The sequence below is a fragment of the Uloborus diversus genome, chromosome 1 (genome assembly GCF_026930045.1).
Source record: "Uloborus diversus isolate 005 chromosome 1, Udiv.v.3.1, whole genome shotgun sequence".
NCBI classification, from domain to species: Eukaryota; Metazoa; Arthropoda; class Arachnida; order Araneae; family Uloboridae; genus Uloborus; species Uloborus diversus.
Window position 1 is genome coordinate 143375073 of NC_072731.1, and position 72089 is coordinate 143447161.

Sequence of the window (72089 nt, forward strand, 5' to 3'; positions counted from 1 at the left end):
ATTGGTTTATAGTGGATGTTTGGAGAATCATTTTCAGGGTGATTCTGAGCTTTGAAAGAGATCGTGAAATTTTATTCTATGTACTTAGGATTTTTCTTCACCAGCTAGTGTTAAAACCTAGTTTGATTTATTTTTTAAGTTCACAGGAAGTTGTTTTAGTATTGTGACTCCTAATCCTATGAGAGTTAAGAATGACTAACGCTGGTGAAAATCATTCTGAAACTTTGAAGCCTGAAGATGAACAGATGGGATGCAACGAACATGAAAATGAACATTGAGGCTTCTCCACAGCCTGATGATATGATACACTTGGGTGATTGTATTTTCACTTTATGTGAATGCTTTTCGGAAACGTACACGCGTGCATATTAGAAGATATACGTGTGGGAAAGATGGTATTTTTCGACCAACTATGGATGGTATTTCCTTAGAACCAGATGTGTGGAGATCACTTATTTCAAGCCTACGTAAAAATATAAATCAAAAATTAATCGAAGACCGTGATTTCGCTTTTGTTATAAAAAAGGAGAGTCGAGTGCGAATGGTAACATCTGTGTTAGTGTGCAAAGATTGTTCAAACTGAAACGAGAAGTGTTCCAGTTGATGCCTGATAGAGTTCTACTTTTGGAAAGCCAGATTGACAAATTGTGCTACGCGTCCCCTTGTATCTCACGTAGTGTCAAAGACAAACTTATGACTTATACTCTAAAAGAGTACATCCTTTCGGAAATTGAGAAAAAATATCCCTGTGATTGTCGATGTGATAAAATCAGCACATATACATCACAAGAAGTTCGTAAACTGGCTGATTCTCTACGTAAGTGACTATTTGATGAGCTCATATGCAACATAAACTACCTTTCTAAAAAAGAATGTGTGGATTGTAAAAATGGATTCATTTTTTACATGAGAGTGCATGAATGTGAATCATTAACAAGGGGTCGAAAGTTCGACACTTTTTTCGAACGGGCTCTTTTTAATGTTAATTGGGAAAACTTGACTCGTGACTTCGTTACTTTGAATGTTGATAGTCCATGTTTAAAATGTCATGTGTCTGATTTATTTGATGCAATCGATGTTAAAAATACGCTTGAAAGTTTTGAAGAGTTTTACTTAAAGATGAAAGTTTTTTTAATTGTCTTTTACTGTGTGTGTGAATAAATTGTGTTTATCATTTTAAAAGAGACTTGTGTTTTGATTGAGTTGTTGAATATGGTTGATGGATTATACTTTGAAATCACTCTTACATATATTTTTTATATGCACTTTATTGTAAGTAATCTTTATACTATCGGTGTTGTCTTCATCTTATTGTATGGTTTTGTAATTAAGACTGAATGAAAATATAATTTTTGTAATATTTCTATAGTTTAATGCATGCGAAGGACTTCAAATAATGCTAAGTGGAAAGTCAAAATTAGAACCGTAAAGCTTAAACATGACAATGGTTTGAAAACAATACACAGTTATATTCACATACACAAACTCGTACGTATCAATACACTTACATTAAAGAGAAATATTAAAGACTTATAAATTCTCATATGAGATAAGAACGCTCTTTCTTAACTTAGTTGGTCACATGATCGATAAAAGATCCTCACCTATTTGTGATTTGTCATGAAATAATATACATCGATAGATATGTTACTAAGTGTGTAATAGTTTTTATTTTTCTTAAATTCAAAGTTAAAACCAATTTGTTAATTGTAGGATTATATTAAGTGCTAAAAAATGCGATATTTTCGCTTATAATTTCGGTTGATAAGTAAAGTTTTATTACAAGTTCCCTCACACGAATGAACAATAACATGCTAGATGGATATTTGAAAGCTTGAGTGGATGATTTGTAAGTATCTTAAACATTATTATTATTATTTCTAATGCGTGTGTGTTAATTAATACTTAGAGTGCAAAGAGTAAATGGTTAAGTGCTATTGGTTATTAATACTAAGAGTAAAGTGATATTGAGTTTTAAATTTAATTAAAGCATTTCGTTTGAAGATTCAGTTGAAAAAATTTTATTTTGTAAGTTTGAAAATTTTTGAAAAAAAAAAAAGATTGAAAGGAAAAAAAAAAACAATATGTTACAAAAATATTATTATTATTATTTTGATTTGAAAAAAATATTTTTGCGGAAAAATTTACTGTTGTAAGATTAAAAATTTATTTTTATATGATTGAAAAAAAAAAAATTGATTTTTTTTAATTAGTGGAAAAATATTACAAGTTTGAGAAATTATTTCTTAAAAACATTTTATATGATTAAAGAAAACAAAAATTTTTGATTTCATTTTCTAAGTAGAAAAATATTATTGGTCAGAAACAGTGACATCACTTGAAAGACGTAGGCCAGGTGGTGAATAATACTAGCACGTGGGGTTTGCTATCTGTTATCGGTAAAGGGGTAGATAGCAATATTGATAAAGTCATTTTCTCAAATCGCCTCGATGTGTGTGTGTGGACGATCCGAAGTGCTGTGGGAATACGGTAGTTTTTTTCAACAGCCGAGTTGATTTGCGATATCACGGCATGCATACTGCAAATCGACGATGGGCAGCCAGCCGTATGCAGCGATTTCAAATAAAACATGCGTGTAATTGTAATTTTGTGAGATTGAGTTATAATTAACAATCCACTTATTACAATTTCATTCACTGTTTTTAAATAACTTCGCGATAGCTGGTACTTGAGGGATTTCACCCCAAAAAGGTTAGTCTTTTGTACTTAATTTTAGTCAGTATTTAGCTATAACTTAATTTGTCAAAATTTAGATTAAGTTTCTTAATTTAACGTATAGCTGTCCATTTGAATGTATCGTTCGAAAAGGATAAAGACTAAAATAAATGATATCGATTTTGTTAAAGAAATTAGTTGTTAAAGTAAAATATTATTGGGAAAATGAAATAGCCAAAGTGATTCTAATTCATGAAGGTTGAAAATTTTGTTTTATTCTAACAAGAGTGCTTGTATGAAAAAAAAAAATAATAAAGTAAAACACTATGCGATAAAATGACTAAGTTAAATACTAATCAAAAAAAATAATTAATAGAGTTGATTAAATAAAATGTGATAAATTAAATGAAACTCTTGAAAAGCATATAAAGTGATGAAATGTAACTTGAGTGCGAAATTTGCTTACTGGAAAAAAATTAAATAAGTTGATTTTTAAAATCCATGAAAATTTCTTAATGATAAGTGTTTATTAATGCTAAGAGTAAATTGATTCCAAGTTTTGAAATGAATTTCAGTAAAAGTTATTTTTCGGTAAGTCTATTTTTAAAATTTGCTGACATGAAGTTTTGATACTCGACTTATAATTTTAACATTTCTTGGGTACTTCATTGATGTTTAACATTTTTGTGTTATGTGTTTTATTTTACCGTAGGTAAAAATAATTAAATAAAAGTGAAATTTATAAATTGTAATGAAAATTCTGTTAATGAAATTGGTTGGTTGTAAAGTAATATTTTGGAAAAGCTGTAATGAATGATAAATAGTAAAACGCAGTAAGTAAAATAGTAAAGTATGGTAAAGTAAAAATAAAATATTCAGAGGGGATTTAATTCATGAAAGTTGAAAATTTTGTTTTATTCCATCAAGAGTGTTTGCATGAAAAAAAAAAAAATAAAGAAAGGAAAATATGATTAACTTAAATATCGATGATAAAAAATAATTATTAGAGTTAATTAAATGAAATGCGATAAATTAAGTGAAACTCATGAAAAGCATATGTAGTGATAAAATATAACTTGAGTGGGAAATTTGGTTACAGTAAAAAATTATTTAAGAAGATAATTTTTTAAAATTCATGAAAATATTTGATAGTGATAAGTGTTAATTAATACGAAAAGTAAATTGATTGTAGATTTTCGAAAATTAAATGGATAAATGTATAAAAATAATAACGTATGTGATAATTTAAAATATTAACAATGAAAAAAGAATCAAAGACGATTAAATGAATCTAAATCGTAAATGAGTTGCTATTTTAGTAAACTCAAACTAGAGTGAAAAGCATTTTAGTAGGAACATGTTAAAATCTCTTGTGCTAAGAAAAATAAATAACTTTTAAGCATAATTTTGTAACTGGAATAAATGTATGATAAAATGATTAAGTTAAGTATTAATGAAAAAGTAATTATTAGAGTTAATTAAATGGAATGTGATAAATTCAATGAAACTCTTGAAACGTATATGCAGTGATGAAATGTAACTTGAGTGCGAAATTTGCTTACTGGAAAAAATTAATTAAGTTGATTTTTTAAAATCCGTAAAAATTTGTTAATGATAAGTGTTAATTACTACTAAGAGTAAATTGATTGCAAGTTTGACATGATTGCAAAAATTGAAGACATGATAACGTTTTGAAAAATTTGAAGGTTCGATTCCTGTCACTACTTGTGAAAAATTTCTAAGTTTAAAAATATCGGAAAAAAAAAAACGATAAAGTAAAAACAAGCGAGAAAATGATCAAACTCTAAAATATACTAAAAAAAATCGAAATCACGAAAAAATAATCTAAGTCTGAAATGCTTGAAATTAGTTAAAGACTAAAAAGTTAAGAAAATAGTTAAAGACTGAAAATAATTGAAAAACGCTAAAATAGTGAAAAAAAAAAAAAAATCAAAGTGCTAAATGACAGGAAAAAACGTTAAAGTTCAAAATGTGTGAAAGAATATTTAAGTTAATTATTTCTTTGAAAATTTAACAAGTAAGAAAAAATATTTTGTTGTATGAAAGTCAAAAAAAAATTAGTTAAGAAAATTATTTCTTCGAAATTTTTACAAGTTAGAAAAAATATTTGTAAATTTGACAAAGAAAAATGAAATTAGTTAAGAAAATTTAACAAGTTAGAAAAAAATAAAAATGATAAAGTTTGAAATGCATGAAAAAGAAAATCAAAGTTTAAAATATATTTCAAGTCCACAAAGCATTGAACCAAATCTAAAATCTCGAATGGGTTGTATTTAAATAAATCTTTACTTAAGTGAAAACTTTGTTATTATGAAAAATAATAATAATGATGATAGTTTCAATTATGAGCTGAAATACAGTTAATGATATGCCATGATTAGTACTAAAGAGTGAATTAACTGATGGTTTTAAAATTAATTTAATTGTAATATTCGTTGTCATGGTACAGATTCACATTAAGACTGAAAGAGTAATGAAAAATATAGCATAGTGGTTAGCATACGTTTTTGCTAACTCAAAGTTTGGGTGTTCGATTCCCAACTTCAACACTCTGTAAAAATAAAAATAATTAAATTCGTAGAAATAAAAAATCAACCTCTCAATAGATGGCGCCACCGACGTTAAACATAGCATAAGTTAAAACATAGCAACAAGTGTTGCCAACCGAAAACTAAAAACTCTGGTTGTCATGACAACAAGTGTTGCCATTCCAAAACCGAAACTCAAACAAGTGTTGCCATCCAAAAAGTAAAAACTTTGTGGATACCATGACAACAAGTTCAAAATATTCTAAGTCCGAAAACGCGGGAAAAATATCTAAAACGCGGGAAAAACCCTCGTCACCTTCTACGGGTTCTCGCGGCGGCCCCGGTCGTGGGGAGGGTCAACCCCAAGGTCGGGAGGGGGTGGGGAGGAAGTGGAGGAGGCGGTGGAGGCGGCATCAGGGAAGCGGAGGGATTGGGAGGCGGCTCATAGCCGCAGAGCCGCCTCTTGGGGCAGAACTCTCCTTTCCTCCCTACTCTTGTACAATAAAGATAACGTACAACAGATGACAAAAATGTAAAAAAAAAAAGGAAAAATGAAAAATTTGCAGTTATTGCCCTTTACCTGCACACGGCAGCATAGACTAAGCACCTAATGCTGCGCTCCTCCTTTCTGAAATGTTTGGTGAAGTGACTTTTACTGCATTTCTTCTGCTTTACTATATTCTTTTTCAAAAGGATTTTGCGAATGACAATAAAGATTTTTTTCCTTTGTTTAAAAAGAAGTTAAAAAATTGGACGAATAGAAAAATAAGATTCGTTGGAAGATTATGAAAGTGATTACTTAAAAAATGTTAGGCAACAAAACTGTTTGCTGACAGTTGCTATCAGTTAAATAAAGTAGAAAAATTTATTTTCCTATTAGTAGGCCTTTATACATGTAATAAAATTAATTGGTAGTCAGTTTTTTTTTTTTTTTTTAATTGCAAGGAGAGTCAGTAAAAAATAAAGGAAAAAAAAAGAAACCCCGAAGTTTGAGTCGGCATGTTTACGAACGACTCCGACTTCGACTCCGTTACCTCAATATCAGTCCGACTCCGACTCCACAGCCCTGGATTAAACACGAAAAAAATACGGTATTTTCTCAAGTGAAATTTCACGGAGATCGCGAGCATTCAAGATAAACTCTCATTGAGATAGAACAGGATCAAGCTTCCACCATAGCTTCCACGCACCGCCAGATCCGAAGTTCATTTCATATACAATACAGAGATGAATACAATCCGAGGAAATCCTTTATTTTCCTAGAATTTTATTGGTTTAAGGAGAAGCCAATCGAAACAACTAAATTTAACTTCCCACAAGCCACCCTTTATCCCAGTGTTTGAGACTTTTCTCTGTGACAGACGGACATCATATTTGTGTGGTGTGGTGAACTCAATTATTCGAGACATTTATTGAAACTAGCAAACTGTTATGTTTTTGGTTTTTTGAACTTAATAGCCTATTTATTATTTTTGAAAATTACTTTTCAGAAAATTTGTTACAAAATTACCAGAAATAGATAAAAAAAGATCAATTTTTTTACAAAAAATCTTAGAGACATTTTAAAATGTACACAGAACATGAATTATCTATTGCTTTTCACTTCCTTATCTCTCTGCAAAACTTTTTATTCAATTTTGTTATTGAGAGGAGAATTGAAAACTTTTCGAATGAGGAAGAATGCCTCATGCTCATGCAGTTATGTGGTCATTTTTGCACAAGACATAAGCGGCACAAGACATTTGTAGTTAACGTTTCTCTCGGTGGTGTAAGAGGCAATTTTTTAATTTTTTTTTCCCTCCATTACTATGTCTCTTTCATCTGATATATACAGCAAGACTTTTACTTTTGTTGATCATGTTTTTATTAGGACTCGACCGATGCATCGGCCAGGCCGATGCATCGGCGCCGATGGTTCAACAATTTAGCCATCGGCATCGGCATCGGCGGCCGATGCTAACTTGCAGGAAAAATCGGCCCATCGGCCTTAAAAAACATCGAAAAGCCGATGGAATTGGCCGATGTTTTTGAAAAAAAAAGGACCTTTGTTGTTTTACTTTTTAATACAAAGTAAAGGAAGTTATTGTTTTCATATAAAATTGTTTACTTAAATTTCAGTATGAATCTCTATTTTAGTCACCGCTGAAAGAGTTTTTTATACAGCATTCGGGTACCAAATAAGTTAATAGGGAAGTTTTCGATTTTTCAATTTTATTTTTATATGATAGAGTAACATATATGAACATCATAGGTGAAAAAATTTTTGCGATACGATAAGTAGTTTTTTTTAAATTAATTTTTAAAGTTCAAGCCCTTATGACGTCAAATGGCATAGGAAGTGACGTCCGATAAGAGAGAAACGCTAGCGAGCCGGTTCCCATGTCATGGGAGAACCGAAGAACGTGCATTCGACTTCGAAGACGAAACGTAAAAGGCTTATCTCCTCGTATTCAACTCCTCACGTTTCTGGAACATTAAACCTCTCATCCTCTCGGAAATATTCGAATATCACCATTGATATTATTTGAGGAAGATTATTTAGATTGTGCTTTAACGAATCCGGCCTCCATAGTGTGTTCAAAAGGATTATTGAATTTCTAAAAAATAAACATATCAGCGCGCTTAAAATGTCCCTAGCGAAAACAAGGGATCTTCGGCGGAAGGCTGCCCATTCGCGCCCTGTGACGTAGGCTCGTGACGTTTCAGAAGAGCGCACTTTTGCGCGTGGATTTTTAAAAATTCATTAAAAATCAACCACGGTGTTTTAAAATTCGGCGATGGTGAATTTTTTAGTTTTGAGGGTCAATTAACAATATCCAATAGCCAAAATATGAACATTTAATAGGTTGCAACTTCCCTGCGGCTGGATGTACGTATCTCTCATAATTCATAACTAAAAAATAGTAAACTGTAGCAGGCTAAATTTTCTCATGTGGGGTGTGCGTACGTTCCAGTTGTGAACTTCACTTTTTGTTTTCGATCGGGTGTTCTAAAAGGCCTATTTACTCATTTTTTGTGGCTATTAATTACTTATTTCAATGCTAAATTAATATAGCGTCTCAGACTGACGATCATTCGGTGATATATTGCCGAATTGGAGACTATGGAAACAAATATGAGATGGCGAAACCGATTTTGTTTCATTTTGTTAGATTCCAGTTGAAACGACGGTAATTTTTAATTTTTTGATATTTGTAATATGAATCACAGTAATGCAGTCTTTTCTGTATTGCTTCGGCGGAGCTACAAGTTTGAGGCCCGTCGAAATACATTTTGAGGCCCTATTTCTCTATCACAGAAGTTGTAAAACATTTATCATAAGCATTTTTGTAACTCCTTTTTTTGTAATTTCTAAGCATTTTGTAATTTCTTTTTTTTCGCAAAATTTATGTCACGGTTATAGCTTTTATGAAAAATGCAAACTTTTCCTTTCATAAATTTTAAATAAGTATAAAAATATTCCTATTATGATTTAATATTGTAATTTATCTGTTCCCTTTTTTGTTTAATTTGATGACTAAAAAATGTCTACGTGCAATCTTTCCACTTTAATTGCGTAATTTGTTGACGGTTTCATAGTTTTATTCTTAATTTTTTTTAATGATTAAACAACATAATTTAATGTTTTTTAACGATGTTTAGTGTTCCTAAATCTATACATTATTACAATATTACTGAAATCTTAGTCATAGTTCAATTAAAAAAAAAGTCAATTGGTTGTTAAACAGTGTCTTTGTTTTTCTTCCTTTATTTTTATTTTATTTATTTATTTATTTATTTTTGCTGTTGTTCTTTCTCTTCCATCATACAGCAGTCAAAAAAGGAGAAGCATAACTACACCCTATACAGATTGTACGTAGTACGATCCAAAAGTTCGGGGACAAGCTGTATAAAACCTTACCCAAAATAGTTCACATTACCTAAGCACATCCACCTTAAAAGGGCACCTTGAGAGACTATGTACTTCTGCCAGTTTTCATATAACTCTTGGAAACACTCCTGGAAGCCATTTTTCGCTACCTTCTGTGATGCAGCTTTATCTTCTCCTGAAGGAAGAAAGCGGCGTCCATGCAAATGTTTTTTTTTGCTGGGAACAGTTAAAAGTCACACGGAGCTGAATCCGACGAAACGTTATGTTGTTTGTTTGTCACATTAACGTTGTCAGAAGTGCATAGTCGTTCAAGGTGAGTATTTTGTAGATAGATGTACTTCGGTAAGGTGAACTATTCAGGGTAAGGTTTTAAACAACTTGTCCTCAAACTTTTAGATGATACTACGTACGTATGAGTTTTCAACTTACTATTTCATAACGTTTTTGAGTGACGCAAGTTTACGCGCATGAAGCCATCACAAGAGAATTTGCGATAATTAACTAAGGAGGCGTTCAAAATAGATATTTCGGTCATCTATATGTTCTTAGGTACATATGCATGTACAGATGTGCCGAAAAAACTTGTGAAGTTTAAATTGGGTGAGCGTAAAATAAAAATTTAGGTCGAAATCTAATTTTTTCTTTTTTTTTGTGATTACAATTCCTTATTCGTAGAAAGGAAGTAAAGTGAAATGAATCAATGATCTTTTAAATCCCTGACAATCTTATCAATTTATTTCTGTTAGATTTTTTTTTTTTTTGCCATCGGCCAACGGCATCGGCCATCGGCCATCGGCAATCGGCCATTTGGAGGAAAACAATCGGCCATCGGCCATCGGCCATCTTTGAACAATCGGCCAACAATCGGCATCGGCCCATCGGCCAAAAAATGCCATCGGTCGAGCCCTAGTTTTTATGTGTTCTCATTTATGTCCTGTGTTGTATTGGCCTTAAAAGGAGAAATGTTATCAAGAAAGTAACCCATGACCCCCTTTAAGTGAAGTACAGAATATTCCCAATTGTAGGGGGTCAGGGGGTTTCTCCCCTGGAGGAAATTTTGAAAAATAGATATAAAATTCTGCATTTTGAAGCCTTATAAGATGTAGTTGGAAATACAGAAATATCAGGACAGAAATAGGCAAACAACTCTTTTTTTAAGTTATATTATTTCAAAAATTAAAATAATACACAGTAAAAATTGTTTTCGATTCGAAAAATCAATGACAGCAGTCGACAGAGAGAAACAGGGCGGGAAACGAAAAGACAACGCATTGCTTCTTGTTCACATTGGCTTTCGATACACATACACACACACACAATTAGTTTTTAATCACCCCTCCAATTCTCCGACAAATGCAACAATGAATTAAACATAAAATGACCAATAGTAAAAAATGCTTTAAAAGAAATGGTGTGGTAGAAAAAAGTTAACAAGATAGGAACATACTGCCCATTTGAACAATTCATAATTTATACACTTGATAATAAATAAAATTGGAACCCATTTTGCTTAGGATTTTCCATTAATCTAATTATTTTCAAGGACTCTCGAACAATTACAATTATTTAATGCACTTCATTTGTGCGTTCCAGTCTCTGATGTCTTAGTATGGCAATGTGGAGCAGTGAAATGGTTAAGATGACTGAGCTTTTTCAAAACAAACAAATTGGAAATTTGTTTTGAAAATTACAGTACATAAAGAAAGAACATTGTATTTTATTATAAAACTTGCATTGAAATATTATTTAGTATTTTTGGCAGTAAAATTGTTCCTTGAAAAAAAATGGAAATTCTCCGCTTTTTTTTTTTTCATGGGGCAATGTGAAAAATGAAAATTTTTTTATTGAAATACATTTTTTTTTCCGATTGTGAAAATTTTTTTGAATAAATTTAATGAGCAAATAAAAGGATAATTGAATAAACTAAAAGATAATGAAACACTAAACTAATAAATAAATAAATTAATTAATTAATCCATAAGGAAACATAAATGAGTGAATAAAATAGTGAATGAGTGTGAAAATAATAGAATGAATGAAGTAATATAAGAGAATTATTTAATGAAGGAATGCAGATAAGTTAGTCAATTAATGAATACGTAAGTGATTTAGTAAATGACTGAAAAAGTAACCGAAATGAACCAATTTCATGTTGCACCATTCACTTTGCCTCGCATGCACTTGACTAATAGTGAAAAATATTAAAAATACAAATAAGCTAAATATTAACTAAGTGACTATTGTACCGAATATTAGAAGGTCCCAATTAATATTTAAAATGTTAATAATAAGAAATTTATCATTTGATAATAGCAAAATAATTTTTGAGTTACAACAAAATATTACAATTTGAGTACCAATTTTTGAAAATTTCTTGTATTATACTTTGATTTTCAGGGGTAGTTTATTCTTGACTGGAATAAACTACATATGTTACTACGTAGTTGAAATATTACTAGGTAAGTAGCACAAAAAGCGGAGTAAATATTTCACCATTTCACTTTGCCCGCTTTTTCACTTTGCCCCATATTCCCCTACTTGATTTTAAATTTTCATAGTCGTGTTCTAACTTTGTAAGAAACAACTATTTTAAACTTAAAAGAAAAAATAAACTATGGATTTCTCACGACAACTTTGCTTCAGTTGCAAGGGAGGCAAAAGACAAAAAGTAATAGAGGGAGCGTATTTTTTTTTTCACATGGAAACAAACTGGCAATATGCAAAAGAAGTAAGCTAAAAGCAAGAAATAATAAAAGAATTTCCAAATACTGCATTCGGAATTATATAAATAGCAAAATATGAAACATGTGAGTCACATAAGTTTGTAATATGTTTTAGAAAATTGAGAACCACGGTTTTTACACTTTTCCAAACTTTCAAGGTTTTCAAGCACTAGAAAATAAAATTTATTTTTTCGAGTACTTTTTTTTTGTTACGAATCATGCAAATTTCCGGGAATTGGGGGCCCCTTACAAAGCGGGGGCCCTAAGCCAGGGGATACAGGATTTCATTTGGGGGGGGCATGCTCTAGGATGCAGTCTTACGTACGACAATTTTCTTGCACTTTGGGGCCTTTAGGGAGCGGTGTACCTAGCATGTGTGAACCCGGGGCGGTAATTTGTGGTGTTAACCCCCCCCCCCCCCCACAAACGAGCAAAAAGAAAAAGTTTTAATATTATATGTAAACATGCAAGCATGAAATTCAATTTTCAGAAACAACTACATTCTTGTTTTACGAAATTTTAAGTGGGCAAATGTACAAAACACAGATAAAAGGGGGGTCCGGGACTTTGATGGAACCGTTTTTTCAAATTTTTAGTCTTAAAAATGCATTTTAGCTTCATATTTTTCAAAAATTTGAAATTCCACTTTGGGTGTCAGCCTTCCGCTCCCCCGCCGGGTGGCACTTGGGGCGGATCGCCCCCCCCCCTCGCAGTGACGCAACTGCTTTAGATAACAACAAAAAGCACGAAATCGGCCATTAATTGAGAACTTAACTGATTCTAACTACTATAAATTTAATACTTATATTAGGATTAATTTAACTTAATTAATAATAATTTAATAGATTAAAATGACCTAGCTAAGTTGTATTAGTATAACCTGTTGTAGACCAGTAATCACACCAGCCAACACAATAAATAAATACTACGAAAATCTTTAAAAAATTGAATGTTTTATGAATATGATGAGTTTAGATATTGATCAAAATTAAATATTAGCATAATATTCGACACAGAACGCACATTCATCTTGTATGCAGAAAAATACTATTAAAACTTCACTTAATATGGTAGTAAAACGAGCTAATGTGTGCATCACATGACTTCCTTTTTTACCCCGATTTAATGTCATTTCCCCATACTGGCAATTTTAGTGTGATTCAATAGTTTACTCTCTAAATATCACAAACAGTGGCCAAATCGAAATCAGATTTGGAAAAAAAAACGTTAAATTTGTCGCCAAATTAGCGATAAAACTTGGCGACCATAAGACTGGTGATCTATCGCCAAGTGTCCGCTAAATTATAACACCACTTGAGTTTACATCGAAATTAACAATGATTTCCCCCCAAAAAGGGGCAAAAGACCCCTTTAGAAACACCCGAATGCAAAAAAGGGGAGGTGCACAACTAGACCCCATTAGGGGTCTACGTACCAAATTTCAACTTTCTAGGACATACCGTTCTTGAGTTTTGCGACATACATACGCACATACATACATACGTACATACAGACGTCACGAGAAAACTCGTTGTAATTAACTCGGGAACAGTCAAAATAAATATTTCGTGTGTCTATACGTTCTTAGGCACTTATCCACTTGTGTCGAGTCGAAAAACTTCTTTGTTTTCATTATACTGGTGCCTAGCGGCAGCGCCGAGCTATTTCACTGTATGCGTATAAATAGAAAAGTGACATGTAATAGCCCCCCAAAAAAAGGGAATTCAAAGGTTATTTATCACTTTCTTGTGGTTTCTCGGTAGGTTTTTTTTTTTTTTTTTTTTTCTCTCTCTTTCCTTTTCAAGCAGTCATTTTCATTACTTAAATGCAACCTTTATAACCAGGATTGCCAGACGTCTCAGATTTCAAGGGACAGTCCCGGAATTCCCATACGGGACGGGTAAAGTCCCGTATTCTAGCTGATACTGATAACAATATTTTACAGAACGAGACATTATTTTAAGGGGGGGGGAAGTAAAAAAATTAAATAATGAGCAATAAGAAAATCATGTGGCAGCAAACGAAAAATTATTTTCCTTTTGATTTGGTTTGTATGTTTTTGTTGTGGTGGCAGATCATGAGGAACCGAATTTGTTTTTGTTCAGTTCTTCTTTGCTCATTGACTGATGTTAGAAATATATCTCTGCGCATGCGGCATCAATCGCAATGAAAACTATTTTTATCAGTGGCGTAGCTAGACCCGACTTTCGGGGGGGGGGGTTACTTCTTTTATATATATATATATATATATATATATATATATATATATATATATATATATATATATATATATATATATATATATAATATAATAATATATATATATATATATATATATGTGTGTGTAATCGCTTGGAATTTTTTCCTTTCTCTTCTCTCTTCTTTTTCTCTTTTTTTTTTTTTTTTTTTTGAGACTAACTTTTCGGGGGGGGGGGTTTGTCCCCAAAACCCCCCCCTTAGCTACGCCCCTGATTTTTATACTTTGATAAGCAACATTTTGTGAGGTTTAATGCTTTGTTGAGATAAATTTTTTCAGATTTATCATGAATAGACGTCTTAAAAATACCCCCTCCCTCCCCGCCCCTTTTCACTCCTAGAAGCCTGTTCCGTATTTACTGTTCCAGATTCTAGCAACTTTGCTTATAACAGATTACAAAGTATTGTCGCAAACTGGGGGAGGGGAGGTCATACCTCCCAGCCCCCATTTTATTTCTATCCCTTCATGTAGTGCCATAAAAAAATTGAATTCAAAAATATATTTACTTTCCCTTATGGTTTCGATATTTTTTTTATTTTTCCAAGCAAACATTCAAATATTACCACGGGTTTGGAGGGGTGGAGGGGGTCATGACCCCCGTGCCCCCCCCCCCCCCGCCTTTTATCCGCCACTGCCCTAAGCTATAGCATGCTTAGCTTGTACTTAAATTCAGGTTTGCTCTTAAGTTCTCATCAGTTAATATAGTCAGCAGTATAACCATTAACTCAAAATTGCAATTTGAAATATCACCGTTTCTAATACACATTTTTTTTTAGCAATTACGATTGCTTATTGTTATTATTTGTTGAGCAATCATGATTGCTTATTGTTCTCATTTTACTGTCCTTGACGTTACGCTCATTTTATTCCCCCCCCCCCCCCGCCTTCCTCTGCAACACTTCCACCCACCGTCCTCTGCATTCGCCGCGCGGCTCCTCTGGTCCTGAGCACTGTCCCCCGGAATCTGCTTCTTCTGGTCGGTGGCGTCCATGTCCTGCACACACGCACGCTCATACACATACACACACGCCTATGTGCATACACACAGGTTTACCCACACACACAACTATACACATGTAACCGCTCAGGAGGAGGGGCAGGCTTGGGGTGACAGGAGCCGTTTCTAGAAACAATAACTCCAATGAGTAGGGTCCTGTCGCAACTCGTGATTGCGAAACACATAATTTGAATTCAAAATTTCAGAATTCAAATTAATTTACTATCTTTTTTTTTTTGAGCAATCACGATTGCTTATTGTTCTCACTTGACCGTTTTTGGCGTCCGTGCCTTTTTCAGCTTGGACCAGGCCTGCAGCACCACCGTCCACCGGCGGCGGCGCGGCTGGTCCTGAGCACTGTCCCCCGAAATCCACTTTTGCTGGGCGGTGGCGTCCATGTCCCACACACACGAACGCCTACACACACACACGAACGCCTACACAGACACACACACGAACGCCTACACGCACACGAACGCCTACACACACACACACACACACATGCATACATACACTTACGCACCCACACACATGCGCCTACACAAACACACACGCTCGTGATTGCGAAAAACATCATTTGAATTCAAGATGCCAAAAATTCAAATTATTATTTTTTTTTTTTTTTGAGCAATCACGATTGCATATTGTTCTCATTTGACAGGTTTTGGTGTCCGTGCCTTTTTCAACTTGGACCAGAAGCCACTGCAGCACCACCGCCCAACGTCCTCTGCCTGCGGTGCGGCGCGGCTGCTCCGGTTTTGAGCTATCCGCTTCTCCTAGTCGGAGGCGTCCATGTCCTACACACACGCACGTTCACACACACACACACACACACACGACTTCACACACATACACTCACACACACCTACGTGCATACACACAGGTCTACGCACTCACACAACTATGCACAGGTAACCGCCCAGGAGGAGAGGCAGACTTGGGGGGGGGGGGGGACAGGAGCCGTTTCTGGAAACAATAACTCCAATGAGTAGGGTCCTGTCTCAGTTCGTGATTGCGAAAAACATAATTTGATTTCAAAATTTCAGAATTCAAATTATTTTCTTTTTCTTTTTTTTTTATTCGTTGATGAACTTGAAATTGTTTCTGATACATTCAAATCACATTATCAAGATTGAGAATAAGTAGGAACCTTTCGAAGAAACAACCAAAAAAAGAATGGGGGGGGGGGGAGATCGTAGATCCGGCACTGACTGATTAAAACTTTTCCTTTTCCTCTGAAATGAAAACAACGATTTTCAGAACGCGATCACACATTTTCCTCATCATATCGCAAGTTGGCGACAAAAACTCGGCTCCAGTTCCATACGTCGCCAATAAGAGCTCCGAGGAGTGCTAAAGTCAACGGAGTTGCTAGAAAGAAACTTACTCCGCTTTCGCTTCGATCGCTGTTGTGCCCTCTGAGAATGATAAACAGTGGTCCGGTGATAAAAGTGTGGAAGTAATCGCTTTTTCAAACGCATTGAATAACTTTTAAAATGCTCAATCCTTTGGAAACACAAATGCTGCCACGTCAAGCTGAGATGTCTAATGCAGCAGTTGAAATGACAGCTGAAGTAAGTACAATTTATGTGAATTATAAGAAAATATAGGAAATGTTGATCAGGACGTCTTTTTTTTTTCTTAAGCTCAGCTCTTTTGCACTGAAAAAGGGGCTCCTTGTTACTCTGAAAAACCTGTATCCATATCTCTGCAAAGAGCGATTTAACGTTGTAATATTTTCTTTTATATTTTTGCGCAAAGGTATTTCTTTATTTTTACGCGAAGTATGTTTAGATTTGGAATAATTTTTTTCTTTCCTTTTCTATGGAATTTTTTTTAGTCACTTCTACACACGTATCGAATTTTTAAAATCAAAAGAAATTTCAATCATGGTTTGAAAAGAAAAACTATTAAAAGTGCGGAGAGGCCAATGGTTTAAATGTGAATTTGCAACTTTTTGCTGTGAGTTGAATGTTTTTGTTCAACATCTAATGAGGTTTACTTAATTACTTATTTAAACAAACCAACAACTGAGACAAGTTAAAATAGCCAGATCTCTAAAGGGCAATTTAAGAAGTTTACTTTATTTGAGCAATTTATGAAGATTGCTTATTAGATTGCTTATCTCACTCCGACCACAGCCTTACGTTTATATTTCGTACTCTGTTGATTTCTATTCTCTTTTTGATTGGTCAGACCCAGACCAGTCACATGACTCATTTTAATTTCGTTGAGTATCTAATACACAAAAAAAAAAAAAAAAAAATCACACAATTTTAATTTTTATGTTGAAATTCATCGGAAATTTAGTCTAGTTTTTGATCAAGGAAAAAAAATTGATCACCACCCCCCCACACGCCAGTATAGCAAAGGTAAACTGTTTATTTTCTTCATAAAACCATGCTAAAATACATGATAACTTAAAAATTTGCTTCATTCGATCAATTGACCCATCAAGATTCTAGTTATTTTGATATGGAATCGGACATTTATAACAAAAATACTTTTTTGTTCAAAACTAATTTATTAATTATAACTGCCTTTTATTCCAAAAATACAGTTTACGGGCCATTCCAACTTCACGTGCAGGACAATCCGACTCAATAATTTCACCAACATTTTGATATAGATCTTAATATTTTAATTAAACAGGAAGAAGCAACTTTTTTCTGTATATTTGATACAAAGATACTCCTGTGTTCCTGTGACACAGTTTTTTTTTTTAAATAACTTTGTTTCTTAATTTTTGATGTATTTGCATGCGTCACGTGCGCATCGAAAGCCTCGACCTCTTGTTTGCTACATGCATTATTTAATTTTTATTTTTTATTTATTTATTTTTGCACTATTAATATAACAATAACGATACAAATTGTGTGTTAAGAAAGCTAAAGTTCTAACGTAAAGGAAACATATCTCATTTATTGAGAAATAATCATTTGAACCATTGAAGAAAAAAAATTACATGGTCATTCCACTGAAAACGGTCATTTTGCCCAGCACGTGACAATTCCTATATTTCATTTTAAAAAAATACATAATTTTAAAAGTTAATGACAAAAAATTTTTAAGATGTGACACTTACGTTTGAAATTCTTAAGCAACGAAATTTTGTTCGTTATCCTTTTAAATTATTATTTTTAATGAAATGAATGAAACGTCACGTGCGGGACAAAATGACCGCTTTCCGTGAAATGGCCCTTCGCGAGAACGTAATTAACTGCTACATTCCATAAACTGGTAGATCGAGTTTATTCAGAAGATGAATAAGAAATCTGAAAGAATAAACTAAAATTCGGTAAAAAGTAAGGGTTGCCTTCCGCGGGGGGGGGGGGGAGGGATTTATGCCGCATAATTTGCCATAGAATTTTTTAAGAGGGCTTGTTTTCAGGACCTATCAAATGAGAGGCTTGATGGCTGCACCCCCCCCCCTCGTGCTCACCCCTGCAAAAACAACTCGGGAACTCGATTTATAAAAGTCTAGGGCGTCCCCCCAACCCCCTGCAGGACGATGGCGCACCCTCTCAATTGCTACAAAGCATCGCCTAGGAAAAGAGCTCCCCCCCCCCCTTTCCCGGAAAATGAAACAAAAAAATCTTTATGAAAAAACCGCCCCGAAAAGATTTAATAGCGTAGGCAGTGCCATGGATCTTCATTCCCCCCCCCCCCTTTTTTTCTTTGTCGAAACCCCTTTAAAAGTCAACTCAATTCTAAAAAAACTCAGAAAATGAATGAACTAGTCGAGAACTCGATTCAAACTTCTCGAGAACTCGATTCAAAGTAATCGCGAAGTCAATCGCTCGAGTTCTCGATCTCAAAAGATATCGATTATCAATCACTCGAGTGATCGACTTGAAAAGATCTCGATTATCAATCACTCGATTATCAGAAGTACTTGATTCCCGAGATCTCGATTATGCCCATCACTAATATGAGTGTTTCTAAATGAAATTTTAAATAAATTTCCAAAACTTGTCAATTTAACTCACAATTAAATTGTTGGTGCATTGTTGTTAAATGCAGGGGCGGACTGGCCACGTGTGAGATGTGGAAAATTCCACATGGGCCGTCCTTAACTCGGGCCGTTTTCTGTGCATTCAATGTGTACGTGCCGTTTTTCTCAATTTTATTTTAAAAAAAAGTTTTCAGCTAGGCCGGCCGTTCTTGTGTCGAGGGCTCAGGGCCGATCCTAGAGTGTCGGCCGCCCGTGTGCAAAGACCTAATGTGCCGCCCCTGAAGAGTAATTTGCATATTTTGACTAATCTTTAACGTCCATATAAATCTTTCTTTAAATTTCTATGCCAAGCTCGAATTTAAAAAGGGGGTGGGGGGGGGGAACAGAAGAATGATCTTATAAAAAGGAAGAAATTTCTTATACAGGGTGGCCACAGATCAGGGAAATCAGGGAGATCAGGGAAAAGTCAGGGAACTTTATTAATCAGGGAAAAGTCAGGGAAATATCAGGGAATTTTGAAAAAATAACAAAAAATGAGGGAAAATTGATTTTTTTGAAGAAAACATTTTTTTTGCTTTGCAAAATTAAGTTCTCTTAATTCCCTACGCATTTTCCGCCAATTATCTGTTCAAAAGCTTGAAATTTCCTTTTACGCTTTCAATGCTACGTAAAATAAACAACCATACAGGCAAAGAGGAAGCCTTCAATTATGCCTTAGCTCCTTTGCATTTATTCCATTGTCTCAAAGTAATTAGCGTACTATAATCATGATTTCAAGAAGAAATCTTTGGTTTTTGAATTAATTCTATAAAAGCTTAAGAGTTATTACTTCGCGTTTTTAATTTAATTGCTAAAATTGAACTTTCAATTAAAAAAGGCAGTGGTTGCGGCACCGACCGCCGGAAATGCAATGAAGTACCGACCTCCTTCTGCGCATGCGCAGAGTAGAAATTACTGCCTTGGGGTCGGGATTGTTTTATGAACCCGACCAAGGGGGCGTTACGATGGGCGGGATCTAATTTCAACAGCCGACCAATGATATTCTATGCGGTCGGACGAATTATGTATGGCCGACTACACAAATTAAGATTCTTTCCCAATGAGTCTAAGCGGTCGGACGAATTATGTATGGCAGACCACACAAATTAAGATACTTTCCCAATGACCATGCTGAGTGGTCGGACGAAATATGTATGGCCGACCACACAAATTAAGATTCTTTCCCAATGACATTCTAAGCGGTCGGACGAGTAATATATGGCCGACTACGCAAATTAAGATATATACGCCGAGCGAAATGATAGTTCTGAAATTAATATAGATATTAAAACGGCATACACGATCTGTAATTATGCTTTAATCATAATTCAATTATTCGATGCGATACATCGACCATCTCCGACCCATGCCCTCGAGTGCCGCTGCTTTGGGTCGGACATGATTCAAATAGACCTTATGAAATTCTATGGAGGTCGGATGTATAATATGAGACTTAATATGAATTTCCAGTGAAATACTATATTTAGCAATAATTTAATAAGAATTAAGGTAGATTTACGGCGACTAACCGATGTGTGTCACCGCCGGTCGTATAATGCAACATTCACACTACGTCCGCACATCCGTCACCGACGTATGCTTTTCTCCCTAAAACCAGTTTTCGACCGGCGTTGCCATGACAGCAAGCCGTATTGTACGGGACCCGTCGACGGGACGAGAAGCCAGATATTTGACGGCTCTGACGTCCGTAGAGTTGGGTGTCGCATTTCATTGGTCTCCACGAGATGAGCGCGCTTTCTCTATTGGGTGAGAGACTAACATGTGCCTTTTTCGCGTTCCGCAAAGTATGAATGCTTCTCTCTTTTCGGAAAACGTTACTCTGTCCGCTTTACGTGGCGAACGTGATGTGCGGACGCAGTTTGAATGTTGCATAATACGGCAGGAATTCTTTTCCGAAGTCTAACTCATGCCCTCGAGCGCGAAATTCTAGGGAGGAAATCCGTAGAGCTATTCATTTTGATTTCTTTTAAACAGTTTTCGAATATTCAATGTACGCTTTGAAACTCGCACCGCGTTCCATGATGCTAGCCATTTTTACACGAACCAAGCACGCACGCACATGGTCGGAAGTAGTTGGAACTAGTGCGAGACCCACGTGATAACAGGCCAGACAACTCCCCTCCCCCCCCGCTTCGTTACGCCACCAGTAGTCGATCTTTGAACTTGGCGCGAAACTTAAAAACAGTGCAGTTTACCAGTAGTGTTGCTTGCTCTGGTTGATATAGATGAAATAGGAAATATGTAACTTCGGATGCACATTTTTGAATACAATTCTGTTGGATTTATCTCTTCCTTCCCACGTACCGGAATGTAGAGGCAATTAAAAAATATATGTATAATATAAGTCTTAAGTATCTGCTGAGTGAAGCGAGTTCCGCTGCCGAACAACCTGCATGTAAAGCAAAAAGCTGGACGCCTCATGGAATAAATTTTAAAGTTCGGAGGTAAGTACTCTTTTCTCAGATAAACAAATTTACATTTTATGCAGTTAAGATTTCTTAAGTTTTCCTCCATTACACAAACAATTGTCAGTTTCCTTTCCGATATCTTTGTCTGTAATTTGTAATTTCAGCATACTGCTTTAATATTTGAAACGGTTAACTTGCAACTTTTTATTTCTTTATTTTTTCAACTTTGAACACGCATTTATTCGAAATGGATTTTCCAAACTAACAATATACATATGTCAAAATTTTCTGCGAATATACTTGTTGCTATCAGAAGCGTAACTTGGTGTTGATATTCAGTAAAAATGTAAACAAGTTTATTGAAACAGGCTTTTAACTGAACTAATCTTATATTTTCGGTTTCGATTAAATTGTTTTATACGCTAGCATGTGTTATTTTGATCAAAAAACATTCCTTGATGGGTTTCCGTAGTTCTGAGATAAAAGATTAGATTTTAACGCCGGAGGTCGTGGGTTCGATACTTAAACATTTCCCCCCAACTACGCCCCTGCAATGTTATTCAAACAAGCTGGTTCTGTGCTTAAATTAAAAAATATATATATGGTTTTTTTTTCACTGTTGTCTTTAGGTTTTATGATATTTATGCACACATTGTGGTTAAGTTAACGGTATTCATAATTTCTGGGCTTGCGAAAGATTAATTTTGAGCAGTGGATACACAACGTGTTTTTGCCAAATGCTCTATGCTTGTTTGTTTATGCTTAAAAAGGGCAAAATGTCTTGAACTACATATTTTTTGAACTCCTTGGGTTTTCTGTTAATAAGCTTTCAGGAACTCTGAAACTGTAACATAAATTGAATTAAAGGGCTGTCTATAAAGTATGTTACAAACTTTTGAACAAATCCCCCCCCCCTCCTCCTTGTTACATGTAACGCTGTTCAACATGAGCATATTGTTATAAACAACGCGTGATGTCACACTTCTTGTTATCCCCTCCCTTCCCCCTGTCACAAAACTGTCACATTGATTTCCTAAAAGAGCATACTTAGCAAAATGTTGATCTAAATTTAACATATATGAGGTTTTAAGTATTAAAGAAAGTTGCTAAAATGGTCATTCTATGAAAAGTTTTTTGAAAAATATTACTTTGTCATCAATTAATGCTTTTTAAAATAATTTTTCAAAAGCCTAAAATGATGAACAATTAAAGCCCCCCCCCCACGCACACAAGAATCATTAGCAGCAGAAAAAGCTTAAAATGGGAAAGTAGCCGAATTCCAAAAAAAAAAGGCTGTTTAGATATTGAATACATTTTTTCATATACAACATACAGTATTCATGATGTATCATTCATTCTTTAATTAACGTTTTTCAAGTTAAATTCCTGTGTAATTTTTCGAGAGTGCCCACCGAAGGGGGGGGGGGTCGGAATCATAGTCTCATAGTAATGATAGCTTTTCAACGGCTATAGTTATAAATAACTGTGCCCTTGAAATTTTAAGGGAGATGGAGATGTTTTGGTTTTTTTTTTTTTTTTTTGAAGGTTTCATAATTGAAGGGGGTAGGGCACCGTCTACTTTGGGGATGGCACCCAAGCATTCACGTCTTTTTAAAAGCATAAATTTGCTCAGCTAAGTTAACATTAATAATCTGGTATTATGTACTTTAATTTGATGTTATGTCTTTGAAACATATTGCAGTCCTGTTTCCCGTTTACTTAAGTAAAAATGTTTATTTATTTTTTAAAATTTCATTTAATTCTTATTCAAATACAATAGTAATATTATTTTTTGTTTTGATGTAATTGTAAAATGAAAGTTCATTTATTTATTTGAATACTTCTTAAGACTTAATGTTTCAATACAATATACGAGTACTTAAAATGCGATTAGTTAAAAAACAATTTCTAATGAAAAATAAAACTGTGTTTATTTATCACTTTGTTTTAACATGATTGTAAAATAAAATCGTGTTTAGTTATTTGAATACTTTGTAAGACTATGAATTAAGCTCAGTGTATTTTTTAATGTATGATTATCGGTTCCTTTTTATGTTTTCAAATGAAAAAGTAGAACTTGTAATGCTACTTGAATAACAGAAGACAATAATAAATAAACCAAATAGTTTTATTTAACCAAAATATTAATCGAAGTGCTCCCTTCCCAATATCATTGTGGATCGACAAACGATGACGTCATTTGCTAGTTGGATGGCCTTTTTATCTCGAAGGCCTCGATCAGTTTCTGCCAAGCTATGTGAATAACTCATTATTTTTTTGAAAATTTTTGTTGGATAACTCATTTTTGTATAACACCGTCCAATTCATCAATTTTCGTTTAGCAAAGATAAAATTTATAAAAGAACAAACAGTATAAATATTTAAAACAGTGATTTCCAACATTTTTTTTGTCGCCCCCTTACCTTTTTCCTTGAAAAAAGCAAATTTTAGAGGGACGTAAAATCGATATTAGGTATTTTTTGCATACAGTGAAACCTGTGTAAGTTGACCACTCGCGGTGCAGTACTTTGGTGGTCAACTTATAAAGGGCAGTAATGATTTTTTGAAATATTTTTTGTCATTTCTCGCACCGTGTATTCATTTTTCGAGGAATTCACCCTTATTACTCTTTCTGTTCAACTAACTTTCATTGTTTAACATTATTGAAAGTGAAACCATAATTAAAAATACTATTCAAATAGTTTTATTATTTTTTCCTTGTTTTAAACTATATTAGACGCCGTAGTTTTAGAAATTCCATATGTGCCAGCTAATTTTCTCTGGCTTTCTCCTTTTTGAATTCATTTTAGTATTTCATACTTCTTATTAATTTCAAATTCAAAACTTTCTTTTTGAAGCCTTTTTATGTAACACTTACAGCCCAAAGAGCAACAAGCTCGACTCTCTCAGTTCATAAAGGCAAAATTAAAATTTCCTATATCTTAATCCCTTACACTCGAAATAAGTCAGAAGGGCTCTTTAGCAAGCCCATATCTGCGTACCCGCAGTGCGGGGGGGGGGGGGGGGGGGCTCACTTCCTCTAGGGGGCTGACGGCCCTAGAAATTGAAGGAAAAAAACTAGCATTGAGACTTATTAACTTTACAAATAGACACTGGGCCACTAGGGAGATGCCCTACCCATTTTGTTGCAGAGGGCCCAAAATGTACAGATCCGGGCCTTAGCGCAATTCCAGAATTGCCACAACCTATTGCAACTGAAAGAAAACACTTTGTACTTTTCGACTGACACCTATTTTTATTGAACAAAGTACAAAAAACTATCTCAAAGTGCAATAGAACAACAAATGAAAACAAGTTTGGAGAGTAAAGAGCAGCATAAGCTTTATGCTGCTGTTTAGTTAGTAAATTGCTAGTCCGTCATCAAAGCATTAAAAACATTCTTAGAAAGCTATCAAATACAATAATAATAAATTAATGAATAATAAAATAAAATAATTTACTGAAGAAAGTTTAAAAAAAACAAAGTGATAAACTTACAAAGGTTTTTTTTTATTGGGTTGTTCGGAAAGTAATTTCGTTTTTTCCCGTCAGAGGACTTAATTACGTTTTTTCGAAACCAACTTCACACTTAAGCCGCATAACTATTATATGTCTTGAGAGCTGATATTGCAAGGCTTGTGTGTGAAAAAGTTCTATTAATTCTACGCAGTAGTTTTTGGTTGGTGCCCTTTTAAATATGGAGAGCAATAAGCAGCATTTTCGTCATATTTTACTTTTTTACTTCAGAAAAGGTAAAAATGCTGTCCAAGCGAGAAAAAAATTGACGGATGTGTATGGAGAAGGCGTGTTAACAGTACGCCAGTGCCAGAACTGGTTTGCAAAATTTCGATCCGGCAATTTTGATGTCGAAGATGCACCACGGTCTGGAAGGCCGGTCGAAGCTGACAAAGATGCGATAAAGGCATTAGTTGATGCAAATCGGCGAATAACCACACGAGAGATCGGTGAGAGATTAAATTTGTCGAATTCGACTGTTTATGGCCATTTGAAAGGCATGGGCTTAACCTCGAAGCTCGATGTGTGGGTGCCCCATGTCCTTACGGAGCGAAATTTGTGTCGTCGCGTTGACGCGTGTGATTCGCTCCTCAAACGTCAAGAAAATGATCCATTTTTGAAGCGGATTGTTACTGGGGACGAAAAATGGGTTGTATACAACAATGTTAAATGCAAGAGGTCATGGAGCAGAAAAGATGAACCGGCTCAAAGCGTGTCAAAAGCCAACATTCACCAAAAAAAGGTGATGCTCTCCGTTTGGTGGGATGTCAAAGAAATCGTTTTTTTGAGCTCTTGCCGGACAATACAACGATCAATTCAGAAGTCTATTGTCATCAGCTGGACAAATTGAATGATTCACTTAAAGAGAAGAGGCCCAAATTAATCAACAGGAAGGGTGTAGTGTTCCACCAGGATAATGCGAGACCTCACACAAGTTTGGTCACTCGCCAAAAACTTTTACAGCTTGAATGGGACGTACTGCAACATCCACCATATTCTCCAGATCTGGCGCCTTCCGACTACTATTTGTTCCGGTCCCTGCAAAAATTTTTGGATGGCAAAACCTTTACCTCAAATGAAGTTGTCAAAAACCACCTGAACCAGTTTTTTGCCAGCAAGGACCAAAACTTTTATGAGAGGGGAATTATGTTACTGCCAGAAAGATGGCAAAAAGTGTTGGACCAGAATGGCCAATATATAATTTAATAAAATATTTATTCATTATACGAAAACTGTCTTTCATGTTCCCCAAAAAAAAAACGAAATGACTTTCCGAACAACCCAATACAATGCTCCAAACCAAATTTGGCGTACATTAGTAGTCAAGATAGACAGGTGGTCAAGTTACAGAAGTTTTCCTTCATTATATAAGATAGGACTAATTCCGTTCCTGACAAAAGAGGTCAACATAGACAGATGGTCAACGTACAAGGGTGGTCAACTCTACAGGTTTTACTGTACTTAATTTTAATTTAAAGCCTAAATACTGTACCAATTTTATCCAATTATTGTTACACACATTTTTTATGTCTTGTTTTCAAGAGTAATTAATTTTTGAAGGGAGATAATAAACTAAGATTATTAATATACTTCTCAAAGACAGCAGAACATTTTTCTCTCTCCCCCCACCCCTTTTTTTTGGTATGAAATTTAGGATTTGGAAGAATAATAAACTTGTGCAGTTTAAACTTGAAGAAAAAAAAAAGAGAAAGAAAGAGAAGGGTTTGTTCCGGTATCTAGAACCTGTTCTGAGTACAATTCGCATGCTTGTCCAAGATATGAGGATGTGCATGGCCCTCCTGAACTTAATTCATTTCTTTTTTACACTCATGTTTAACCCTTTCTCAAGAAAATTTAGAAGCTCTCATGTTGATGTCTTTAGAGAAGGACATTTTAAATCAAATAGATTCAGAGGATACCATTGATGCTGTTGCTCAACAAAGTAGACTTTTTTTGTAAGTCTAATTAATGTTGTAGAAATGTGTTTTTTTCTCGCGATTTCTTTTATTTTTATCTTTAGTACCAAGTAGTCTTTAACGGATATTCATAATCTATTACTTTTAAGGAAAAAAATATAAGTTACATGCTTTGAAAGAAATTTTTTGATAAAATTAAAAAGGAATGTTGAAAAATTTAAGTAATTATTATGTCTTAAATACTGTAAAATTTTGTTTCCCTATCTTTTAAAGGGATACACTGAGTTATAGAAGAAAAAAAAATTAGGTTCTTTAACCGTATTTTAAGTATTTAATAATATTTCATCAAATAATCTTTATTTTTGAAGTTGTTTTCCTGTTAACTGATTTGTAATGCTTGTTTATAGATTTTTCTTTCTTAGCTAGATTGATAAGTGTAATTGCTTTAAGTGTTTTTGCCCATTTTAATCATAAATAATGTATCTATTTTTACTTATATTTTTAATGTTACAATCTTAAAAGCAAATCTAAGATTTCCGAATCTAAAATGCAGTATTCCCAGAAACTATTAGTTTTTAATTTATTAGTAGCACTACCATATTGCAACTAGTACGAAAAGTACATTTTTAAAAATCTTATCATCATATACTTTTCAATTTTAATGTTATTATTCAGTGTCAAATTGATAAATGCAATGTTGAAATTCGTTAAATAGCATACTTTCAAATTTCGGATAAAATTTTTCCGGATAAAATGATAAGATTTAGCACTAATTTGAAATTTACAAAGTTATTATTAGATTTTTCAGTTTGACGAAATTAGGGCCTTGTATGAAAACATTTTCACTGATTCTTGAAGAGTAATATTAATTTTGTCATTTTTAGTTTATTACTCTTGAGTAACTTTTTTCAAATATTATTTCGTTTTCATTAATTTCGTTTAATTTATGTCATTAAAAAGGTTTAAGTCGGATCATTTCTGTGTTGTGCTTTCTTTTGTTACTCGATTATTATTTATTTTCAGCAAGCATGTAAACTCGTACAATAAAAGTATAAATTGTTATATTTTTGGTTTAAGCGGTTGAGTTTCACTTTGTTGAACATCTTCGTAGGTTAAACTCTAGTTGAACATATTTACTTACGAAAAAGAATACGCACATCTTATTGCTTTTCCCAATACATTTCTTCGTTTTCACTTTAAATCTTGGAAGCTGATAAATAAATTGTTCTTACTTGAAAACGTTGTGTCAGTGGAATATTATTATTAAAGGCAAGTTAATATGTAGCATAGGCCACACATATACCATAAAGCACAAGCACTGCCAGAACTTGCTTTCTGTGGAGAGGGGAGGGGAGTTTGGTCATAACCATCTTTACATGCATATAAACTACCGTATTAAAATTATTGGCAATATAAATCTACGTTAAAACCAAGGGCCTTGGGGAGGAGACCGCAATCCCCCCACCCCAAGTGTATATCCCATGATTTTCACTTTAGTTCTTAGAACCTGACAAATTAATTTCACTCACTAGATAACATTTTGAGAGATACCTTTGAAAATCAGTTTTCTCACTGAGACAAATGGCGACTTTTTCGGACGAAATTCTTTTTTGTAGATTAATTCGGGCTTATCCGATATTTCCGATCAGTTCTCACTGTCTCATGATCTGTGATGTATTCATTCTGAACGGATATATTACGTTTGGTTTACATAAAAATTTTCATTAGTTTGAATACGTACAATACAATTTTAAGAAAAGACTTAAAAAAAAAAGAATTTTTTTTTCTGAAGGGTAAATAGTACCGCTCATGGCCATATGAGGTAGTGAGAAGCAAGGGATGCAAGAGGAAAATTTGAAAATTTGGAGATAACCAGTACAAATGGTAGGTGGACCCCTCCTCTGTCTTGGGGCAAGAGATAGTACCAGCAGCCCTGGTAGGTGCCGCTGTACAGCATGATTTAGAAAAAAATTCAATGAAAGCCTACCTAGGATGTAATCTTTATACGAATTTTACTCAAAACTTGAAAATGTCTGCTTACTCCCCTTTGCTTCTCACTGCCTCAAATGTATTACGTTTTGTTTTAAATAAGATTTTTATTCACTTTTACATAAACGAAATACTCTTAAATGCGGCTTTTCAAAGAAGCCACACTGTTTTCACAGTGGTTTTTTTTATTGCGTAGAGCAATTTAAGCTTGCAAATATTTTTGAGAAAGTTAGATCCTTGAAATATCATCTGTATATTATGGGCGTTTGCTGTATGCTTAGTTTAAATCAATCTGCCCACTAGTTTGCTTGAAATGAAAAGTTAAATAAGGATTTCTGAAAAAAAAAAAAAAAAATCTAGGTATTTCAGCGGGGGGAGAGAGGTGAGGGCTGCTGGAGGAACCTTTTTTTTTTTTTTTTTTTTAACACACTAGAAACTTTTTAGGTTTGGAAAACAACAGCCAAACGTTTTTGGATGGGGCCGGCATGAATTTTTTTTTCTACATTAAAAGTTTAGGGCCAGTCCGCCCCTGACTGTGGGATCCGATGGGTTCTGATCTTGACACAAAAAGACTTTCACTCAACGAATGATTTCAATCAGTACTCATAAGGAAATTTTAATTGATATTAGAACTTATATACAAAAGCTATTTACAATTATGAAATTAAAGATCAATTCTACATTATCAACCACGGCATTTCATAGCGAAACTATTCGGGCGGCTTTCCAGCGCGTCCATTCATTCTCGTTCTCTTGGCTCTTCCCCGCTCGTCGCGCAGACTCGTTGTATATGTTGATTCCCGGTCGCGCCGGCTGTTCCAGCTATCTCAAGGCAGTCTGTTGTTAGGGCGCCCCGGTCTGGGCTCCTACACTACTGTACAGTGCTATTATGCCCATTCCTTTCTGATTCAAAGAATCCCGTAAAATTTGAATGAGCCCCGACTGTTGATCCTTCTATTTTGCTTTTGAATTTATGATTTGTCTTATCTGTGTACGGTTATGAAACTATTTCAACGGTGTAGTTATTCAATAGTACTTAATACATTCTAAACTACTGGGCTTATATACATGGGCGGATTTATGGGGGGGGGCAGAGGGGGGCAATGCCCCCCAATTTTGGGATGACTTCTTGTAGTAACAACACATCTTCCAAAAATTTAAAAAAAAAAAAAATTATTATTTTTTCTTTTTTGAATAGTTCAGAAGGGCATGATTGGATTTATAGGGGGGCATAGTGGGCAATGCCCCCCAGTTTTGGGAGGACTTTATATAGTATCAACACATCTTCCAAAATCTTAAAACAAAAAAATCATGACTTTTTATTTTTTGAATAGTTCAATGAAAAAGAAGAGAAAAGCGAATGTCCTTTTCTGATGGGAGAAAAGAAAAGGGGAAAAAAAAACAAACATTAAATATACAAATAGTACAGCTGTCCCTGGGGTGCTGAAAATGTGTCTAAATTCACTATTTTGGACTGAAAACCATTCGGACAAGTATATGAATGAAAATATAGGCTAAACGAGCTATACATTAAGCTGCAACACTTATAATAATTGACGATTATTTTAACAAATTGGAACCTAAAGCAAAGGAGAAAAAACTCCCCCCCCCCCACCCCATTTGCGCTAACAGAACGATATACTCGATCTACTCGTTATGATTTGTGTCCACATTTAAAGTATATTTGTGCATAATATTTATGTTCTTAGTAGATTAATTGGCCTTTTGAGAAATTCTAAAAAACACAGTTTTTTTCCTTCTCCCCCCTAGCTCTTCCCCCTCTCCCTCTCTCTCTCAAAAAGAGAGAGAGAGAGAAAATAAATACTATCGCAAATTGAATAAATTTCAGTTATCTGAGTGTTTTGATTAAATGAATCTTTTTACTTAGAGGGTGAGTACAATTTTACCTACTTTATAAATACTGTTTAAAAAGTAAGGTAAGTCATGATCATCTAAGTCTAAGTGAATCAGTCCTTGTCATTATGGAAACATAAATAATTGAGTCATCAAAAGTTTTGGAAAAATTTACTGAAATTTTATAAAAGTCTATAAAAGCCTAACAAAGATTGGTAAAATCGTAAAAATCCTTTAACCGTAAAAACTGACGAAATTTCGTAAAAATTACAAAAAAATCAAGCAAAAATTCGCAGGTAAGAGTTACAAATGGGACCGAATTTGCCTATAAGATAAACAAGCTATTGCTTAGGTCCTCTGCTTTGAAGTGAGTCCCTAACTCCCAAAAAAATTCATGATTCGTTCCTTAAAAAATGGAAATTTCTTTAAAAATCTAATTTCATTTTTAAGTGCTTGAAAACCTTGAATATTTGGAAACGTGTGGCTACAAACCTTAAATTTTAAAATTTCTAACAAATGGTAGAGGGGGGAGGAATGCCAAAATATGTCAAATTCAGCTCCTTGCCACATCCTGTATTAAAAATGTAAAAATCATGGTCGTCACGTTGGTAACATATTATTTCAAGTAAATTTTTGTGACTCACATATTTCATATCTTGCTATTGATTCAATCCCGAATGCAGTATTTTGGAAATTCTTTTGTATTGATTGCTTTTATCTTACTTCTTCTGCACATTGTCTATCTGTTTAGCACGGAAAAAAATACACACTACTTCTATTTCTATTCGTTTTCTGCCCCACTTGCAACTGAAGAAAAGTTGTTATGAGAAATCTATGGTTTCTTTTTTCTTTTAAATTTAAAAGAGCTATTTCTCTCAAAGTTAGAACAGGACTGTAAAAATTTACAATCAAGTACTAAAATATCAGAGACTGGAAAGTACAAATGAAGTGCATTAAATAATTTTATTTATTCTAAACTAAAGGCCTTGAAAATAATTAGATAAGTCTTTGAAAATCCTAAGCAAAATGGGCTCCAATTACTTCTACTGCATATTGTTAATCTGTTTAGCCAGGGAAAAAAAATGTTACACTACTTCTATTCCTTTTCTCTATTCCTTTTCGTTTTCTGCACTACTTATAATTAAAAAAAGGCTGTTGTAATGAGAAATCTATAGTTTATTTCTTCTTTCAAACTTAAAATTGCTGTTTCTTACAAAGTTTGAACAATACTGTACAACTGTATAATCTAGTTATCAATTGCTATGTCTATCCAGTTAACCTTTATAAATCTTCAAAATGCAGAATTTTATATCCATTTTACAAAATTTTCTCCGGGGAAGAAGCCCCTGGCCCCCTAAACTTGGAGATATTCTATTTCCCACTTAAAAGGGATCCCTGCTTCAATCTCTTGATACCAACTCCCTCTCTTAAGGTCAATTCAAAAAGGACAGCATGAAAACACACGTTAATGAAAACGACACACAAAAAAGTAAAACATGGACTTATGCAGCTCAGGAAACAGACAAAAACATGGAAGTGGGGGGCAATAAAAATGTTGCTAAAAAAAAATCCTGCCCCCCCCAGGAACTCAGTCCTAAATCCGCCTATGCTTATATAGTTTTCTTTTTAGTTTTTTTGGTTTTTACGCAGTCGGGTTTTTATTTAATTTTTTTTTAAGTTCTCTCTCTCTCTCTCTCTTTTTTTTCTTTTTTTTTGTTTGGATTAACCTTAGAAAGACGGATTGGGTCTGGCTGGTCCCTCTCATAGATCGTTGTTTAATAAATCGAATAATGACTAATTGTAAGTAATGGAACTTTTTGACTTTTTATTATATGAACCTATTGAATTGCTTATTTAATCATACAGCTATTAGCCTCATAGAAATGTATATATTGAAAATTATACCTAGAAAAGTGATGTAAATATGTTTGATAAATGTATTTTACCTGGTGTTACTGGTTTATTAACCGACTTCAAAAAAAGAGGTTATGATTTCGGCTTGCGGATTTTTATGTATGTTTTCGAATTATTCCAAGACTACTGGACCGATTTGAAAAATTATTATTATTTTTTTTTTGTTTGAAAGGGTATACTTCCCAGATGGTCCCATGTTGATGATGGAAATTTGGTCTGGATATGATAAGGGATCCCGGAGAAATCCAAGAAACTTTAAATTTCACACGTTGTGGCTACGTACTATAGCTTACGTCAACGGTTGGAACACGTCACAGATCACCTGGTTTTGCTATGATCGGTGTGTTTTCACACCTAAGGTTTTGGCTTCCTCTTGAACGATGTTTAATTCTCGCGGCACATGGATGATCCAAATTCGCATCGCTGCGTCGCCTGCTAATTTTTTATTACATGTGTTACTTGGGCGGATTTATGGGGGGGGCAGAGGGGGGCAATGCCACCCCAGTTTTGGGAGGACTTTATGTAGTACAACACATCTTCCAAAAATAAAATATATATATATATATATATATATATATATATATATATATATATATATATATATATATATATATATATTGGAATAGTTCAGATGGACATGGTTGGATTTATAGGAGAGGGGGGCATAGGGGCAATGCCCCCACCCCCAGTTTTGGGAGGATTTTATATAGTAACAACACATCTTCCAAAATCTTAAAACAAAAAAATCACGACTTTTTCTTTTTTGAGTAGTTTAATGAAAATGAAGAGAAAAACGAATGTCCTTTTCTGATGGGAGAAAAGAAGAAAAAAAAAGGGGGGGGGGGGAACGAACATTAAATACAAATAGTACAGCTGTCACTGGGGTGCTGAAAATGTGTCTAAATTCACTATTTTGGACTGAAAACCATTCGGACAAGTATATGAATGAAAATATAGGCTAAACCAGCTATACATTAAGCTGCAACACTTATAATAATTGACGATTATTTTAACAAATTAGAATCTAAAGCAAAGGGGACCCCACCCCCCCTTTTCGCACTAACAGAACGATCTACTCGTTATGATTTGTGTCAACATTTTTCAAGTATATTTGTCCATAATATTTATGTTCTTAGTAGATTAATTGGCCTTTTGAGAAATTCTAAAAAAACATAGTTTTTTTCTCTTCTCTCTGTCTTTTTTTTTGTAAAGAGAGAGAGAGAGAGAAAGAAAATAAATACTACCGCAAACTGAATAAATTTCAGTTATCTGAGTATTCTGATTAAATGAATCTTTTTACTTAGAGGGAGAGTACAATTTTACTTACTTTATAAATACTGTTTAAAAAGTAAGGTAAGTCATAATCATCTAAGTCTAAGTGAGTCAGTCCTTGTCATAATTGAAATCTAAATAACTGAGTCATCAAAAGTTTTGGAAAAATTTGCTGAAATTTCATAAAAGTCTATAAAAACCTAACAAAGATTGGTAAAATCGTAAAAATCCTTTAACCGTAAAAACTGACGAATTTTCGTAAAAATTACAAAAAAAATCAAGCAAAAATTTGCAGGTAAGACTGGATTACAAACAGGGCCAAATTTGCGTATAAGATAAACAAGCTATTGCTTAGAGCCTCTGCTTTGAAGTGGGTCCCTAACTCCCAAAAATAATTCATGATTCGTTCCTTAAAAAATGGAAATTGTTTGAAAAAACTAATTTCATTTTTAAGTGCTTGAAAACCTTGAATATTTTGAAACGTGTGGCTACAAACCTTAAATTTTAAAATTTCTAACAAATGGTAAAGGGGGAGGAATGCCAAAATATGTCAAATTCAGCTCCTTGCCACATCCTGTATTTAAAATGTAAAAATCATGGTTCTCACGTTTGTTAACATATTATTTGAAATAAATTTTTGTGACTCACATGTTTCATATCTTGCTATTTATTCAATCCCGAATGCCGTATTTTGGAAATTCTTTTGTATTGATTGCTTTTATCTTACTTCTTCTGCATATTGTCCATCTGTTTAGCACGGAAAAAAATCACGGAAACTTCTATTTCTGCCCCACTTACAACTGAAGAAAAGTTGTTGTCATGTGAAATCTATGGTTTCCTTTTTCTTTTAAATTTAAAATATCTATTTCTCACAAAGTCAGAATAGGGTTGTAAAAATATACTATCAAGTACTAAAATATCAGAGACTGGAAAGCACAAATGAAATGCGTTAATTAATTTTATTTATTCTAGAGTCCTTGAAAATAATTAGATAAGTCTTTGAAAATCCTAAGCAAAGTGGGCTAAATTACTTCTACTGCATATTGTTAATCTGTTTAGCCAGAGAAAAAATTATACACTACCTCTATTCCTTTTCATTTTCTGCACTACTTATAATTAAAAAAGGCTGTTGTAATGGGAAATCTATAGTTTATTTTTTCTTTCAAACTTAAAATAGCTGTTTCTTACAAAGTTAGAACAATACTGTACAACTGTATAATCTAGTTATGAATTTCTATGTCTATCCAATTAACCTTTATAAGGCTTCAAAATGCAGAAATTTATATCCATTTTACAAAATTTCCTCCGGACAAGAATCCTGGCCCCCTAAAATTGGAGATATTCTATTTCACACTTAAAAGGGAGCCTTGCGTCACTCTCTTGATACCAGCTCCCTCTCTTAAGGTCAATTCAAAAAGGACAGCATGAAAACACACATTAATGAAAACGACAGACAAAAAATAAAGCATGAAATTATGCATTACAGGAAACAGACAAAAACATGGGAGTGGGGGGCGATAAAAATGTTGCTAAAAAAAAAAATCCTGCCCCCCCAGGAACTCAGTCTTAAATCCGCCTATGGTGTTACTAATCTATTTATTACTACGTAGCTAAGCAGTAAATTAAATATATTTTGCTACTTTAATAGTTGAATAAAAAACTTTAATATTTTATTCACTAATAAATAACTTTTTTAGGCACTAAAATATAAAGTTCTTTATTTAATATTCCAGTTTTTAAATATATTTAGTGTTTAACTCAGGGGGAATTGAATACAGAACACCCCTCCCCCACGATTTAATTAATATTCTTTAATAATATACATTATAATTGTGTATGATTTCTGAAGTTTGACCCATATTCTGGATTTACTATTTCACGATGCCGCCAGTCCAATTTGAAATTACTGTTATATTAATTAGCAGACTTCAAAAAAAGGAAGAGATTCTGAACTCGTCGGATTTGTTTTTCTCTTGTACAATGTTCCATAAATACTAGAAGACACCTGTACCCAGGGGCGTGCACAGGGAGGGGGAGGGACACCTGTTGGCCCGAGCCTGAAGGGGGCCCAATATTTGAACAACTAGGGGTGAAATATAGGTGTAAATAACAGTATGGAGAGGGGACCGAAAAAGTCATTTGTGACGGGCCCCAAAATTTCTGTGCACGCCCCTGCCTGTATCGATAAGGAAAATTCTTTTTTTTTTTTTTGAAACGGTATACTTCCCCAGCGGTCCAAAAGTAATCAAGTTCAGGTTTGATGAAATTGAAGTAACTCTTCAAATATCATACTCACATTTAAATGAATTTGTACTTTATTAACCTTGTTTTTCGTCTCACTTAGTGAACCAGTTTTTATGATTTTTTTGTTTAGTGGTGGTTTTGTTTAGTGGTGGTTTTGTTTAGGGGTAATCCATTGATTAAAAAAAAGGCCATAAAACAAAGGTATATACTTTCTTTACCTATAGTTAAAGGAAGTACTAAAACATTTATTACTAAGAGTAATTATAATGAAAATTTTGAATCAAGGATTCTCTGAAGCAAACATAGAATTCATTCTAGTGTAATTTTTCATCTTCATCTATAGTGGTGCCACGTAAAGAAACATGCTACTGTTATCACTAGTTACATGACACATATTGCGAAACATGAATATCAATTTACAATATTACAATTTTACAAATTTAAACTTAAAACGATTTCTGTTTTTTTTTTTTTTTTTTTTTTTTTTTTTTTTTTTTTTTATTATTATTATTATTTTTTTTTTTAATATATATAAAGTTGAACTAATGTTCAAGACAATTTTTTTTTTTTTTTGTACATAGTTACGCATTTGAAAAAGCCTTTCTTCACAGTCGTTGGAAGTCTCCGAGACGCTGTGTTATTTACACCACTAAAAAGTAAAAAATAAATTACTTTTAAATTGAAAAAAAACGCCTTCAAAAAACACCTAGGAACTAAAAAGCAAAAAATAAATGATTACACTTATGTACTGTTTCCTACCCAAACCTAGAAATGAATTTTATTTTACAATTCCAGTACAAAAATCAACTAAACACCGAATTATTAAATAAACACTGATTTTAATTATACTATACGATGAATTATTTGAAATACTTAACTAATTATATACGGTCTCTTAATTTTTAATAACCTTTTGAAGTCGGGGCCTTCTATAAACTATTACCTAACGTAACTGAGTAGTCTTAGTTTTAAAGACTAATTTCGCGTTTAGTTAAATTAGTGTTTAATTCAGGATTCGGTGAGTTGTCAGTTACACTTACGGTAAAACTACACGCAACAGACCTACGACAAAGTTGGTCCTTGCTGCGAACTTAGCACTTTGGATTCGGAATTAATCGTGCTGGAGGCAGAAGGCATCTCATTGAAGCTGAGAGTGCGAACAAACTGGTAGGTAAAGTAATATTTTTCTGCTGTATGTTTACGGTCTTTTGCTGGCAAGATAAATTTTCTTTACCTACCAGTTTTTTGACATTATCAACTTCAATAACATGAGATGTGCTTCATTGCTCGATTAATCTCAGTTCAGGTCTGTTATGCCCATTGTTAGGATGTATCAGAGCAGTATTCGGATGGATAGCTAAACCTTTAGCGTATCGCAGTGAATACGCGGGCAATATTCAGCCCGCGAAGTTGGACCGTGTAGTCTGTGGGCTGCTGAAAGTAAAAAAAAAAAAATCAGAAAACTCAATTAGTTTGAATGGCATAAACATATGGAGCCGAATATTCAGAAATTGGTTTATGAAACACTTTAATAAAATAGGCATCCAGTAGTTAATAACAATTTTTAGGAAACTTTCTTTTTTTTTTCCATATTTTTCAATGTTACTTAAAAAAGAAGAAAACATTTTGAAATTTTATCTTTAGCTTGCGAGAACGATTTAAATGTGAAATGCATACAAGGACAGAGAAAGTAAATAAAAGATAGTATTTAAATTATAATTAAAAGTAGAAAAGAACTCAACTTAATCTTACATTCAAATTAATGTTTTATTAAATCTTTGACGAAGTCGAAAAGAAAAAGGTTCACAATTAGCCAAAACAATTACTTTGCGTGCATAATTCGGCCTCTAAGCTTGCTGACATTTCTCTCCTAGATCGTAACACATTGAAAATTTTTCAAACACTTTACAAAAAAGAAAAAAAAAAGTAATAATTTGTAAAAATGAGTAAACTGATATAAGAGCAAATATTTTTTGTTGACCCATCTGGATACTGTTAGAGGAGACATTTCACACTTTCGGCTATTTTTCGAGAGCTTTTTCCTGATTTAGACAGGGCAATAGTTTTTCCTTTAAGCAAATTATCACTGAGAGGAGCCATTCTACACTGCCACTTGCAACATGACTAGCAAGACAATGAGGTTTTATTGTATGTTCCTGTGAAAATGTTGTGTATGTTGATTTTTTTTTTCAAAGTTATTGTTTTACAAAAGGATTATACTGCAATGGCTCAACGCAGTAAAAAAAAGAAGAAAAAAAACGAAATATTTTAAGTCTAGATTTTAATTTAAAATGTTCTATAAAATATTCTTTTATTAGACAATGAAATAGTGTTTCGCATTATTTACATATTGACGGTCATACGTAATCCACATAAAACTGACTATAGCAACATAGTGTTGTTCTTTTGCAGAGACAGCGAATAAATTTATACATTTAAAAAATTCATAGACGTAACTCTAATGTAGAAAACCCACGTTATAATTGGTTTGCTTACTTTGTTAAACAATTTTGTTCTTTTTTACGAAGAAACCAGTTTTCATAATTTCTGTTTTAAAAAGGTATACGTCCCCTAAAGTGGGAAAAAATGAATTTTTAAGCGTAGCGCGAAAACTACTGAATATTTTGAGCTCAAATTTTGGATTCCCGCATAAAAGTTTTTGTAAATTGTTTTTCTGTTAAAATTTAATAAGGTTTCAGATCATATTTTTTTGCAAAAAATATTATTATAATTCATAAAAAATCTAAATTTACATTTAAACTGCTGTAAATGATGTTTTTATTTACCTAATCAAGTTTTTGTGTTATGTGTAAAAATATGAAAATACGTTTTAACATTACGAGAGGGGTTTTTCAAAACTCAATTCTGAAGTAACGACTGGCTCGAATTAAACAAAATGTTGTATACAAAGTTAAAAAGGGGGATTCTCATTGTGAAAAATTTGAAGTTGCTGCTCGTTTTAATATAAAGACGAACCCTTAACAACAGTTTATTAACATAATTATGTATAACACATTATTCCTGAAAAAATAACTTCTTACACGTGTCTCTAGTGTCAAAAGTCTTCGAATATGAACGAGTGTTTCGCTTTTATTCCCCTCTGTCCATGACTGTACCGTTGCTGTTTCAGGATAATAGGGGTTTACACTCTCTCCCAGTGGTTGGAAAAACTACATTTTTTTGTAGCGAACTACAACTACTTTATTACAAATGTAGTTAACTACAACTACAACTACTTTTTTTCAAATGTAGCGGCTACAAACTACTTTTAAAATGTAGTCGCTACTTCGCTACTTTTTGAAAAATTAATTTAAAAAAGCAGAAGCACACACACCATTTGAGGGTTGAACGAAAAAAATCGAAAAGTGTTTAGATTAATAAATTAGTTCATTTGGACCTGGAAAATTATTAAAAATTATCTGCTGATTTCTTTTTTTTAATGCCAATTTCTCAATGTAGACCTTATCGCCTGCTAGAAAGGATTAAAAAGTTGAAAGAATTCAACCTTCAAATTTTAATCCTTTCTTGCCAACGAATATTTACTTCAGGTTCAAATGCAAGAACTTTATCAAATATTTATTATTTTCTTAAGTATTTAAAGCTCTTTAATTTCCTCTAAGAAGTCTACATAGACAGTTACAAACCTAAATGCATTTCTATGAATTGCAATTACATGCACATATTTTATTGATTTGGACCTTGAGCTTACATTCGCATTGGAGCATGGTTTGACTGAAAAAAGGGTTTTTTTTTAATTAACTATTATTCATAATTACTAGTCTGAACATTGGTCAGTTTACATTCTGATTAGTTTCAGGTGAAATCATCATAATGTAAAATTGTTTAGCGATCATTCTAAAAACTATGAAACGAGACAAGAGTAAAAAATGAAAAACAAAAAATATCGTCTGAAAATATGCTTCGTTTATTTTCAACAAAAGATTCATTGTAAAATTGTAAACAGATAAAATATGATTTCTTTTGGGAAAGATGTATCGGAAATAAAGAAAAATAATCTTTCTCCGGGAAAGATGAACTTTAACATAAGATCGTAAAACACAAATATAAGCAATATTCATTTGAAAATACACTCGCTTGTAATAAACAAAGTTGCATTTAGCTGCCAACATTGTAATATAAAAAATTGGGAGACTTTTAACTTTAATTACAAAAATTGGAATGTAAAAGAAATTTTTAAAATATAGATGGGGATCTCTTCCATTGAGCCAGTAAAGAACCGAAATTTTGCATTTGCAAAACCTGGCAGGGCCCACACTTCGGATATTAGGATTACATTTATTACTTTTTTAAAGTTAACTATTCATAATTGGAATTTATAAGTTTAAAAAATAATTCCAAAAAACCTATAACATTTAGAATTAAAAAAAAAAGTACTCCAAAAAGACATATGTTTGTTTTCTCTTATAAGTGATAATAAACATTGCTTGCAGCAGGTATAGCTGTATCACGGCGGTGAGATGGCCGAAGAACTAGAAGCGAAAACAGAACACTTTATTTGGTAATTGGTACCGAAGAACTAAAAGCGAAAACAGAACACTTTATTTGGTAATTGGTATGATCAGCCAGCCCCCCTGTGCTCGGCTAGTGGAGTCGGGACGGCCAGTGGAGAAATCGGCCGAAAGGGAGAAATTTTCCCTATTTTTCCCTGCTAACCAGTTCTCTCTCGACTTGGGGTGTGCTCCTCTTCCATTGGTTGTTTCGCGCTTGCGGCCGAACTGCTTTTAGTCGCTACACTTGCCGACTGCCTCGGAGCAGTAGAGAAATGGCTTTTTCCGTTCCTGTGCAAGTGCTAATGCATTACTATCAACGGCAAGCGCTTGCAGGTGAAAGAATATACATACATATCGTAACCTAATCACTTGAAAACTTGATTGCAAATTTTTAAAACCTTAGTTTTTTCAGATTCAAATTTTACCATAATTATAACAATGAAAAGAAATAAAATTGAATCATTTTTTAGGAGTAAGAAAAAGATTGTGACTTTGGGTAAAAAAATACTTGGGGGGGGGGATGCTATAAAAATATTTTAATAATAGAAATTATTGCACAAAATTTGACTAGAACTGTATTAGATTGATACAATTTGTTTTAATTACAACTTGATAAATCATACCTTTTATTTCATTGTTTATTGTTAATGTTTAAAATAACTTTTGCTTTGTTTTTGACAAACTAAATTTTTTAAATAGTGTAGTTAAATTTCATCTGGAATTTTGTTTTAAAATCTATTATATGGTAATGGAGGTCTATACTAGTACTCCAATAAGTTTAAAATTCATCATGTGTGTGTCGTTGGTTCTTAAAACATGATTGGTACTTGGCCGAAATGCTATTCGGTACGTCTCTACATGATATAAAGAATCTTGAATTGATTTCGCATACAAAATACAAATCAGAGTTGCAGAAGATATCATCATAAACTTTTAATTCAAGTGATTTTCTGCAATCTCAGTCCCTTTAGTACTTCATACTTCATACAATTTTTTTTTATCACAAGTGAAATTGAAAAAAAAAAAAAAAAAAAGGTTGCTGATGATATGATGGGGGCTGGTAAAAGCTGTTTCAAAAAAGTCGCCTTGAAAAATTTGTTGGTCGACATTTGCACAGCAGAAGTTAAGTCTGATCAACTTTCAATAGCTACTTAGAACAATAGAAGCTATTTATGTGAAATAAATTTAAATAAATGTGAAAATAATTTTTTTTTACAGATTAGAGGTTCACTAAATACCAAATATTCAGGTAAAATTCAAACTGAATATTTGGCCTAATACTTGTTTAAATAAGATAAATACCTTTGCGCAGAATAGTAAAGAAAGTATAAACAACGTCAACAATATCAACACTGTTTATGCTTACTTTACTTGTTTGAATGTTTTCGAAACTAATGTTTAAATTTTTTCCAAATTTAAAATAGAAAATATTTATCTATTTTAAGAAAAAAGAATATATTTTTTATTAAATGTTATCTAGATTGTGTATAGTTACAATATTAAAACCAAATTCATCCGAAATCAAAAGTAAATTCACATAGTAAATACAGTAGAACCTCGATTATCCAAGCTACACTACTGCCTTGGATGTTGGAAATCTCGGTTAATAGAAACTTGGTATAAAAACCTCGGTTAATCGAGGTTCTACTGTATAAGAATTTGGTTCATGTTTGTTGTAAGTTTGGAATATGGTTGCATAAACAGAACAATAATTTCTTTCCTGATAGATGATTTGATAACTGATAATCATGGTCAAAACATGCTATATCATAGATCAAGAACCTTGCAGAATGCAAATTATTCAAGTGGTTCTCTGCTATGTTAATCTCTTTGGAAACTGATAAATACAGTAAAATGTCTACAATGATACTGTTGGGACCTAAATAAAATATCGTAATAGACAGGTTATCAATCGACAGGTTATCGTTATAGACAGTTAGATTATTCATGCTGACATTTTGCTTGGGCCAAAAAAAAAATATTGTTATAGACAGATTTTTGTTAAATATTATCGTTTTTCACAGGTTTCACTGTACGTGCATCATCATTTTAAAAATCTAAGAATAAAATTTAAGGATTATTAAGCTTTTAACATAATGATTGACTATGTAGAACAATAGAAGCTTATTATGTGATTAAAAATAATGTGATTAATTTCTATTACAGAGTAGAGATTCAGTGAACATCGAATATTCCAGTAAAATTCAAACTGAATATTTGGCCAAATACTTGTTTAATTTTTTTTCAAACTAATATTTGAATTTTCTCCAAATTTAAAACATAAATTATTTGGCTACTTTAAAAAAAAATACATACATTTTTTTATTAAACTTCATAATTTTAGCGGTGTATTTCAAGTAGATTACATATACAGTGAAACCTCTCTTATGCAGACAATTTTTAATTCTAATGCAAATAACATTATTAAGCCCCTGTCCTGCGGACACCTCTCTATTGCGGACAAAAAATATTGTCCCGTTAGTGTCCGCATTAGAGGAATTTTGCTGTAGTTGTTATACACAAACCAAATTCATCCAAAATAAAAAGTAAATGCACATAGTAAATATAATTCAGTTTACGTTTGTCCTAAGTTTGGAATATGGCTGCATAAGTAGAACAATAATTTCTTTCGGGAGAGATGATTTGATATCTGATAATCATGGTCAAAACATGCTATATCATAGATGAAGGACCTTGCAAAATGCAAATTATTCAATAGGTTTTCTGCTGTGTTAATCTCTTTGGTAACTGATAAATATGTGTATCATCATTTTGAAAAATGAAATTCAAGGATTATTAAACTTTGAAGTCAATGGTGAATTTAAATTAGGTTGTTTCTTAACAAGTTTTAAACTTTTGGAGTTTTTTTTTTTTACATGAGAATTACTTTTAATGTGATAAAATTAATAAGCAACTGTTTAAATTAATTTTTTACTGTGGTACTGTATTGTAATTTTCATTCGGCCTTGTCTGCCGAATATTCAGTGAATCTCTATTACATATATTTTCAATTAATTTAACGAAAAGAAAACAATTAAGGTACTTTCCCTCATCCACTTGTCTGTGCTCTTTTTGCACCCTCCTTGTGCATTCAAAGTGGCGGTTAATGCAGTCCACATCTTTTTTTTGTCCTGATTGGTGAAGTCATTTGTTAATTGGTTAGTAAATAACTTATTATTGTCTTCCATCCAATCCAGCATTATGCAGAGTTGCTCTTTTGAAACGCGCTTCGTTTCTGCCATTTCCCCTTCACAAAAAACAGTTGCAACTTCCAATTCCAATGCAATGAAAAATGCGACGCTAAAGGATTCGGATATTTTCGCGCTCCAAAAAGAATGACATCACTTTCAGCGACCACGATTGGTCAACACCCTTCCCCTCCTAAAGAAAAATATGGGCTAGGTCCAACTTCCTAGATCTCCACTCCACTGCCAGCCGGGCACACCTCAGGTGGAAAAGTAAACCACTCCTTCAAAACTGGTTGTTAGAAAATGGGGAATAATCGTTTCTCTACTCCACTAGCCGAGCACAGGGGGGCAGAATGCGCAAGCTGTTAAGTTTGTACTGTACGGCGCGAACTCGCTGATCATACTTATTACAAAATGATGTATTCTGTTTATATTTCAAGTTCATCCGCCATCTCTCTGTGGTCAACAAGCTTCAAAATTAAGGATTAAGTTCGGGGGGAAATAGGTAACGTTTTACTGTATGTTTGGGGGAAATAAAAGGTTCTAAAAAAGAAGGAAAATGAAATAAACGTATTTTAATAGGATGTATACAATTTTCATACTCGTGTATGAAAAGGCGTAATTTTTTGCGATCAGAATTGTTTTACTATTGGGAATTTTCCGAGATTTTAATCACGAAAAAAAAAATCCCTTCTTTGGGAAATTTCATTGTTCTAATGAAAATTCGGGAGGTATTTACTTCCTTAGGGAGAAGGCATTGAAATTTGATATGTCTCATACGAATCGGGAGAGTTGGCAGCTATGAAATTATCAGATAATAGATAAAGCATGATCTCTTAAGGCAAAATATATCGGCAACAAATTAAAAGAATCTTCTCTAAAGAATGGAAAATTATAAAATACGGTAGTAAAACCGAAAGTAAAAACATTTATTTGAAAACACGCTTGTTCATTTTTTGTAAAGTTGCATCTGAAAGTTGTCATGTGATATGTAAAACATGAGATCAATTAGGAAAAAAATGTATCGGAAGTAAAGGAACAAAATATTTCTTTGAAAAAGAACTATAAAATACATAAGTAAAGAACATTCATAAGAAAATACGTTCGCTTATTTACGATAAAAGTCGCATCATAAATATTGTTATCAAATAAAGCATGAGGCCTCCTAGGACAAAATGTGTCGAAAACAAAGGAAAACAATATTCACTACAGTTAAATAAAAACTGAAATATGGCAGTAAGATACAAAAGTAAAAAAATCACTTTAAACATGTTTGTTCATTTTTAACAAAAGTTGCATCTCAAAGTTATTATCGGATAAACATGCTCTCTTGGGACAAAATATATCAGAAGCAAAAGAAAACAATCTTTCCACAGATGCGCTAGATGGCACACCAGTATTTGTTTTAATAAATGCTTGTTTTAAATAGGTAGATGATATAAGTGTTGCGGTTGATTTTATCGGTTCAGTTAAGAAGCTCCTAAGTTCTTCCTGGTAAGTATTTCCTGAGTTACTGGACGAAAAATTAAAGAATCCTGAAAAATCGTCCAAACTTTCAACTTCACTAGAAGTATCGGATGATCCAGGAAACATGTTCTGTAGATAATCTTCCATCCATTTTTTAGCCTCACATTGTTTGTCCTTCTCCTCAATCCAGAACAGTTTAAATCGGGGGTGAAAACAAGCTGAAAGTACAATTTCTCTGTCCCACACCAAATGGCCAAATCTTTTTTCAATCCCAGACACCACAGCTAGAACCAAAGGAGAGCAAAACCTCAGGCCAGTGCAGGACTTAAGAGTCCTCAATAGTTGATGAATGGTAGGAGCAAGGTATCCCATGGAAACACTCGCTTCTCCTTGCAGAATATTTAATGCCCGTGAAAGAGGATCCATTACGGTACAATATTCATGCAAAAATTCAATTTCGTGAGGCAATAGCCGCCCTAAGCCCGCAGCATCAAATATTTTCTGCAGTTTTTCTTCACTCTCTTTTAAGAATCTGCATATGCGTGCAACTGCAGAATGCATCGAGTTCCATCGCGTTTTGCTTGGCACGACAAGACGGGCACTTAACTCGGAAGCAATCTTATCTGCCAAAACAACAGACATTTTGGATTTTTTCCACAGAGCTTGGCACTTAGAAAATGCACTTCTGCTAACTTTTTTGAAGGCAATGTCTTCGAGGGCCTCTTCGCTGTCTTTCGCAGCCACTAGATTGAGTGTGTGTGCAGAGCAGTGGTGATGTGGCGGCAACAACACCACGTCATTTTCAGAATTGTCATTCTGTTCGTCGAAAATATGTGATATCGGAACGCTTGTCAACAGGAAATCATCTGCATCGCTTGATTCTTCTGAAAACAGGCGAAAAGCTTTGACGAAATTTCTTGCATTGTCCGTTATTATAAGCAGGGTCTTGTTCTGGATCATGTAAGAAGTAAGGATCGAAAAAATTTCTTTCGCTAAGACATCATATGTGTGTCTACCAATAATCCTCTTACAGGCTAAAGTAGCTGATTTTCTTTCTAACGATCTATCTAAGTAAAGACAAGTGATTCCTAAAAAAGCCTTGTTGTTGGAAGACCAACAATCTGCTGTGGCACACACATACTGAATATCAACTAATTCAGAGATTAGTTGACTTTTCATCTGCTCATATTTCGAGCTCATGCGCTGCACTAAAGTTTTTGAGCACATAAGTTTACTTGCGCTTAGCTTATCCCATAAAACTTTAAAGGAGTCCCTCTCCACTTCAGAAAAAGCATGGGCACCATCAACGATCCAATTTAACAGAGCATCGTCAATTTCTTGTTGGGAGCACCGGGCTGATACTTTTGGCGGGATTCTATCAAACAAGGTAACCTGCTTCAATGAATCCTGTGTTTTTAGGCTTTTATTACTTTTTAATGATTTAATATGTCCCTCCAGTTCTGATAGCTTATGTCGGTGCTTTCTCTGAAAACAAACATTAAAAGAATAATAAATAAATTGATCAATCGAAAACAAACTTTATTTCACGCATTGGTCTGGCCAGAGTAAATTTGAGTGTGTTTATGGATTCTACAGAAAGATCCAATTAATCAAAATGTACAGTCCATAAAAACCTTTTGCAAGATTAATGATACGGCTGTAAGGAAATACTGCAAAAGCGCTTTTGTTTTCGCGATTTTCACAAGTCCGTCGTAATCGTAAAAGTTCAATAATAGCGAAATATTTCAAATTTATTTTTACCAATTTTTATACTGTACATGCACAATTCACGAAATTTTCTGCTCGCGAAATCACGCATATCCTCATTTTTGCGAAAATTAAGGCTCAAGAAAATAAGTGGTTTTACATTAATATTCTTCTCAATTAATTTTCGTCGCCGAATTGCATGAAGGGCGAATGGCGTCATAAGTAGAAGAATGTTGTTGCTGGTAAATTGAGAGCGTATAGTATGAAATTTGAAAAAAAAAATGTTAGTTAATACTAAATACAGTTTGAAAAAAAGAACAGCATATTTCTTGTAGTTGCGTAGCGGTTACATTTTTTAATTTTTAGTGAATGAAAAACTTGCTTCTCAGCACTGTTTTATTTAAAAACTTTTATTCGGCGGAGCTTCAAATCTTTTAATTTTGATTTTTTTACAGTAAACTTTGTTTTTTAAATGTCAGAGAACTGCTGTAAAACATAACTGTTTTGCTGTCACTAAGTGAAACTAACAAAGGAATTTGGAAAAGAAAATGATTGTAAAATTAGACATTGTTATCGAAGAGAAATTATATGTATGTTTGAAATGGAGAACTTATTTTTGGAAAATGCGAATCCTTCAAATGCAACTTTTTCGTAAAAAAAGTCCATGAAGTAAAACGCTCTTTAAAAAAAAAGAAAATCTCTTCTGTTTGTACAGTTTGACTGCAACAACAAAAGATATATCACAAGGTCGTAATCTTAAAAACATGTAATATACGGAAAAAATATGTTCCACGCAGAAAAGTAATAAAATTTTTAGAAACTATCTTAACAAGAGATAACATTTTGTAAAACAAATTATTAATTCAAACATTTAAACAACTTATTATTATTATTTTCCTTATTGGAACTCTACAGACACACAACGCTGTGGTTTTGAGTAAAAACAAAATGGGAGATGTTTTTAAAATCATAGGTAACATTTCATTATTGAGTTATATTTCACGTAACAGTAAGAAAGAGCAAAAAAAAAAAAAATAAATAAATAAATAAATAAATAAATAAATAAATAAATAAAAATAAAAATCGAAATTGAATTGCAGGCGAGTTGAAATGAAACGCTTTCGTTGAAGTACGTAGACGGAACTGATTACTACAAAATCAGTGTCACTTCACAGGAATGCAACGCAATGATAAAAATATTAAAATAGTGTAACTTCATTAAAAATGCTTGCTATGCATTAAATTCAACCTGAGAATAATTCGAAGTTGCAATGAAATGGAAACGACGAAGTCACCCGCTACGGCTGATTTTCGAATATGATAAATCCTGTTTCTTGTTTAAAAGCAAAAGGGTATTAGTTTGTAAACTAAGAGGGGTATTTCAATTTATCGTGCTACTTTTGAGGAACCAAACTCAATTTGATGCGTGAAATAGGCATAGCACATAATGGCGAACTCGGCACAAAATTATTTAAAAAAAAAGTGTCCAATGAAAATAAGCCTTCAAAGCTGTTTTAAATTAATCACGCGAATAGAGGAAAGACGAAAACCTGTGTCATTTTCGAAATTTTAATTTCAAACGTCGGTTAGCCATAATTGTACTCTTACCTAAGTTAAGCGCAGGACATAATTTGCATGGGAGCTCACAGGAGCTGAGCTCCTGACCTTTTTTTAAATGTTATGTAATTTAACATATTAGACGAAAATCCGCCCATTTTACGTGCAAATATAATATCTAAGGGTTATGAGGCTCCTTTACTTTCTTTACTAAAAATTAAGTCCTAATTCAGCCTTGAAATAAATTTATTAACTTTATCAACAATTAACTTGATAATTGCTATCAGGAGCACCGTGATCGCAGCTCGCAGGAGGGTACTGTGACCAGGGGTGTGCACAGAAATTTTAAGGCCCGTCACAAATTACTTTTACGCCCTCCCCCTCAATATTGTTTATCACTACGTCCCTACATATATTTCACCCCACATTTTAAAAATCTCGGGCTTCCTTCGGGATCCGGCCCGCGCCAGCAAGTGTCCCCCCCCCCCTACTGTGACTTAAAAAAATGTTCTTACTCGGCCAATTTTGTCTGACGGTTCGGCCAAATTTGGAGTCATAATCACAATATTGTCATTTTAAAACACCCGGATATCCTCTTCACTAGGGGCTGTTCATATAAATTAAATCATATTTTTTTCAACGTTTTTGACCTCCCTCCTCCCGTTTTACACAAGCGTCACACTTCATCTTAGACCTCCCTCCCCTTTGTCACATGTCACCCTATTTTTAATAAACATGCTCCTATAAAAAATACATGGTGTCACACTTCTTGTTCCGTCCCCCTGATTACAAATAGGCACAATTTCGAGTCGCCCGTCTCCTTAAAGCGTGAGAGATCCATTCGGCAAATTAAGGATCCCCCCCCCTTTTTTTTTCCTAAAAAATTCATTTCGGAGCGATCCTGATTGGATAGGCTTGCCAGGCTTCCCGGTTTGACCGGGACAATCCCAGTTTTCAGACAAAATCCCTGTGTCCCGGCCGGTTTACTTCACGTCCCGGAAAAGACAAATTTGATTACAATTGACCAAAAAGGTCTAAAAATATTATATATATATATATATATATATATATATATATATATATATATATATTACGAGCGGCCTTGGGGACAGGGTCGAGGCCTTGTAGAGGGGGGTGAGGATCTCGAAATACGAATTGCGTTGACTATAGAGGGTAAGATTGTGAGATGGGGAGCAACAATAACACTGACATGGGTCCCAATTAGCTCTCGGTGAGCTTGTGCCAGCCGTAAAGAAAATTTAAAACAAGAAATATGAATGAAAATAAGACAGTAACAATATATTAGACTTTGCAATCAATCGATTACATGCAGAGGCGGAAAAAAAAATCTTCAAGATGGTGTCTATCTTTAAAATAGTCAACCTGGGTTACTTGGAAATAAAAATAGAAACAGTTATAATTTGAATTTAATTTTTCGTAAACATACATATATTTATAAAATAGATTTGAAGATGAAAAACATTTTTTAAACAGAAAAGAGAAACTTTAATTTTCATTAAAGGAAAGTAATTTTGAACCTTAAGAGAGAGGTCCAGACCTAGGTACCACCCCCTTTTCTACGCCATTAATAAAATAAAATAATGTTTTTTCCATCGTACCAAATAATTTCAAAAACTTAGAAGGACTTTTACTATGTTAATATATCAACACTCAATGACTAAAAAAAACAACAGACATGGAAAACGTCTCAAATGGTACTAGTATTCATAATTAAATATTAATAAATAAGCAATCCGAAATGTAAAAGAAAACTAAGAATGCTTAACTTACTTCAATATGCAATTTTAAATTGTATGCAGATGACTTAGACACCGAAAGCTTTTTGTTTAGCGGGCAAAGTTTGCACTCAACTGAAAAATTTCCGTTTTCATATTTTTCTATTACATTATAATAATTGTTGTAAGCCGGCCAGGGCAGTACTACATCTTCGTCATCTTCTATTACATGAACAGTCGCTTCCATATTTGGTGAAAAGATGAACAATTATGCCATTGGAATCTAAAATGCTCGTCTACGGGACACTCTCGGCTGCCAGAAGACAGAAACGGGGTACTAAATTGGCAGTTATCGCTTAATTCATATGTACTTTTCTTTCTAATCCACGCTCCATTCAACACGAATATTGGCGAATTATGAAAATTAAGATGCCAAAGAAACCACTGGCGTCAAGGAGGTAGAACATGTGGTGCCAAAATGATATGTCTGATGTCAGCTCGATTTTAATTTTAATTTTATTTTTTTTTTGAGTCTTATTTTTCATTGCGCCCGCTGATGCAGTCGCGGTAGATTTGCACTTTGCACCAGACAGATTCGTTTGAATCTTGTTGCTTTTTTTTTACCAACTTTATTTAAAAGTAGTTTCCAGAAATCGCTACAAACTACTTTTTTTTTGTATCGAACTACTCGCTACACTACTTTTTTTAAAAGTAGTGCGCTACACTACAAACTACTAAAAAATGTAGTTACTACAGTAGCGTCGCTACTTGTAGCGCGCTACTTCCAACCACTGCTCTCTCCATATCTATTTCTTCTCAATGTACCACCATCTTACTCATGTTCTGCCGAAAATTATCAAGCAGTGTCTGAGATTTCAATCATTTTGCGTCTTGTCAATTTTTCAACTATTTAAAAAATGGGAAGCCATTTTAACATACGCTAAATTAAATCTGCTTATTTTATTTCTTACTGGTTGTATTGCCCAGCGTCACACAGTCAATCTCAAAAATAAAACTTGTGTCAAAGTTGAAGTGTCAAAGTCGCATGTTCAGCAATCAAGCAGGGAAAAAAAAAAAGTAAAATTCCCCTTCAATGTGTAGAAAAGAGCAGAGAGGGGCAGAGATTGAAAGAAACTGATAACCCTTGATTTAACTCTTTTTACTTTTTTAGTATTGCAAGCAAAAAAAAAAAAAAGCTCAGCTCCCTTATTTTGTTTTGCTCATTAAGTAACAGTTTTACAATTTTCATACCTTTTGAGCTGTTTCTTTTTCCTTTTTTTTACACAAATATAATAGATGTTTCTCAAAATGTTGCTTCATTTTCAGGAAAAGCGGAGACATGCACTGATGATTCTTGATGCTGTAAAAAAAGATATTACTTCAGAGAAACTACCACACGCTATTGAAAATTTAATAAATGCCTATGTGCGTGTGGGACAAAATGAACATGCAAATTTACCTCAACGCATTACTGACAATATCCTTACATTGCAGGGAATAGCAGAAGACAAATTGCTCAAAATACAAGATGGAAGAAGCCTCATGGGCAGACTGAAAAGTATCGGAAATTGTGCTCCACTTTGCGACTGGGGTAAAAATAAGTTGCAACAGGTCATAACAAACCGATTATCGACTGCTCCTAGTTCCTCCTCGGATGGGCATTCTCAGCCTCTGGGCAACCTAGAGCATGCGTGGCAAGGACATGCCATAGTACGAGAAGAAGCAGCTGCAGTTGTCCAAATGGTCAGGTCAAGTGTGATGGCACAACCGTCTCCAGACCTGCCTTACGAATTGGAAAATGGCGAACGCGTTTCTGAAATGGTAAGTCTTTCGAGATCTGTTAACTATGCTTTGAGTTCCGAGCTCGCCAGGTTCAAGGAAGCAGTCAGAGAGGCCGATAATTTCGATCGAGTTTGTCATAGTGCTTTCGGATTTAGTTTCTATTCTGAAGAGTTCGGTACCTTTTGCATGCTGATGGCTGATACAGACCAAGATCCCAGAGCGAATTCCACACAATTGGAAAGTTTTCTACAAACGGTCGTGTCTCCTTCAAAGAGGGAACATATGAGGCAAATGAGCCATGATCATAATTTGAGAAATCAGTTCAAAGAATTGAAAACATCTGTTTTGAAAGATCACTTGTACAAAATTATAGCTTTAGTTTTTGTGAACGAGATTCTGGACAAAGTTCCTGTTAATTACAAACAACACAGCACTGAGCTGGTTTTCGAGTCTCTTCAACTGGCTTGTGATGTCTTTTTAAGCACACAACTTTCCTATCACTCATCGAATAGAAGATTACGTGAAGGAATTCAGAAGTTAATGAAAAATTTACACCTGATCAAAATTTGCGTCGCATAAATGGATAGTCCTTTATCCAACGTGCTATGTAGAAGCACAGTTAAGCTTTTTCTTTTTTTCAATTGAAACCAATTTGTTTGATACTTTATTTGCTGGTATAATTTCATTTATTGTTCCTGCACGCGTTAAGTTGGAAATGCTACAAGTGTATGCTTTTGTATGACATTTACGTTTATTAAAGGAGTAAAATTTATTTAGGTGTGAATAGCTTTTTCATTTCACGGTAAGACTATTATTCTTTTCTTGACAAGAACATCTTGCACTTAAACTGTCTTTTCTTAGAACTTGGCATTAAAAAATAAACTAAACCTTGACACTGTGGCAAATACAGTGAAACCCCGTTGCAACGAACTCCGAGGGACCGATAAAATTTTTTGTTGTAAGGTAAACTCCTCAATTTTTTTTTTTTAAGTTAATTTTGCTAATTTACCCTGCAATATAATTATATATGAAACATTTGCCGTCACCAACGACCTAAAATATAACTAAACACATTATTTATTTTGAAAAAACCAAGAGAAAAATTTTGAAACGTTTTATTCATCGGGCGTCTTCACAAAAAGTGTCATTTTTCTTTTGCGCGAGATTTATTCCCAGAGGACATTACAAAATATTCTAATTTATGAACGTCACTTTACTGACCACAAGAAAAGCTAAAATCTTGCTGAGCCCCATTGCAATTCGCAGGGTGCCTTAGGTTTGGCTCGCCGAAATCGACTGCGCATGGCTAGACATTGGCTTTTGGTGTCTCACATCAGCTTACGTTTCAGCATGAGCGGATTTGCACTTTGAATGGCTCTGTTTCGAAAGTGCAAACAGTTTTGATCACGTTACGAGTTGTGAAAGTAGTTTTTTTAATTTTCAAAAACAGTAGAAAGTAAAAAATATTCAAACTGACGTTGCGAAAAACATTTCGTACTAACTAATTTTCGAAAAAATCGTATCGTTGAAACGAGAATTTTTACATCCCTTACTTTTTTTTGGGGAGGGGTCAGACCTATTGTTACATAATATTTTCCAAGTCGATATTTTATATTAGAAATCGAGCGATCAAGTGGTTTGGTAATGTAAGCTTATAAGTGTAAAATATAATAAAAGAATCGCACTGTGCATGAAATGTTTTATTTTTAATTGGTATCGCAACAAAAACAAAAAATATTTCTCGAAAAAACATTCAGTCTAGATTCCTTTCAGTAAATATTCTTTGCACAAAAAGGCTTTATTTTTTTCTTTTTAAATGGTGAATTTAATAATTCCAGTGACGTAAGATTCGTTGTTTTATTATTTTGAAAAACGAAATGGAATCTTACTTGAGATAGGGGGAGGGGTCTGAAAAATCTTACTTTCCCTTATATGGGGGGTGCCATATTGCCAAATTCATCCTTACGTAATTAATGAATGGCCCCTTACAACTGAAAGTAGAAGTTCATGTTTTCCATCAAGTATTGATCTTCAAAAAAAGCACATTTTCTTGAAGGTTAACTTTTGGAATGTAGCACCTTTTTCCATTATCTGTAAAATTCAACTAACTCATAAATAACGTTTACGGAGGAAAAATCAAAGAGATGTGGAAATGTTTATTCTTTGCCAAATCAATAAATTTAAATATTTAACTAAAATAAATGAATACGATTGCCTTTTATTTTCTTTTTTCCCCTCATTCCATTAAAATACTTTTCACTCAGACAATATTTTATACAATATAATAACTAGGCAACTGCAAACTAGTGATGGGCATGATCGAGTTCTCATAATCGAATCACTCGATTAGTCAAGATCATTCGAGAACTCTATTATTACGAGTTCTCGATTAGCGTATATCGCGTTCTCGATTAGCGTATTTCGAGTTCTCGATTATCACATCTCAAGTTCTCGACTAATACATTTCGAGATCTCGATTAACACATCTCGAGATCTCGATTATCCCATACCGCGTCTTTGAAATTCTTAGTGGATGTTAGTCTTTTTCTAGGGAGTATTCTTCTTAAGGGGGGGGGGGGCGTTCTCCAGGGTGAAAAGGTGCGCCGGCACATTTGAGAAATAGGTACCGCTGTGATCTAAATGGTGTTATGATCAAATAAATGCCTCTCGAATGTAATGCTTCATTCGATTAGTGTTATAATTGAATGCGTGCTGTCGAATGCTTGATTATCAAATGATTCTTTCGGATGATTTGGTAGCCCAAGGATATATTTTGAGTGAAAGGTGTTAATGAATGCAGGGGTGCCCACCAAGGGGAGTCATGGTGCAGACTGCGCCATTGAAATTTTTAGGGGGGTGTTTTGAGGGGTACTTTTCTTATTTGGAGGGCTCTTGCTTTTTTTTGGGGGGGGGGTCCTCGCGATATTTAAGGGTGTGCGCTTTAGGTGTTAGGGGGGTGGGCACCCATGATGAATGAACAAATGGACAGGTCTGTGGGTGACATGGGTTGTGTGTTCCGGTGTTGGAAGTAAAGGTTGGGGACGCTAATAATGTTCTAACTTAAGAGGTATTAAAACCAAAATTAAATTTCATGTAAAAAGGGTGAATACTAGTTGAAAACCTGGGGGGACCTCTTCCCCTTACGTCTACTTTCGACCACACCATTGGGTAATGAACCCCGAAACACGTATCAGTAGTAAATTTGATATTTGTGCTACAAAAGTTGAGTATTTCCTGTTGCTTCTGGGCACAAAAGTGTTTATTAATTTCTTAATGAAACAAGTAGTTTTTTTCTCGTGTAATTTATTCGTAGGGGGTGACAAAAAAGGGTGGGGGGGGGGGGGGAAATTGTGACGCAAACTGCGGGATTGTAGTTTTTCGGGGATTTTGTTTCTTTTGGGGGTATTGCAATTGGGGGAGGGCTCCGTAGGTGGTGCACCATCGCTTCTGAGAGGGATTGATTTAGAATGGTTTTAAATTCGAATGATTGCTTCTTGCGTTGCGTTATTTGAATGGGGTTATAATTGAATATCGAATTTTCGATTATTGAGAGATTCCTTGATAACCGAACTATATATTTTCGAATGAAAATTATTAAGGAATTATTATATGGGGAGATAGGGGGGGCGATATGGTGGCCTGATCGGTAAGGCATCGGACTTGTGACCGAAAGGTCCCGGATTCGATCCTCGCTGGTCGAAGATCCACTGTCATCATTAATGGTGACTAGGGGTTGTTAAATATGCTCGTAGTCACAAAGTCCTCCAAGTGAAACGATACCTATGGGGGTGATGGACCAGGGATTGCTTGGTTTCTGATCTGATTCAAAAATTAGAGCTGTCTTCGGGGTCCCATCCAACTGGCTAAGTCACAAATAGTGGTAGGTACGGGGGGCTCTGGAGTGACAAGTGAATATAGGAAAACAACAAAAACTAGGCCCACTTGAATGTAAAGCCTAGAATTTTTCAAGGAGGGGGGCGATGGAAATTGCCCCCCGTAAATTGAAGTTTCATTGGCTTTGTATGCGTCATGATCACTCAAGCCCATTATTTCAAATTTTTACAATAGAGGAGGAGCACGCAATGAATATTATAGCATAATAACAGCAAAAACTTCATGTATGTAATAATTTCTAAAAGCGACGAAGGATCGCCCCTTCTTGCCCCATTAAATGACAGGCTTGATGACTGCACCCCCCCCCCTCGTGCTCACCCCTGCAAAAACAACACGAGAACTCAACTGTTATAAAAGTCTAGGGCGTCCTCCCACCCCCGCAGGGAGATGGCGCACCCTCTCAATTGCTACAAAGCATCCGCCTAGGAAAAGACCCCCCCCCTGCCCCCCCTTTTTTTTGTCGAAACCCCTATAAAAGTCAATTTAATTCTAAAAAAGCTCAGAAAATGGGTGAACTAGTTGAGAACTCTATTCAAACATCTGGAAAACTCGATTCAAAGCAATCGAGAAGTCAATCGCTCGATTTCAAAAGATCTCGATTGTCAATCGCTCGAATTCTCGATTTCAAAAGATCTCGATTGTCAATCGCTTGAGTTCTTGATTCCAAAAGATCTCGATTATCAATCGCTCGAGTGCTCGATTTCAAAAGATCTCGATTATCAATCGCTCGAGTTCTCGATTTCAAAAGATCTCGATTATCAATCACTCGAATGATCGACTTGAAAAGATCTCGATTATCAATCACTCGAATGATCGACTTGAAAAGATCTCGATTATCAATCACTCGAATGATCGACTTGAAAAGATCTCGATTATCAATCACTCGATTATCAGAAGTACTCGATTCCCGAGACCTCGATTATGCCCATAACTACTGCAAACTATCTGTCTCTTTAAAAAATAATAATAAAATTAATTGGAACGGCCAAAGGGAGAATAGTAAGCCATCTAAAGTGCTCAAAAAAAAAAAAAGCATAAAAAGTTATCCCGCTATTCGATCAGGATTTTTTCCCGTCATCCCTTGATGTCTGTAGCCATATAAGGCAGTGAGAAGCAAAAAGATATAAGTCGCAAAATTAACAGTTTGGAGATACCCAGTACAAATGGTAGGTGAACATCTTCTCTGTCTTGGGGCAAGCGATAATATTAGTAACCCTGGTCGGTGCTGTTATACAGCATGATTTAGAAAAAAAATTCAATGAAAGCCTACCTAGGACCTAATCTTTTAACGCATTTTACTCAAAACTTGAAAATGTCCACTAACCTACCTTTACTTCTCACTGCCTCATGTGATCTGAGGCGCTCTCTGGCATCTGCGCAATAGGCAATCGCGGAAAGCCCCATCATAGTCCAGTCAATAAAGGTTTCATGTCGCAATAGGCTGTGAGCCAAAGGCAAAAAAGATGCTTAGAAACAAGGTTTCGTTTGCCAATTTCGGGGACTACAAAAAGTGATATTTTTTTGAGTCCTGACTGTCTACAGAAAACACAATGTTCCCCAAAAAAAAGTCTCATATTTTTTTTACAGGCCATTACAGATGCATGAAAAGGAGTGAACATGACAAGCAATAGGCGGACAATTTTAAATACATCAAAAATATTATTCATGTACATTTTAAATTTTATGCATTGTGCGTTAAGAACATTATGGTTTTACATCAAAAAATAGTTTTTGTCAAGAAGCAAACACTTCATTCTGAAGCATTATCGTCAGAATCACTGAATTCATCTATCCTGTTTTTATGTATCGTTATTTTCTTGCTGAGAGTTTACGCAGCTACAGTCACTAGAGCAAAACTCTGTGTATGAACAATTTTACGTCTTGCATGTACCGCGTTTTCGGGTATGCACAGGAGACTAGTTTTTGGAAATTATCTGAGTCAATGGGAATAGTGCTCCGTGCTCCATTGTATTTCAATACTGTTCGCATTTACAACCCGTCCAATGTCCTGATGCACTAGGAGCATTTATTAAATCAGTGGAGCTCAACCTACAGCCCGCGGATCAAATGTGCAAATGTAGCCCTTGAAGCTGACCCATGCAAGGGCGCCCATATGGGAGGGAGGAGCTCAAGCCCCCCCCCCCCCCAGAATTTACAACTTCCTTGCTTTTATTACTTTTCTCTTTGCAAAAATGTAAAAACATTTCTTATCCAGCAGTAAATGATTACGTTATTATAAATGCCAAATTTTAATAACTCTAATCTGCACTGAAATCAGTTTCCATGGGGAAAACGTCTGAGTCCCCCCCCCCCTACAATTTTGCATCTGGGCACCCTTGGACCCATGTGATCCGTCGTTGTATTCAGTGTTATAAAACGAAAAATATATTCTAAAACCTTCCGAAACTACTAATCATCTTTCTCCTTACGGTGTTATGAATTTTTGAAGCCAAGTAGTCACAAATTTGATTTCTGAAATACGTATACAATAAAGTAAGCATGTAGTAATGATGAAAGCAATTTTGGTCTGTAATTGTCTTTCCTTTCCCTTGTTTTCCCATGCTATCTAGAAAAATTTAAATCATATTAAAAAAAAATTATATTTGTTCTAGCCCGCGAGATTCTTATTATTGTGAGTTGTTGTCCGCAGGTAAAAGCAGGTTATTCACCACTGGATTAAATTATTCCAGCATCGGCAATGGATATTTGCTTGATAGTGCACAAATAAGGGGAGAGGGTAGGAGGCAGAGTCAGAAATTGGTCCTTTTCCCCTCCGAGTCCTCAGCCCTGGTAAAAACATTTGCGCTTTAAATTCATTTCATTCTGAAGCAGTCACATTTATCTCCGACTTTCTTCAATGTTAAGTCTACGAAAAATGGTATTGTTACGAGTTCAGTTGCAACTTCAAACTTTCTTTAAATGACGACACAGTTCTTGAGAAAACACAGGAGATTTATTTACAACTAATATGTACAAGAAATATCGTTAGCAACTGCTAAATCAACCATAGCAATTAGGCAAATATCAATTAACACCGTAAACTCACCGGTCACACACGTATTTACATCAAAATACGCAAAAACACAGCGCAAAGGCTAATACACACTTCCAGCGGAACGCTGAAATCGAGACTCCACAGTTAGAAAGCAAACTAACTCTCTCATTCACAAGACGCCCGGCGTTTAATACCAGCAAAGAAAGATAAAAAAATCCTACAACGTTCTACCAATTTCTCATATTTTCTTTTTATTCCATTCACAAATCTTATCATTCAGAAATGGAGGAACCATATACTTCATTTTAATGTAAGGGGGTTGTACATTCATAACAAGAAACTATTTACAAGTTATATTACTGAGATAATTTTAGGTGAAAGATAATGGCATAAACACCAAATTTAGCCAGATTACAACACATTAATCACAAAAATAATTACTATCTACAGAATTTGTAACAAAATTTCTGTATTTCTTAAAAACTTTTTTTTCTATTTCTTGTGACCGAAAACTGCGAATGTATTCAGAATCTACGCATTTTTTTTTTCAATTTTTGGTGCCATAAAAAATGTTTTCGCGTTGTCGTTAATGTTAAAAAAAAATTTCTGTCAAGAAATGCCCTTAAAATAGCTAATTTAAAAAAAACTCTTTTGTAAAAACGTTCATTTCATGTACAGCTTTAAAAAAAAAATAAAAAAAAATCCGCCTTTACGTTCGCAATTTATATTTACCTTAAATTTACCCGTAAGCGCTAATATTAAGTATTTTGACCTGTTCAAAGTTGAACAAAAAATTGTTCAAATCATTAAATGAAATACCGGAATGAAGTGTTGTCGGATGTACTAAGCAATATTTTTGCGATACATTAACCTTTACCCATTAAACCACCTTTCATGTCTTTATTTATTTTATTTTACTTTAACGGGGAAAGTACGGTAAAATAAACTCAAAATATCGTCTAATCTAAGCAATATTATTAAAAAAGGGAAAGATAAAACATCGTGATTCGCAACTCTAATGAACTATAGGGGACGCTGCAGCCACTGTCTAATGGCGGATGAAAAAGGTAAAACAAACATATGCCGTGACTTATGACTTGCTTTGCGCTTAGTGAATGACAGTCATCTTTCATCGTGTTTGTGGGAAGCTTTCTTTTCTATTCTTCTGAAATTACAATACATCATAAACTGTCTGAAGCCTGTAATTTACCCCAAAGAAAACACGTGGAATGGAATGTTTAACCCTTTTCTTTGTATTGTTAACTACCACAAGGTAGCGCATTCGAGCGCTGGAGTTGCGAAAATGAAAGTGAAATATACATTTTAATTTTTAATTCATCGTCTGCTAATGTTTATTTTTATAATATTTTTAAACATGTATTGGCATCTGTTAGAGTTGTTTATGTTCTTAAGATTTTGTAGGTCAATTATTGCTATTCGGTGATCCATTAATTCGCAATTCCAACTATAGGGGGCACTGCAGCCACCGTCTAATGTCGGATGAAAAAGGTACAACAAACGAACGCCGTAGCGTAGAAAATGCTAATAAGCCAAGTAATTTTTGTTTGTATGCATGACTTTTTGTTTTATTCCTTTTAAATTAGTTTTAAAAGTCTTTTGGATATTCTGGTCCTCATAGATAGAAATGCTAATTCAAGAAGCATTACTAAACGTTAGAAATTAATTCAAATTTTTAGTTCGTAGTTGTAAGCAGTCATTTCCACGAAGTTGAATTCGATATTTATCAAACTACATAGAACTACATTTTCATTGTAGCCATAAGAACACTATAAATATTGCATTTAACAAAACCTTTGTTTACCAGTGTTATCAAAAGAGGAAGATGATACTTCTTTGTCTTGTTTGACTAGCGCTAATTGTTCTACATTTGTTGCTGTGTTATTTCTCAAGCTGCCAAATCGGTTAATTTTAGTTTTTTCTGTTTCATATGTTTCTAATTTCTGAATTATGATTTAATTCTGCCATGAATCATCAATAAAATTCTCACGGATAAATGGTGATAATTGATCTTCCATTATTTCTTTAACTTTGTCGAATTCTGTAATCTTTCTACAATTTTAATAAACACATGATAAAAAAATAAAAATGGTTTATAACTGACATGCGAAATCTCGCCAAGGGTTCTTAGCTCGCAAAATACTAAAACTAAAACCCTAAACAAATTTTTGGAACCCTTCAGCTGATAATGTAGGCAATAAAGTAAAGTTGACTCATTATTTTGACGATGAAAATTATCAGCGTTAAGCATTTTTCATTTCATTCTACGATAATATATTCAAGAAAATATTTTGCATACTGTCCATTGCAACTAAATACTGCAGTAAAATAAGATTAGTTAAATTAGTTATTTTGCAACTAGACGGAGATGTAAGCCATAATTCTTCCGCTAATATTATCAAATCCTTCTTTCGAGCTTAAGAGGAAAAAAACCCATATTCTTACAAATTCACACAAAACAATAAAAAAAAAAAAAACCTGGTATAACGTTATCCTCTTTCAAAAAAAAAAAAAAAAAAAAATGCATCGAACAGACGAGCATATTCGTTGATAATGCGAAGTTTGTTAATCCAGAGTTTTCTTGTGTTTACGCTTTCGCCATTCACGAAAATCAACTTGCTTTTTAGAGGGAAATAATGAAAACTAAAATTATTTTGAGAAGCTCGAGAATATCATTAAGGGACGAAACAATATATGTTGCTGAAAGCAATTTAAGATACATCGAATGCGTTAATAAATACTCATAACAAACTGCCTATGTTTACCAACAGACACACGTGGAACGCAATGTTTTACCTTTTTCTTTAATTTTATAAACTACAGCAAGGTAGCGTATTCGAGCGCTGAAGTTGCGAACATCTTTTTTTTTATTTTTAAGTAAAGTGCAGGGTTACCAGACGTCCCGGATTTCAAGGGACAGTCCCGTATTTTGAAAAATTGTCCCGCGTCCCGGGTTACTTCCGTACGGGACGGCTAAAGTCCCGTATTCTAGCTAATAACAATATTTTATAAAACGAGACATTATTTTAAAGGGGAAAAAAATAAAGTAAAAAAAAAAAAAAAGAAATACATAGCTATAAGAAAGTCATGTGGCAGCCAATGCAAAAATTATTTTCGTTTTAATTTGTTTTTTGTTTTGGCGGCAGACCATGAGGAGCCGAATGATTGCTTCTTCTTGGCGCATTGACTAATGTAAATAAAATATATTTCTGCGCATGCGTCGTCAATCGCAATGAAATTACTATGATTATACTTTGATCGGCGACATTTTGTTAGGTTTAATGCTTTGTTACGATTGAATTTTTCAGATGTATCATGAAGATACGTTCTACGTCGGAAAGCACCCCTTAAAAATACACCATATATCCCCCCCCCCTTTTCACTCCTAGAAGCCTGTCCCGTATTTACTGTTCATAAACCTGGCAACCCTGGTAAAGTGCCTTCTAATATTTTGTACTTAACAATGTCTGTGTGCGCTGGCTCTAGTGTAATAAACGAAATCTTTAGATCATGCAGAACTGCGGATTGATACAATTTTTGATTTTCTTTTTGTTACAAAATTACTAAGTAAAAGTAAGCAATTTAAAACGTATTAATATATTTTCCAACGAAAAATTGTGTAAAACAGTAAAATTACGGTTGAAAAACGCTTTCTTAAATTTTTTGATTACAAATAGTTTGCGTAATAGTGCCACCTAGAGACAACAATTTTTGTGTTAGTGCTAACAGATCATGGAACATACACTAGTGGACAAAATTAAGAAATGGAAGGCATTTTCACACATTTCTGTGAAAATATCACATAAAACCGGAACATTTGGTTACCATATAATAGCACTATGGCGCTGGGGTCGCTGAGAGGAGTTCATGTATTCTTGTGGACGTTGCTAAGGCAGCAGGAGAGGTATAAAAGTCAGCACTAGCTTCTCAACTCATTCCACTCTAGGAAACAGTAACGATTTGTATTGTGTTTCTTGAATAATCTTGTTGTTTTTGTTGATTTTTGGGTGAAATGAGTGAACATCATCGTTTAGGCGAAGGTAAGAGGTGGAGAATTGTGGGTAGACTTGAGGCAGGACAGTCACGAGCTCAGGTTTCTAGGGAATTGGGTGAAACTCTAAGCGTTGTTTCGAATTTGTGGAGTCAGTTTAAAAACAGTGGGGCAGTGTCCAGAAGACCGGGACAAGGTTGTCTGAGAGCAACAACGCCCAAGAAAAACCAGTATTTGTTACTTACAGCCAAGCGCCAGAGGACGTCTACAGCAACACAACTGTCTAGGGACCTCGCTGCTGCCACAAGAACATTAGTTTCAAGCAAGACAGTTACTAGGAGGTTTGGTGAAAGAGTGTTGCATGCCAGGAAGCCGCCATTTGCATCTAATTTACTCCCTCCCACAAAAGAGAGCGTGTACAATGGGGCAGACAACACTAACACTTCTGTCTACAACCTGATTCTCGGCGAATATTCATATGGAGGGAACCTGGGATCCGATACCTTCTCAGTAACATCATGGAAAGGGACCATTATGCTGTTGGAGGATTGATGGTTTGGGCAGGGATCATGCAAGATCAGTAGCGGATGGGGCCGGCGAACAGCCGGGCAAATGCCCGGTGGGCCACATTGAATCTTTCAATTGAATAGTACAAAAAAAAAAAAAAAAAAAAACCTGATTTATCTTTTCATTTTTTCCTTAAAAAAAAAATAAAAAATAAAAAATAGATAAAAATAAAATAAAATAAAACTATTTAAATATCTCTGAAAATATTGTAATAACCTAGTATATTTCTTAACGACTTATAAGAAAATTGCTGCTAGAAAAGTAACGGTTACAAAATTAAAAAAAAAAAAAAAAACTCTGCAAACTTATGCTGTGAGTAATCAGATGTTTTACTGTGTGTCTGTAAATTCATCGGTCGGCCGATAAGATAACTTTGTTGCATAGCTGTCCAGGAACTTCTAAGACCCTAACGGATGCCAGTAATAACAGTCTGTAGGGGACAATGATTATGTAAAAGCAGGGTCGTCGCCAGGGGGAGGCGTAGAACTGAAGCTGGTAATTTTAATTTAGGGATGAACAAAGTAAAAAAAATAAATTAATTAATTAAAGAAAACGTTCTCAGTATTTAAAAAAATAAATAGTAGTAATAAAATACCAAGTAGAATTCTCGTGACAAAAAGTATTTTTTCAGCAAATTTTTGAAAGAAAATGCAACCCTTAAATATTAAACAATTAAACCTTTCAATATTATTTAGGAACACCCACGGTTCTTCATTATAATTTACCTCATAAAGGCAGATGAAAATTTTCGAAGCATTCTGACAAATAAGGATTTTTTTTTTCAACGAAAAAAGCATTCTGTACATAGTACAAACCTACCGTGGCGCATCCAGAAAATTTTTCTCGGAGAAGTTATCAAAATTGAAAATTTCCACTTTCGTCTTCAGATACATAAATTTCTTTTTGAATGTCAAATACTAACTAATAACGTTTTTCATATTTCACAATGAGAAATTGGAAGGAACCCCTAAAAAGGATTTGTTCACTGCTGGAAGTTTTGATTGACCATATCTTGTTGCTCTTTATTGAGCTCTATTTTAGCTCTCTTATACCCATAGAGGTACTTATCATGAAATATTACTTATATGTTTAAGAATTGGAAAATAGTTCGCGGCTGCTTCCCGATCATTTAAAGTAGTTAGATCTGATTTTGAATCTGTCACTCTTGGAAAAGTTGAAATACTGTTTTTTCCCTCTTGATTTGGACGGAGGAAATGAATGTGTTCGAGCTCTGGGAGGAGTTTAAACCCCAAAACTCCTCACGTGGCTGCGCCACTGGAAACCTATGACAAGATTCAACTTAATACAATAAATGAATAGATAAATAATTATGGCGGCTTCATAAGGATCGCCGAAGCTTGTTTTAAATAGAAAAAAAAAGTTAAAATACAGTAAGGGAGATTTAAAATATTGTAATGAATACCAAGCGTTTGAATGCATAAAACGAAAATAAAATAAAACTTTATTAAAATATTCTATCTGGAGGATATTTGAAGTAAAATAAAGTTTGGAGAAGACCTACGGTGTCTTGAAAAGTACCACATCAGTCCAAAATGTTAAAAGATTATTTTAACGAATCCCAAGCACTTTAATTTCAAACAAGTTCAAACATCAGATTGAAAATTGAAAATTTCACTATGAAAAAACCAAAGAACTAAAACGGTTTTGGAAAAGAAATACTGCGGTTTTTTTCCCATAACATTTGTATCAATAATTTTATAAAAAGATAGGGACTTAGCAAAAAGAATGCGGAAGGGAGAGAGATCTTCGAGCCTTATCCTTCATTTCACACCTCTAAGGTAGATTAAAAACGTGTTTTAAAACTTTTATTTTGAAAAAGTGTAGGGAAGTATCTAAATCAGAACCCAGTCCCATCTCCTATCGCCTATCGTAATCAAAGATGGCCTACAATTTGTATTTAGGACTTCAAATTCAAAAAGCTTCCAGGAGAGTGATCACCCAAACCCTGCAGAAGCGCCTCCACCCCATCTTTAAGGATCATTTAAAATTTCGTTTTTAGAACTACAATTTAGAAAATTTTCATAGGTCATCGAATCTCTCCTCTTCCTTGTATCACCAAACATGGTCTGAAATTTCTTTTTTAGGGCTTCCATTCCGAAAAGATTTTTAAGAAGAATCTTGGTAACATCAGCGAATATCATCTACGACTGTGTTTCAGAATTCAAATTTTGAAAAATTACCGAAGGAAAGTCCCTGAACAGCTTTACCCACTAACATTACCAAAGACCGTCAAAAACTGCGTTTTAAAAGCTGACTTTGAAAAATTTTCGTGCCCACCACACTCGCCATCATCAATAATGTCGTCTTAAATTTTGTTTTATGGTCTTCAATTCCAAATTATCTCCCGATACTCCTCCCCCTCACGTCATTGAATGTCGATGAAATAAATGTTTCTTAGCTTCAATTTCCAAGAATTGTCGGTCCCCTTTTACCTTATTAAAGAAGACAAACAATCCCTTTCTTTAGATTTCAATTACAAAAAAATTCCTGGAGAGCACCCTTGAGCCTCTTTCCCTAACATTACCTATAATCTTCTAGAATGCATTTTTAAGACAACTAGTTAAAAAGAAATTTCGGAAGGGGGGGAGGGCACCGGATCTTTGCTCTCAATGAACGTCTTTAAACTATCATTGTCAAGGATAGTTTAAAGACGTTCATTGAAATTTTTCGTTCTCTTTTCACGCCCCCCCCCCCCCAAAGAGCATCAATTGTCACCTAAATTGGCACTTTGAGAACTTCAATTGAAAAATTTTGCCTAGAAAGAATTCCTGAACCCCTCCCTTCTCCCTGGTCCCTAGTGTTTCCAATCATTGCTTACACATACGTTTTAAAGCTCTGATTTTGAAAAAGTTTTGGAGAAATTCTCCAAATACCCCCTCCCGCAAATATCGCCCAAGATCATCTAAAAATAGTATGACAATACGTTTTTCAAGCTATAATTTCGAAAATTTTCCGGGGGAGTGCCCCCAAACCCCGCATCATCTACACGAATGGGGGCATTTCAAAAAACATCGCCTTTCCCCCAAAAGAACGTCAACTGTCACCTAAATAGGCGCTTTGGAAACTTCAATTAAGCAGTTTTGCCTATAAAGAATTCCTGAACCCCTTCTATCCCCCCCCCCCGAGTGTTTCGAAACATAGCTTACACATACATTTTAGGTCCCGACCCCCACCTCTCTTGCTTTTCCTCCCACCCCCTCCGAAACATTTCAAGAGCAGTACTATGATTATACGCTTACAGCTCGAAAACTATGGATGATACCAGGGTGTTCCTTTTATATTTCACTTGTTACAATATTATAAACCAGTGGTGCCCAACCTACGGCTCACGGGCCGCAACCGGCCCGTGAAACTGATCAGTTTGACCCGTTGTTTTGCGAAATGTTACAACTCAAGACAATGTTTCAACTTGTTTCTGGAAAACAAGTTCCATTTAACCAAAAAAAAAAAAAAAGCATCAAGTTTTTCTCACATCAATTATTCTTTTATTAGGAGTCATCTTCTAACAATTCGTTGTCTTGGTCCGAAATATTGTTACGATGCATTCCACTAGTGTCCACAAATAGACGTACAATCGAACCCAGCTTTTGACAGATACAGTTTGTATCACACAATGTTTTACAGTTGCAAGATATTAGGGGAGACTGGGGATATTTGATCCCCAGGGATATATGATCCCATAGCCAAAAATGTGCCAAAATCATAAAGTAGAGATTTGAAACCTGACAATTATATTAAAGTTATACTTGTACAAAAAAACTGGCGAATTTATTTTTTTTTTTTTCAGCCATTTTGTTTTAGCTCAAGAAATGATTGTCAGAATGTGTCAAGGGAAACTTTTATTTAGGAAAGCATTCCGAAGTTTACATTATCCGTAAAATACAATTAAAAAAAACTCCGAAGTGTAATGTTAAAGTATAAACAGTCTTTAATAATTAAGACATTTTTTAAGCAAATTGTCACTGATTGTTAATAATAGAACTAGTATGTTTGTAAAAATCACATATTAGGGATACTTGATCCCCTCATTTAGAGGGATACATGATCCCAGGAATCAAGTATGCATATAACAATATAAACACAATGAAAACAATATAAGTGTTGTTTACTTAGTTGACATTAACTTTAAACATTCAAAACCTTGTTAACGTGATAAAACTTATCATAGTTTGAGTGATAGATTTAAACAATCACTACAGTAGAAATGCTAAACAATTAAAATATCAGTTCGCACTTGTAACCCACATAACACCTCAAACATCTAAACATAAACTATAACTCTACTGACAAATTATGTTCTAATCAGCCAAATGAGCTTGAACAAGTTGAAATAGATGTAAAATCTTTGTTTGAAAGGGGAAAAAAAAAAAGATTTTGCTATAGTTAGATTTACAACAAAAAAGTGAGTTGCCCATTATATAGAACCATTAGCGGATAGAATGCAAAGTTGGATTTCAGAGTTTGAAATAAGTTTTTCTGAAGCAAAAAGGTAATATGTGCTTTATCAATCTATTTTTCCTGAAAAATTGACAACATGTGTTAAGCTGCACAGTGCACACATCCAGTTGGGTTGAGCGGAATTTTAAGAACTACAACAAACGAATTGTTTGCATTTGGCTTTTCAAGTTTTCAAAACATATAAAGCTAAGTTTTCTTTTTTATAAGTACACTGATACTTACATTTTTATTCCCTTTTTTTAAAAAAATTAATTCAATCGATGAAACTCTTAATTTTTTATGATTGCAAGACAAGAAGCAAATAAGATGATTTTCGTGCTTGTCATCCTATTTTATTTATTTTTTTATTTGTTGTAATTTTAGCTTCCTTGCGCTACTTTTAAAAAATTGTTAGTTTCATTTATAAAATATAGTTTTTTTTTTTTTGTTCACAACTGTATTGGAAATAAGTAACTGATCAAAAGCATCATAAGTCATGAAAGTTGTGTACATTTTTTTACTAGCGTTTATTGAAATTTGAAACTACGTTATTCTGTGTTCACTTCATTATAATTTAATAAAGAAAATTAGAAATGGTGTTTTTTTTAGAAACATTGTACAGAAAACTAAGATCCATCAATAAATTGACGATCTAATGAAAAGTCTATGTATTTTCTCAGTGGGATCAAGTATCCCCTATGAAGGGATCATATATCCCTTGATGTGGGGATACATGATCCCTTTATGAAATTTTTGAAAAAAATTATTTTACCAAAACTATCTGTTTAATTTCAACTAAAAAAATACTGTCCGGTAGAGGGAAAAATTACCTTTTATTCACGTACTTTAAAAAAAAAAAAAAAAAAAAAAACTGATAATTAGCAGCGAAGAAAAAAATTGAAAACTAAAGTGGGGATCAAGTATCCCCATTCTCCCCTAATAGGAGAAGTTCATTGGTTGAGGTAATTGTCATGGGCGTAGGAATCAACCTGTTGCTTGAAGTATATTTCCAACCCTTTTCTTCTGCTTTAAGTTTAAAACCTAACCAAGTTTGAAAAAGAGTTTGTGTACAAGCAAGTAAACACAAAAATGTCTCTAAAGTCAACTTTTGATTTAGCAAAACTTCCACCAACTTCAGACGCCACTCGTCAACATCTTTTTAGTGTTTACCACCAGATTCAAACTTGATTAGGTTTTAAACTTCCCCGAGAATAGGGTTGGCAATATACTACTTGTGTTTCAAACTGTATCTGTCGTAAATCTAAATTCGATTGCACGTCTCTGTGCGGACACTGTAGTGGAATGCACTTTATCAATATTTCGGACCACAGCCAACGTAATATCAGAAGATAAACCCTTATAAAAGACTAAAACATAATAATTAAAAGTAATATTAAACGGTACTAATGTCCGCTGCTAGGAAATCTTAGTTATAAAATTAGTGTCTCATACACGTGAACGCGTCCTACTCTCATTTTTTTTTTACATATTAATAAACAGAACAGCCAGAAAACTATGCGTAATACAAATTTAAACAAAAGCAATGAATCTGTTTCTAATATTTGTGAAACATTAATACCCCAATTTTTTTTCGAAAAGTGGAAAGGTTAAAAATCCAAATATTTATCTAGTAAAATGTTATCCCGCGAGAAAAAAAATAAACAATTAAAACTGAATTAGTTACGCACATGGATCAAACTAAGAACGGATTATAAATAGAAAATGTATTTATCGAAATAAATTACATCAAAATTAAACTTCGACCAGAAAGAGTTTTTTGGTTTTATTTGTACCAACTAAATACCAGCTATCATATACGTATGTTAAAAACAAAAATGTCATTCCTTTGCATCAAATATTCATGAGATTCAGGGGAAGGCCCCCAAATATGCAACAACATCGAAAATCGCTCAGTGGCTTTCGCGTTTTTGGAGCTTTAATTTCGAAAAATTACTGGCCCTAAGCTTACAAAATACGGCCTTACGGTTGCATTTTAAGACTTGAGTATACGAAAATACTCGGGAAAGTGTTTCCATATCGCCTTTTCTTTAGTATGACAAGCAATGGGGTTTTTAAACGACACTTACAAAAAGCTTAAGTGGAGTAACCCCTTAATGTAAAACATTGCATAAGTTTTTTGGACCATACTTTTGAAAAATTTTCCAGGGAAATGCTCCAGATCCTCCTTTTCATAAAATCTTCGAAGTTTGTCTTAAGTTGCGTTTTTGAAACTTCAATTTCAAAAACTTGTAGAGGGGAGAATGATTGATTTCAGTCTATTAAAAAAATAATCGATCGGAAACAGTCTCTGAGCCCCCTCAGAGGCCTCTCGGCCTCCCTTACCCTAACCTCAGTAAACATGGCCTATAGTCGCGTTTTTAAGGCTTCAATTTCTAGACATTTCCGTTGAGACCCTTCTACCTTTCTTCCCCACAGCATCTGCAAAGAGTCTAAAATGGAGTTTTGAAAACTAAAGGTTTCAAAATTTTGACCGGTCCCCCACCCCCTTTCCCATCAGATCAAGAAAGAGAAATTTGTTTGTTTTTTGTTCCTTCAATGTGCCCCCCTCCCCCCCCCCACCCAAAAAAAAAAACTTTTCTGGTTGCACACAAGGACAGAATTCCAAGAAATTTGGTAGGTACTAGACAAAGGAGAAGTGCCTTTTGTTTGATTTTAAACAGTTATATTCTCAGAAATTGTATCTGCTTACAAATGATACAAAGGAAACGAATGTTTTGGAGACAGAGGGAGGAATATTTTCGTGCCCGGGGGGGGGGGGGGAAAGAAAAATCGCAACGATTCTCTATTTTGTGTGTCTCTGACTGTGCTATGCATCTATGATACACGCAATGAGGGACGCTTTGCGGCAACCCCCTCTTTTCGTGACGCCCGGGGTGATTGCCCCCTCCCCCTCCCCCGTTCGGACGACCCTGCTCCTGATTTAGTTAAAGCTTAAATAGTTAGCCAAGCATTGACATTATTTTGTAGATTATCGGCGACACAAACGAACTATAAACTTTTGCAACAAAAATTGCATTATGGTAGTAAAAACTTAAAGTGAACGATTACATTTTTGCTCTATTTCGACTAAATGACTATCATCATATTATTATCTATAAATTTGTTCCAACATTTCTTCCCAAGACGTAATGATAAAAGGCTATAATTTGTTGAAGTTACTTTTTGGCTTTTGTAGTGAGTTTTCTTCATAAGATTAAGTTGATAAAACGGTGAAACTGAGCTATCTACATAAAAAGTGTGTGTAAGATAATTTGTGTATAACAGTGGTCCCCAACATGTTTTTCAGAAACTAATTTCTAACTATTTGACTCCTAATTTGTAACATAGTCATTAATTGTGCTCTTCGAGTTGTAACATTTCACAAAACAACGGACCACTCGGCTCAGCTTTGCGGGCCGGATATGGCCTGTGGGCCTTTGGTTGGGCAACACTGGTTTATTATTTTGTTAGGAATGCAATAAAAAAAAGGAACACCCCGGTAACATCATTAATTATAGAGCTGTAAGCGTATAATCATAGAACTGTTTTTGCAATGTTTCGAAGAGGGTGGGAAGAAAAGCAAGAGCGGTTGGGGTCGGGACTTTGTGGCTTTTTTAGTGCATACTTTATATGCTAACATCCTGCCAAAATTCAGCTTTCTCTTGCGACATCAGTTGCGACACGAAAAGCGAAAAATCATAGTGCCCTTGCAATGTTTCGGAGGCGGTGAGAAGGAGAGCAAGAGGGGTGGGGGTCGGGACTTTGTGTTTTTTAGTGTATACTTTGTGTGCTAACATCTTGAAAAAAATTCAGCTTTCCCTAAATTAGTTGCAACAAAGCCTATTTTTTTACCCTCATTGACTGGGCTATTACGCAATTATAGAGATCCCAGTTATAAATCATGGTATAAATCCTGGTATCTCTTGAAAAAGTTACGCAATCTAACCTCGTGAAGCATATATTTTCTTACAGAAATCACATGGCTGGTGTCTGCCATTTATTTTTTCTGTATTGCAG

At 34.2% G+C, this 72089-nt stretch overlaps 1 protein-coding gene across 2 annotated transcripts; it reads left to right on the forward strand.

The window, feature by feature from the left end:
- Positions 1 to 16352: 16352 nt before the first annotated feature.
- LOC129232580 (uncharacterized) lies at positions 16353 to 52916 on the forward strand. 2 transcript variants are annotated; one of them, XM_054866723.1, is made up of 2 exons: positions 16353 to 16647; positions 51862 to 52916. In XM_054866723.1, exons 1-2 carry the CDS (start codon positions 16570 to 16572, stop codon positions 52726 to 52728), a joined length of 945 nt encoding a protein of 314 aa, XP_054722698.1. In that variant the 5' UTR covers positions 16353 to 16569; the 3' UTR covers positions 52729 to 52916. The 2 variants fall into 2 exon arrangements, with proteins under 2 accessions (XP_054722698.1, XP_054722691.1); XM_054866716.1 differs by having other exon boundaries at positions 16358 to 16647; positions 51694 to 52916.
- Positions 52917 to 72089: the final 19173 nt, after the last annotated feature.

Bases quoted from the DNA above. Each gene is read 5' to 3' on its own strand.
- LOC129232580 (XM_054866716.1), top strand. From the start codon at position 16,570: ATGCTCAATCCTTTGGAAACACAAATGCTGCCACGTCAAGCTGAGATG. The intron at 16,648-51,693 runs GTAAGTACAATT...CTTCATTTTCAG, and splicing joins CAGTTGAAATGACAGCTGAA to GAAAAGCGGAGACATGCACT.